General features: G+C 35.2%; 2 protein-coding genes across 2 annotated transcripts; one reads left to right on the plus strand and one right to left on the minus strand.

Annotated features, from left to right (window-relative positions):
• Positions 1-28,771: 28,771 nt before the first annotated feature.
• On the minus strand, positions 28,772-47,878 carry LOC123546541 (bridging integrator 3-like). Its single transcript, XM_045332907.2, has 7 exons — positions 47,747-47,878; positions 41,330-41,422; positions 39,784-39,845; positions 37,683-37,819; positions 37,010-37,050; positions 33,737-33,878; positions 28,772-30,246 (listed from the first exon to the last, which is right to left on the minus strand). Exons 1-7 carry the CDS (start codon positions 47,752-47,754, stop codon positions 29,962-29,964), a joined length of 768 nt encoding a protein of 255 aa, XP_045188842.1. The 5' UTR covers positions 47,755-47,878; the 3' UTR covers positions 28,772-29,961.
• An 11,384-nt stretch (positions 47,879-59,262) lies between these two features.
• On the plus strand, positions 59,263-65,323 carry LOC123538666 (uncharacterized). The gene is made up of 7 exons (XM_053550422.1): positions 59,263-59,344; positions 61,259-62,260; positions 62,543-62,646; positions 62,921-63,038; positions 63,364-63,435; positions 63,593-63,673; positions 64,029-65,323. The coding sequence occupies exons 1-2, from the start codon at positions 59,263-59,265 to the stop codon at positions 62,161-62,163; spliced, it is 987 nt and encodes a 328-aa protein (XP_053406397.1). The 3' UTR covers positions 62,164-62,260; positions 62,543-62,646; positions 62,921-63,038; positions 63,364-63,435; positions 63,593-63,673; positions 64,029-65,323.
• The last annotated feature ends 6,766 nt before the right edge of the window (positions 65,324-72,089 follow it).

A 72,089-nucleotide genomic window follows, 5' to 3' on the forward strand; every position in this document is an offset into this window, starting at 1 on the left:
ATACCGTCTCGCTGAGATATGTCGTGGTGATGGTATTATTTAGACTATTTACGCACTTGAATGCAACTCATTCTAACATAACAAAGTGATTGACAGAAATCAGGTAAACAAAGAAGGAATTAAAAGATAAATTTGAAAAAATATAGCTCAAGTTCACCGGCGTATTTTATTATTGTGACAGAGCTCAACTGATTTACATTTCCCGAATTATTGAAGCTATTATTGTTTTCTCTTTTCCATTTAGTCCTTTCATAACAAAGCTGTCATAAAGGAAATGTCAAGGATATAATGGAGATCCATGAAGCGATATGACTTTTCACGTTTAAAAAATAGTTGATTTATAACGGCAATACACAATAATCTTCCTTTCAGTATCTTTTTTATATCCTATGAATATTGACGAAGTACATTCTGCTGATGTATTCACCATAAAATGTACACCTTTTGAAACGATAGAACTTAGAATAACCAATAACTATCTCGACTATTGACAATTTAATCATTTGCTGCAGTATGTTTATTTTGCAATGTCTTTCTTGAATTCCAATTTCAAACACTCTTGTAGGATTGAAAAGTAGCGAAAATGTACAATTCTTACATTGTCAATGCATTTCTGTCAATTATACAAGCATATTGTAATGCTTTTATGTCTCATTGTTTCCCTAAAGGAAAGTTTGTGTATCACTTTGTATAGAAAACTCAAATACTTTAATTACATTAAAGTGTACGAAAAATTAGGAGTTATCTTTATCCAGGCGATAAGAAATCCAGGGCGCTGTGTGGCGGTTTCTTATCGCCTGGATATAGATAACTCCTACTTTTTCGTACACTTTAATGTAACTTTGTTTTCCGGTATTTTGTAAATAAATACCCTATATTCAATTCATACAGTATTTGAGTTTTCTATACAAAGTGATACACAAACTTTCCTTTAGGGAAACAATGAGACATAAATAAATTTTATATAAACTTATATAAAAGGATTTATGTATTTGTTTACCATTTGTATTTTCTATTAAAGTTCTATGTTTTATGATTCAATTAAGTTTATGACGCATGCAATAGAAGGTAGCACCGTGGATGAGATAATTAGGTAGAGCCAATGAGAATCGAGATCCCTAGTCACGTGATGCGATTAAACCAATCGCCGTCTTGTAAACCATTCTTGTTTTGGATGCGGAAAGGATCAGTTCAATGTATATTTGCTCGTAACAACCTCCACCTTCCCCTACCTCCTTCCATATGTTTTATAAGAGATATGTATTTGGCATACAAATAAATGATGAAAGATAACAACCTGAAAAAAAAGCTAGGACCGCCGTATAATTGAAAGTAACAGCGTGGTCGTGAATTAAATTTGTTTTGAAACCTTGATGTATTTTGCAATTTACGCAGTTGCGCTCTTGAACTCAAAGGAGACACACCTAAGGTAGAAAATCAGTGAAGTTTGTCAGACCCGTAACACTCGTTAATATATTTTGAACAAAATAATTTTGATATATCCTGCATAGGTAATGAATTTCCTTGAACTGATTTTTATATTTGTTACGTTAGGACCAATGAAAATGCTAGAGAATTGTGGGAGATTGTTCGTTCTTGACATATGAGCCGCACCATGAGAAAACCAACATAGTGCATTTGCGAGCAGCATAGATCCAGACCAGACTGCGCAGTCTGGTCAGGATCAATGCTGTACGCTTTCAAAGCCTATTGCAATTATAGAAACTGTTAGCGAACAGCATGGACCCCGGCCAGACTGCGCGAATGCGCAGACTGGTCTGGATGCATGCTTCTCGCAAATGCATTATGTTGGTTTTCTCATGGTGCGGCTCATTAATGGCACCTTGAGATAAAAACGTAGTTAACCTGACCTACAAATAATGATCAATTTATTAGCGAACCATAACATACGATTTATCAAACTGTCATATTTTTTCACCTAGTTTTGATAATGAATCTGGTTGTTGTTTTCGTTCTGTCCAACTTGATGATATATAATCAAAGTAAACTTATTAATATTTTGATTATTGTGATTAAGACAGATCTGTTTCATGCAGAGAAGATGAAGTGGTTTTACTTTATTACTGTTAGTCTATGAACTTTTCATACCTACTTGAATTGTAAATAGGAAGTGATCTATTTTACTAGTTTCAATAAGTGTACACCGACCTTCTCTTTTTTACTTTGTTCGAGCAAACGTTTTCAATTACCTACATTGAGCCATTTTAAAGTGTCTAATTGTTATACCTTTTGCAATGTTTATGAATGTGTGTGCTTCTAACCTTAAAATGGTACTTTTAAATTTTCACAAAAATGTCCGAGTCCTTAGGTAGGTCATGAACGCTTACGCAGTCATAATACATGACCTTAATTGCTCGCATTTGATACCGTAGCTCGGAACTTGTGTTGCCTGTGCGACATTAATCGAAAGTTAGTAAATGTTGCTGTTTGTACACGTGCTGTTACTGTGTAGATTACTGTTAGTAGATGTTGCGTGTTGGTATTTGTGTCGTTATTGTCTAAACCAATAGTTGATTGATGATGCCACTCGGTATTTGCGATGTCATTGTGTAGATCATCAACTGATTGATGATGCCACTCGGTATTTGCGATGTCATTGTGTAGATCATCAACTGATCGATGCTGCCACTCAGTATTTGCGATGTCATTGTGTAGATCATCAACTGATTGATGCTGCCACTCGGTATTTACGATGTCATTGTGTAGATTACTGTCGTCATTGTCTAAACCAACAGTTGATTAATGTTGCCACTCGGTATTTGCGATGTCATTGTGTAGATCATCAACTGATTGATGCTGCCACTCAGTATTTGCGATGTCATAGTGTAGATTACTGTCGTTATTGTTTAAACCAACAGCTGATTGATGTTACCACTCGGTATTTGCGATGTCATTGTGTAGATCATCAACTGACTGATGCTGCCACTCAGTATTTGCGATGTCATTGTGTAGATTATCAACTGATTTATGCTGCCACTCGGTATTTGCGATGTCATTGTGTAGATTACTGTCGTTATTGTCTAAACCAACCGTTGATTGATGTTGCCACTCGGTATTTGCGATGTAATTGTGTAGATCATCAACTGATTGATGTTGCCACTCAGTATTTGCGATGTCCTTGTGTAGATCATCAACTGATTGATGCTGCCACTCGGTATTTGCGATGTCATTGTGTAGATCATCAACTGATTGATGCTGCCACTCAGTATTTGCGATGTCATTGTGTAGATCATCAACTGATTGGTGTTGCCACTCGGTATTTGCGATGTCATTGTGTAGATCATCAACTGATTGGTGTTGCCACTTGGTATTTGCGATGTCATTGTGTAGATTATCAACTGATTGATGATGCCACTCGGTATTTGCGATTTCATTGTGTAGATCATCAACTGATTGATGCCTTTTGCTATGTGTGTTGTTATTGTGTAGGTTAAACGTTAGTCGATGCTGTTACTTGGTGTTTATGTTGTTATTGTGTAGGTCAGCATTTGTTTGATGTTGCCTGTTGGTACATATGTGGCCAATATGTAGATGAACAGTCCGTTGATGTTGCCTGTTGGTATTTGCGATGTCATTGCTTAGATCAACTATCAATTTATGTTGCCTCGTTGCATGTGTTGTCATTGTGTATATCAACCTTAATCCGCAATGGTCGGTGAGTTGCACATTTTGTCTCTATTTGTCGAAACAGATGCGATAAAATACCGTGATTTTTATTTGCATTTCTTACATTTCAAAGGGTTCAATTAACAGAAGATGTGTGTAAACAGAAACAGCCCGAGAGATTTAACATTTACAGTATTTTACGAACTAAGACTTATGTTTGTGATAGTAATACTCATCAGCAAGACAAAATATGTGTATTTTCTAAATGATTAAGGTCATACCAAACTACACGTATGTTTAATGTCCCCATCAGTTTTGAAAACCTATCTACCAGGCAGTAAAAACTAACGAAGTGTTGATAAAACACACACACAAAAAATGTTACTTCCTGGTAGTATTGGCATTCAAAACCAGCTATGAGGTAAATGAAGCCAGTTGTATATGGTTAAATACCCTTGATGAAGCCAAAATATACGGTTAGTATGTTTTTAAGATCATTGGGACGAAATCACAGGGTTTGAGTTCGATCCTCAAGATAGGCGTATGTTTTCATTGGCGAGTTGGTCTTAACCCGTTTCGTCCTCTACCCCTAAAACATGTGGGGAAGTTGACAGTTGTTTGCAGAGAACAGGTAAGTATTGGTATAATATCCTTGAAAACACGTGTTAGGTTAACTTTCCGCCGTTACATAACTGAAATACTGTTGAACTCAAAACATACAAAAAAAAATTCATACTGTCTCTACAATGTTCGAATTCATAATAAAAAAAATAGGTGTCAGATTTATAGTGCGTTCCCTGAATTGTAACTTTTTAAATAGTATTCAAAGCCAAATTCATCACATTTTCAGATTTGAAAGGTAAAAAAGTGTTATATGTGAACATTTTTAAATTAATTTTGTCTTTGTGTCATTAATACAGGTTTCATTATAGAACGGCCCAAACATTGGAAGCATAGAAAGCAATATACCTTCTTTTAGTAGCAACTCTAAAAGTTACGCGCATGTCTTTAAACACACAACACACAAAAAATGATCTACTGTGTAACATATTTTAGACATGAATGAGTCCGGATGAAGATCACAATAACACATTGACATTACAAAAGTCGTAACTCTATATTTTATTGAATAGGAAATATATAAATTCCTTCTATTCTACAACAATTGTTTCTGTGTGGCTAACGCAGCTTTAGCTTTTCTACATATCGCAGTGACTTTTCTTTCTAAATATACAATATAGAAATCATTGATTTACTTTGCCTTTACTTTATATTTTCAGCTCTAATTTTAATTTAATTTAACTTAAACATATTTATTCCCAAGAATACATTACAGATTTGTACAATTGCAAAACAAATTAACATGATATTAAGGAATGGATAAGAATGAAAGTCAATGTCTTATAGAATTCTTCTCCTTAAGCGGACAATACGGTTTGTATGTAAATATAGGAGACTCGGAGTGGGAAGTGGTCTTATACATGTCTCTGTATGTTAAAAATGATAGTAACAATTTTAAAAAAAGGATATAGAGAATATAGATCAGCGTTTAATATTAAAGAGTAAGGTAATTAGAAAGTGGAAGAACAGAGAAAGGGAGAAGGGAATAATGTCTCGAAAGGAAAAATAAGGTACCATGAAAATCTCATACTGTTGGATATGTAATTCTGAACATGCACGAATAATATAGTATTGTCCTGTTCGGAAAGGAATGGGTTTCCAAAAAGCACTGTGTTGAGGTCAATCTCATAATTTTGTAGATCATATAGAAAATCATTGCGGCAGGCAGTGTATAATCTACATTCGAAAAGGAAATGGAAGTTTGATTCAGTTTTTCCAGGCGGGAGAAATATTTTTCATAAACAGGCGTTGGTTGAGAGAACTGCATTTAGTGCGAAATCATGTGTGAAAAAAAAATGGGGTTTTCTGCTACCAACGTAATAATAATTTTCAGCTCTAGTATATGAACGGTACTTTACAAAAGCTACTCATTCAAAAATTGTGCGAAAAGGACTGTCTTTGTTCACATAATTTTATACAGTGAAAACCTTTGTTTAACACATGTACAAAGTTTTCATGTCTGGCGCATCATTGTTAGGAACTTGATAAGCTTTTGACAAAGGACACTTTCACGAAATACAAGATTTTACCAATTTTGTAAAAAAAATCATTTTTACCAATATTTTGGGAGCAATAATATTAAACGGCCTTATTCTTTCATTACTTCTTTCCTTTGATAATTGTTCTGGTAACAGTTGAAAGTATGTCTTTGTGGACATATTTTAGGATATAAATATAAAAAGTCTATGCTTTGTTCGCATTATATTTTCTACTGATTTATGACAGAAATTTTGCTGTTAGTAAAAAGTCAGTTAACTTTGTTATTTATAGGCTTCAAATAGCAATTTTAAATATTTGTTAATATTAATTGATTCTTTGTAAAAATACGAGACCTTCTTTCTTAAATTTAATCAGTTAAGTGCAATAGTGTCAGACCTTGGTCTGCAATCTTTGTAAGTTTTGTATTAAAGTCAATCTGGGCCAACAAAACACAAAAACAAAAACTGACCCACATTTTGTTCCAAACACATGTAATCGCTTATTAATGCCGTTTCTCGACGTTGACAATTTAGACATTAGAAAAAAAGATTATCTTTTAGTATTTAAAAAAATATTTAGCATGATTTTAAGCCTCGGAACCATGTGATCATGTTATTCTGGGAGTTTAACTTTCAGCTGCTATTGTGTAAATTATTTTATCTAGTATATAGTATAATGAATTCAAAAAATACTAAACCCAACTGGTGAATTGATAAAAAGTCTTGAAAATATTGAAAAATTACACCTGAGGGCTGTAATCTTGCGATGGAAGAGATACTGGCCTTGCTTCATCAGTATAGTATGTTTCTAGGACTGACTATTAATATGCCATATATTGAGAAAAACACTTTCTTTAACATAATATTGTTATACTTGATTCCACTTCATTGCGTTACCGGAGCCAACTAATAGTATATCAAATTCAGGTTTAAATTAATGAAAAGACCATATTAAATTAAAGGAAAGTAAATATTTAATCAGTTGTATTAAGAACTCATTATTGTTTTTTGTAACAAGGCGCATATGCGGTCATAAGAATTCATGAAATATTTCAATTTATCTCTGAATGCGACAGTATTAAATCTAAATCTAACACGACTAAATTTCAAAGAAGGCTGAAAATTGTGTATTATTATAAAACAATTCGTTTTTCTGATGTCACATTTATTACGTCATAGCGTCAAATGGCATTGCGGCGCGCTGGAAAAGAAACCAAGAGAAAACGGGCAAATATTTAATGGATGCCGTCAAAAATGTACATAAAATCCTTGATAACGTGTTAGAATCGAAATGATATATCTCAAATAGAGATTTGCTCTTGAATAAAATCATTGTTTGTCGATTAGATGTGTATTATTTTAACACTCGGGCTGCGCCCTCGTGATATAATTCATTCGCATCTAAACTCCAAACAATGATTTTATTCAACGCCAAGTCATTGTTTGGGATATAAATCTATTATTTCTTAAGCCACACATTTCAACGGTGGGAGTGACAACACTAAGTCGTGTCTGAAAGCCGACTTAGGCTATGCTAGCTGGTATTTTTCTATGCGCCGAAAACAGACTGAAACTTAGCCTACCCTTCTTTAACACTTACCATGCTAAATTTCTATAATAAACTTGTCCATTTTTCAATTTGGACAGTACCATTATCTGTTAAAAGGGGTGCTTACTAAAATGATACTGACTGAATGGTATAGGCTGATCTTGGTCTGCACTGGTTGAAAACGCAGGATCACTTGCCACCAGCAGGCTAAGGGTTAAAATAAGTCACATAGAAATAAATTGACCATCTGAGAAATAGAAAAACTAGAGCTGTCTCGGGAGACTGCAGGCTCGACTATTTCACTGCTGGATAGTGAAATAGGGCACATCTTGGGAATTGGAAAAGAGTTTATATCGGCGTCAAATGTATTTAGTAATAACAGAGATAGGGGTAACGTTTATAAAAAACATAAACTAAGTATAAAAGGTTAATAATTCAATGGATTATTTGTGCATGAGTAATACACTATGTGTCGTATTATGTTGCTAATTATGTGGAACAACTATTTTAGTTTGAATGAAATTGATTAAGTAATAATTGAGATAGAGAAAAAGAGCATTAGGCCTATAACTTTAATCTGAAATATAAAGAACAGGGCGGACATAATTCATAAAATATTGGTAAGAGAGTAATGGACCTTGTGTCATATGATGTGGGTAGTGATGTGGAACAACCATTTTAAGTTTGCATAAAATCAATTTATTAACAACAGAGAAATAGTGAAAAAGCATAAAAATTAAACTTAGATTCTAATTACAAAGGGATATAGTTCATGAAATATTTATGCAAGAGTGATGGACCTTGTGCCATATGATGAGGGCGATGATTAGGTTAAACTTTTTTAAGTTTGAATCAAACCCATTATGTAATAACGAAGATGTAGTGAAAGTGCATCAAAATAACGTTACATTTTGAGTAAAAAGGGTGATAAGTTATGAAATATTGGTGCAGGAGTGGTGGCTCTAGGGTCATATGATGCGAGTGATGAAGTGGAACAACTATATTAAACTTTAACCTGAAATTTTAAGTAGAAAGGGAGAATAACTCATGAAATATTAGTGCAAGAGTAATGGCCCTTGTGCCACATGATGTTGGTGATGATGTGCAAAAAAATATTAAGTTTGATTCAAATCCCTTCTGTAATAACAAAAATATAGTGAAAGTGCATAAAAAATATATAAACTTCTAGGAAAAGGTGGGGCATAACTCATAAAAAATATGTAAAGGTAAAAAAGGGGCGGGGGTAATTCATAAAGTACTGGCGCAAGAGTAGTGGCTCTTGTGTCATGTGATCACGTTAAAATCATTTCAAATAACGTAATTTAGGACATAGAGTGGATTCTGTAGATATGACTCTTGGGAAACAGTAGATTGACTTTCCCAGGTACCCGCCATTACGTTCATTGTTTGAAAACAACATCATTTAGTGCATGGAGGTCATTGTGTTTACGACAGACGGTTGTTGTGATTGTTAAACACTTAAAAAACAATGAAATGTTTGACAACACTCCTAACTGATGCAATTCAATTACCCAGACACGTGCACAGTTATATAATGATACATTTACGTAGGTTGACTGACTGAGTCATTACCAGGCTTTGAAAGGAATTTGGATCTCAAATATAACCCAGAGTTAATTATCAATCTAAAGCATATTAAATTCAAGGGGAATAAAACCTACAGCAAATTAAAATTAAATGTAATCATACTTGCTTTCAATTGCAAGACGCATATACCGTTACAAAAGTTAATCAACTTACAGAAATAAATTTGATGCGGTTTCCTCGACTTTGGTTTCATTTATGAAAATTTGCAGTTTAAGTCGCATTTGTCAGAGCTAATGAAGTCTGAAAATGTGCTGTATTTCTAACTGATAAATGCGATCTGGTTATTCATTTCTGTACCCAAGGAGACTTCAAATTTAGACAAACTCAGTAACTTCAACAAACCTAATTCTTACTTAGCCAAACAAAATAAATACCACTAAACCCGCAAGTGTTTTACAATACGGACCCGAAATTTAAAACTTACATGCCGCTCTGATGCTAAGGTACATCATTGCAAAACCGACATAACAAATATTAGGCAGGAATGGTTTTTGTCTATCTGTCAATAACATCTTACATGTTTTCTTACGTTTACCTCATCTGCAGTCGTATGTCATTCAATGCTCTATTTTTATCAGAATCAATTTGTACTTCATAAAGTACCAAGTATAGACCAGATTTTTTCATAAATATGCATAAGATACCGTCTCTTGAGGTAATCGTTGCTATTTAAGCCATTCGTCCCAAGGGTGGGGAGTTATGAATAGAGACTTTGAATTATATATCATCAAGATGGACATACAATATCTCAGATCGCACTCGAGAATTGTTCTATAAGGAGTGAATGTTGAACAGCAATTACAATTATAGACAAGAAGAGTTTTAAAGTTTTTAATATTACTTACGTTATGTAAGACAAGTGAGCTTTAGGGTGTCAGTTTTTACCCGATGGCCATGGTTTGAACAGACTTGATAGAGGTACACCACACAGTGCTACATACCGAAAATATAAACTATGGGCCGTGCAGCTTCAAATAAGATTTCTTAAGTTCCCTAATACAATTCAATCTAGCCATTCGATCCCCAGAGGGGGTGGGGGCAATTATGATCCCAGAGGACTAATTTGAATATAGTTGATTGGGGATCAGTACACAATGGTACATACCAAATATCTAAGCTCTGCACCTTGAGAATTTATAAAGATTTTCTTATGTAAGGAGTGAACTCCGTTGCAGCACCAGCTTTGACCTTAGGGGCCATGATTAAACATGACCCCTAAATGTTTTAGATAATTTAAATTCCAAATAAAACACTCTTGGAAGAGATCCAAAAGATTATGACCAAAACGAAAGTAGGTTATCCCGTGTTTGGAATGGCTTTGTCTTTGTCAGCTGTCTCAGTCAAATTCAAGTTTTTCAAGGGCAAACACTTATCAAATTTATACATTACACTGTGCCGAGCATTTTTTTAAAAGATATTCCTTGTTTTCTATATAGTACAGTGTGTTGTTTCTCAGGTTTAATATACTACGCAATCGTTTATATGTTTATGTATTATGACCAGTGCCATTAACTCCTATAGCTTCATTTATAGGTCTTCAATGGCATTTAGATAATATCTTAAGACATTTTCACTTTCCTATATTGTGATAGATATTTTATTCGGAAAAAAGACGCATTACGTAGAGTTAGATTCTTGCTAGTAATATATGTTTTTATTCTTGTTTTTCATAACTAAGCCTTAGCCTGCTGGCGGCAAGTGAGTCTGCCTTTGCGACCAGTGCAGACCAAGATCATGGTCTGCACTGTTCGCCATTCAGCCAGTATCTTTTTTTTGGTAAGCGCACCTTTTACCTGTTAATTGTACTGTCCAAATTGAAAGATGGACAAGCTCATTATAGAAGTTTAGCAAGGTAAGTGTTAAGAAATTGCCCTTCTAGCAACAGTTACTGCTTCTCGAGAGTCAATTATTCTCCTATCTACTACAGGGAAGCTTCTCTACAGCAGTCACAACTGAGGAGACTCAAATGTGTTTGTTGTGATGAGTTCGTTGCTCTGCAGAGGTTAATTTACCAAGAATTATGTCCAGTTGGAAAAAAGGTCTTTGTCTTTTATTATTCAAGGAGTGTTCACTGAATATTTTCTGACTGAATAGCGAACAGTGCAGACCATGATCAGATTGCACGGATGTGCAGGCTGACCTTGGTCTGCACTGGTCGCAAAAGCAGAATCATTTGCCGTCAGCAGACTAAAGGCTAGGACTACAAAAAGAATACATCAGAAAGCAGACATAGAAATATGCATTTGGCAGTAGTATTTAAACAATACATTTTCAGTCAGTCCGTTCGATAATTATTCTCTCGTGGCACTGAAACGAGACGTTGTCAGAGTAATGTAACACCTCTAAAAGGGTTTAATAGTGTTTCATTGCAGGATATGCTCTATAAAAGCTTTAACACGGACACTCACTGTATATATTCTTATCGTCATATATTTACTTCAAATGTAGAAAATATTCATCAATTGTATTTAGCTTTACTGAATATATAAATCAATTGTGCATGTACAGTTTCGTTCTTATTAACAGTTGTTTGTTAAAAGGACTTACAGGTTAAGGTATACTATGTTCAGTTATACATGTATTCACTCTGTACTATGGTAAACCTAATGCATTGCTGCACTGTTATACACATAAACTGGTTAATTTATATCTGCATAAACTATACGTAATTATTGTTCATATTTTCAAAGATGAAATTTAGATTTTTTTGTACCTTTAACAAAATGTCGTTGTAAATTTAGTCTTTCAAAATCTGACCAAAAATTTCAGTTCCTGATATATAAAAATCAAACAGGTAAAGCCACGTTCCAAAAAAACGCAGCCTCCCAAAAGCGCAACCCACAGCCACTGCGGACGTGCATAAAATCAGCACAAATTGACAAACACACAGTAGGGCACCGCCTTGGAACTGTCAGTAGCAAAACCATCATGCTTGCAAAGAAAACTAGCTTAATTTTGTAGCAGGCTACAGTATAAATGTAAACTATATATAAGGATGAACTGTCATTTCTGTGCGTTTAGACGGGTATAAACCACGATGAGACTTTAATGAACTTATTTAATGAACTTAAGACGTTGTCTAAACAAGTCTAAAATACATGTTCTAGAAAATTTACCTGCACAATCTCTAGATTACAACAACAGCTCAAAGTACACAAAAAAACATAGGAGCCAAAATAAAACTAAACACAGGAAGAAGCAAACAAATAATGAAGCACCGTGGACATTGACTTGGAATGGTCAGTGACAGAAACACCACAATGTAATTTAGTTACATCTGCACAAAAACAAATCTCAGACTCGGTCAAAGTTTCCACAGATATAATTCATTTAATATCTCTCACATATCACTGAATCATATATCATTATTAATATCTTGAATATACATTTGTAAATATCTACAATTTCTATCACACAGGAGTGGTTTCCTAGAGTACAAATAAATTTGAAAGCTAATCACTGTTGATGATACTTGAGTTTAGTGCTCGTCGTATTTATTTTGTTATTACAAATCAATCACTAGAGCTATTTTGACAATGATGTGTGGTTGATATGATATGGATTTCTTCAGAAAAGGCAACGAATGATTTCCTTCATAAACTAGAAAAGCACACTCCTATGTGATGCAATATGACGGTGGTGTTACTCAAATACAACATTACAACTATAAAGACCGAATCCTTTCATCACACAAGTCTGTATTATAAACTTTTATTTGAACACAAATATTACCTGTGTGGTGCTCAGATATTACCACTATATTTAGCTGTTACAAAAGAATTAATTTAATCAAACATAATATTTTACTGTCCTTGGCAATATCACGCGATTCTTATTCCTCGAACGTATTTTGACCAGACAGACTACTAGTACTCATTAGGTACTAACTTCGATAATGTGGCAGTTGACCTAAATCCAATCGACACTGTTTATTTTCCAATACAGGTAAATCCAATGTGCTTACAATAATCTAACGATACTTGAACACCTTATGACCAAGACATACAAAGTTATTGTAATGATAGACTTATCCAAATCAAAGCAAACAATACAATACAGTAGGAGGTTATATCTGTCAGCTATATGTCTGGTGTAATACCAGTTTTCAAAACATGCTTTTTTAGTTATTTCGAGGAGTGTACTATAAAAATGTTTTGTTAAAAGCTAATGTCAAGTACCTGGAATCTATTTAGACAAACGGTAGTCATTTAAATAACTTGGCCTTTTCAGAACATTGACATGTTTGGTTGATTGTTGCAAAGGGAAAATGGACTGGATATAACACGGTACCGAGTGAAATATTGAATCTACATATTGCATAACTAGATTTTGTGTCGTCTTCGGTTATCAAACGGTAAATACCAAACAAAGCTCAGAACTTCAGGTATAAAAATAAATAAAACAATTTCAATATTATACGCTAAGTACTGCAGGCCTGGGCTAAGGTGCAGGTAGATATAGCACTGGGGTACAACGACAATAAACCGAGTTGCATGTTTAACGCTTGATTGAGCGAATCATACAATCGTGATTGATGTACCAGTCTTGCATTGAGTTGTAGGAGACTGGTAGTGATATTCATTCAGTAAAAAACGTTTCCATGGTATACTAGTAGTTGAATAAAAAACCCAGATGAATTGATACCAATTTTGAGCATTTTCGTGTAGAACGGCTACCTACATGAAACTAGCTCTCTTTCGAGATATAATTTATAGTAAAGAGCTATTTATTGCTGAAAAGAGTGATATAAAGGATAGACAAAGTAGGAAAGTTCTGTGTCATTATCTCCTCTATATTGATAGCAACAAAAGATTGGCATCACACACTGGGGACCGATAAAAAAAGGTTTTCTATGTAGTGTGTGGTTGTAATGAATTATGAGTACTTGGAAAATAACACTCCTGTTTTGATGTAATATAACACATATTTGCCCAAATTAATTTGCAATAAATAAGAAATATGACGGTACGTTGGATAATTTAATGATTATTCCGTACTTTGGACGTTTTTCTGTGTTTCGTCATAACCAGAGTACAGATTGTTACAACAGTGATTCGGATTCACTTAATTAAATTAGATCGAATTATGTCAAAGGAAATGAATACAAAACACACATGAAATTCCTATCTTCCTCTTACCATGATTTCATGTAACATCTTGGTGACAACGCAATGAAATTTACCGAAATAGCATTGTAGTACGCTACACATAACTATAACTCTCAACATAGGCTGAGACACGGAAAACGAATGGAGCTATTTTACAAAGGGTATAGTCATAGCCTTATGCATATCAGTCAGACCTTTGAGAAAGTATGAAATTAATACTTTCTTTTGAAAAAAAACTCATTGTTTCTCGTTCAGATGCTATTATTTTATCACTCGGACTGTGCCGTCGTGATATAATTCACCCAATCACAAATCAGTGTTTGTGATTTATTTTTTCTTAAATACATTGTATTGCCTTGTGTTATGCGGGGAAGTATACAAACATATAGTCATACCTACTTAGCTTGCATTTAACTTAATGTGTTTAAGTCTTCAGTCTACACATTCTGTATATGTATTTTAGGAAGTTATTTCCAAAAATATCTCTGATGCCTTTCATTATCTGATTTCAAATAAAACATACTGAAACTTCTTTATATAATAATAATAATTTGTATCAGAAAATCAAAAGGATGGTTCCAGTATCTCTATATGAAATGTGCCAAATATATATTTGCCTTTTCAGAGAATTGGCAATCTCTTCAACCAGAATGTCATTTACCTCGTAATAATCATGATTTCATTTGATTCGATTATAAAATGGCTGCATTGATATTGTAAGAGTTTCCAGGAAAGAAAACCACGTTCAATATCATGAAGCAGTTTTTGTAATAGATATGGCTTCAATTATTGCGTTTTTGTCCTTCATGACGCTGTCTTCCGATATTCATTCAAAACATGAACTATGGTATGAACAATAATTACGATATAAAGCATATGGAATTGGTCAAAATGTCATTTTGAAATTTCATACAGTAAAATGCACAACTCTTTCAAATGATAACAAAAAACATGGGATCACCGATGTTACCTATTTGTGGATCGGATACGGTAATGTAGGGCCTACCTATCTCCGCAGTAAATAATCCGAACGCATGGCTAAATTAATTAATAATAATGCGCATCTCTTGTTGATAGCGAAGCTCCCTGTGAAGTTTGGTTGATTTCCATACAGAGGTTACCGAGAAATAGTCCAGACAAGAATGCCGGTGGTGACTGTTTTGGCGAACATATAAATCCTCCTTTGCCAATATTAGTATCATGAATTCGTACATAAAAACTTCTTTGTATTCTTTTACATGTAATAACTGAACATGTCTTCTTTCTTTACGACTATGAATTATAAAAGTATGCTGTTAAGTCGGCATGCATTGAACAATAGTGCCGAAAAACTGTCATATTCTATCTAAGACTGTCACAGTAATGAATGATGAGATAATGCAGGACTTTGTTAGGGCGATAAAAATGTTTTGTGGCAACCTCCAGAAAGATTCTTTATCTAAATAAACGCATGTTTTCTTGAAATAGGAGAAATCTGTCTATTATAAGAAAAAGCATAATACATAAAAAGTGTCAGTTTTCAGTTCTTTGTAAATTTAAACATCGTCTATGAGCATCATTAGAATATTTTTCTCTGGAAAACAGTAAAACAAATAATAACGTGAATTACAGGAAATGTATATAAAATCTCAATTGACTTTTTTAACTTTGGTAAACATTTACTGCAGCCTGAACGTTAGGCTATAAGATTTTATTGGCGGATTTGAGATGCAATGTGGCGGTCACAAGAAACTAAATGTAAATTTTCTTTTTGGTGAGGGGAAGTGGGTTAATGTGTGTTTGTGGATGGTTGGGACGGAGTAATGCTGCACTCCTCCAACCGTGTCATCACCATCCACTTATATTCCATGTTTGAAGTCAATACATTGAATAGTTTTGAAGTTGTGTTCCGGGCACAAAATACAAAGGACATATTTGACATTTGGTCTCAATTCTGGACCTTTAACTTCGACTTACCAACCAATTTAATGTGCTCTGCATATCCTCCCGCCGCCACCTACCTGTAAGCCAAGTTAAGTCAATACCTTAAATAATTATTAAGTTATGCTCTAGACACAAAATATGAAGGATAGATTTGACCTTGCTGTAGCCTTAACCTTTTGACCTACTGACCTGCTTCATGGGCTCAAATACTAAGGCACAATAATATTAAAGTGTTTTATTGTTTGTTTTTTTTTTGTTTGTTTTTTTTTTTGAGCGGGGAGAGGTTTAATGTGGTGGTTGGGTGCGAGTGGGAAGTTATGGGGTTCAATAATCAATATACATGTGCTACTAACTGTATTACATGGGTATGTGGTAATTGACAGGGAAAGGCTATATATATGATTAGTTGTCATAGTCCATTATTGCATTTTTGTGCCCGCCCCCTCCACATCCTCCTCCAAAAAAAAACCAAAAATGGGGGGTGGGGCTCTTAGGCGTTGCCCTTGTTCGTCCGTCCGAATTTATGTTGTTCAAATCTCAGAAAGTATTTAACCAAGTCACCAAACCTAACACGACTGTCATTCAGTATTATTTAATCACTTTAATCATTCAATCCCCAGAAAACATGAATTTAAGGTATTGGACCCGTAATAGAGTACCTCCTTTTTGAAGAGTCTTCAATTCCTACCATAAACCTACTTTGACTGCAATTTTCAGGGGGTGGGGGCGTAGGTTCAAGCCCCACTGGGGCCAAATTTTCCTTTTTTCTAATAAGTTTTTACTTCTTTCAAGACTTATTATGGATGTATTGTACAAAAGTGGAAAATTTTCATTTTATAAGCGATTTCTTGCTGTTCAAATTGAATTTACCTCTGAAACTGGAGGGGTAGAGTTAGACATCTTTAACAAGAGGGCCATGATGGCCCTATATCGCTCACCTGAGTAGAGTTGCTTGCTTGAACAAATTTCTTAGCTAAAGCTTTAAGATCTAGGCCTTCTGGTTTATTTTTAGGAAATTTATGAAGATTTCCCTATGCACAATCAAGTAACCCTGGGGCTGGGTCAATTTGACCCTGGGGGATCAAGGTTTGAACAAATTTTGTAGAGGTCCACTAGGCAATGCTACATGTCAAATATCTAAGCTCTAGACCTTCTGGTTTATTTTTAGAACATTTTGAAGATTTTTCTATGTACAATCAAGTAACCCCATGGGGCGGAGCCAATTTGATCCCGGGGGTCATGATTTGAACAAATTTTGTAGAAGTCTACTAGGCAATGCTACATGTCAAATATCTAAGATCTAGGCCTTCTGGTTTATTTTTAGAAAATTTTTGAAGATTTTCATATGTAAAATCAAGTGACCCCTAGGGCGGGGGTCAATTTTGACCCCGGGGTCATGATTTGAACAACTTTAGTAGAGGTCCACTAGGCAATGCTACATGTCAAATATCTAAGCTCTAGTGCTTCTGCTTTTTGAGAAGAAGATTTTTTAAGATTTTCCTATATAAAATCAAGTGACCCCAGCGGCGGGGCCAATTTTGACCCCGAGGGTCATGATTTAAACAAATTTTGCAGAGGTCCATTAGGCAATGCTACATGTGAAATATCTAAGCTCTAGCCTTCTGGTTTATTTTTAGAAATTTTTTCAAGATTTTCATATGTAAAATCAAGTGACCCCTGGGGCGGGGTCAATTTTGATCCGGAGGTCATGATTTGAACAATTTTGGTAGAGGTCCACTAGGCAATGCTACATGTCAAATATCTAAGCTCTAGGGCTTCTGCTTTTTGAGAAGAAGATTTTTTTAAATTTTCCTATATAAAATCAAGTGACCCCTGGGGCGGGGTCAATTTTGACCCCGGGGTCATGATTTGAACAAAATTGGTAGAGGTCACCTAGGTAATGCTTCACACCAAATATCTAAGCTCTAGGTCTTCTGGTTTTTGAGAAGAAGATTTTAAAACATTTTCCTTTCGGTTGCCATGGCAACCAGAGTTCTCTATGGAATTCAATTCTTTGAAAAAATTTGAAAGGGGGCCACCCAAGGATCATTCCTGTGAAGTTTGGTGTAATTCTGCCCAGTGGTTTTCAAGAAGAAGATTTTTTTTACAAATTGTTGACGGACGACGGAGGACGCACGACGGAGGACGGACATCAAGCGGTCACAATAGCTCACCTTGTCACTTCGTGACAAATGAGCTATAAATACTGAGTTACATGCGGTAAAAGTTCTCTACTTTGCCTTCGTTCTTTAGATTACATATTGTGGAAGAAATGCAGGTAGGTTTTACTTCCGCCCAAGGTTATTTTTGAATGAAGCGAGCAAAATTCAAAACAGACCCGCAGGATTCGACCGTATTTTTTCAATGTTGGAGTTAGAATTCTGTCTCATTAAATCTGTTTACTTGAGGCACCCTAGAAAAAGTGATATTTACAGTTTTATTTTGTGTTTTATAATTGTTTAACAATAGTTTGATGTTTCTGTTTCTGTTTCAAAATTAATGCTGTAATGAATTCTCTGCAAACGTTTTAGATAGTGGTCATCACACTGAAATTTGTCTCTACTTGAGCTTGAGGAAATACCATAATTATACAAAATTTACAAAAAACGGCATGGTAAAAGTTGTTTAAAATTTGCAACACAGTGCGGAATATGGTCATCTTAAGAATATACCAAGCAAATGTCATTTTTTAAACATTACGGGGTCCAATACCTTACTACTGTTTGCAGATCAAATTGCCCCTTCAACTTTTATCAAATCGATCGAGTTGCACGTTCACGTCACAAAAACTGTGAAGCTGAAGCTATTTTTGGAGTAATCCTGTCAGGTTAATCCCGCCTATTCATTCACCAGTGTGCCCATACCACGTGACTTTGACGTCATTTTATAGCTAAGACGGCAAGCCGAATTCCGTCGATTCAATTCTTCAAAGTAGCGTAAGTTCTTTATTTCTTGATCAAATATGACCAAATAAAACGCAGGCTAAGGAAAAAAGTGAGTACTTCACTCACAAGTAAACGGTTTTATCAACAGATGAACAGTTTTGGCCTGAAAACGGGAAAACTGTTTTGTTTAGAGAAAACAAGAGCCATGTCAGACATGGCTAATCCCCCCACCGGGCATATCATAATTGAAGGATGTGGTCCGCATCAGGGGTTTTAAGATGTGGAAGAAAGAATAAGTCAGTAGTGAGGTGGTTTACTGCTAAATTTTATTAAGTTTCATGAAGAGTATAGCTATAATGTTTTTCTATATGGCTACTGTAAAAAGAAGGAATGGAAAGCTAACAGGGAACAAGAGTGCCAGAATGTCACAATATATGCCCGTCAAAGCAAATTTCTTTACTCTAGCAGCTGTATTTGCAAATGGAATGTTAATTTTGTGGTTGTTTAGTAATCATTGTAAGTCTTTTGTTTTTTAAAGTCCACAAAAAAACTCCTTACTAAGTAGAGATACCTTATATATAATAAAATTAATAAAATACACCTAAAACTGGAGAGTAACATCTATGCTGTACCACAGAAAAGTGGTCTTGTTTTTTCCCTAGGGTCAATTATAACAATGTTACAATATAAGTTATTTATAGTAACAACTAAGGGAAGTTAATCTTTAAAAAAAAAAAAAAAAAAAAAAAAAAAAAAATTGCAAGTCCACACAAAAATCTTTATCAGGAAGAGACTGGTCAAAATACACCTCAAAATTGGATTTAGCATGTTTGTTGTACTACAGAATAGTGGTCTCACTTTTTCCCTACGACTAGTAATGAAAAAGTTACAATAAAAGCTATTTAAAGTAACAACAAAGGGAAGTAATTCTAAAGAAGGGAACTGCGCATGACACTTCGTCTCATGATGGTGTATAATTGTGCCAAGTTACATCAAAATCCCTCCATGCATAAAGAAGAAATGCTTCGGACAAAGTCATTCTTGTATCTGACCTTTGGCCTGTAAGTGTGACCTTGACCTAAGGCCTAGTGACCTGGACCTTGCGCAGGACACTCCGTCTCGTGGTGGTGAACATTTGTGCCAAGTTATATCAAAATCCCTCAATGCATGAAGAAGAAATGCTCCGGACAAGGTTTTTATTCTTGTATCCTTTGACCTCTAAGTGTGACCTTGACCTTAGACCTAGGGACCTGGTTCTTGCGTACGACACTCCGCCTCGTGATGGTAAACATTTGTGCCAAGATATATCAAAATCCCTCCATGCATGAAGAAGATATGCTCCGGACAATTTTGTTTAAGAAAATATGATAAAGGGGAATAACTAAAAAAATAGGCAAAGTAGAGTTATTGTTCTTGCACACTGCACTTCCTCCCAATGTGTTCTATTGATCAGTGTATGAAGTTTGAAGAAAATCCCTCCAGTACTTTTGGGGTTATGCTCCAGACAAAATGTTTTAAGAAAATATGATAAAGGGGAATAACTCAAAAAATAGGCAAGGTAGAGTTATTGTTCTTGCACACTGCACTTCCTCCCAATGTGTTCTATCAGTGTATGAAGTTTGAAGAAAATCCCTCAAGTACTTTTGGAGTTATGCTCCAGACAAAATTTTTTAAGAAAATAAGATAAAGGGGAATAACTCAAAAAATAGGCAAGGTAGAGTTATTGTTCTTGCACACTGCACTTCCTCCTAATGTGTTCTATCAGTGTATGAAGTTTGAAGAAAATCCCTCAAGTACTTTTGGAGTTATGCTCCGGACAAAGATCGTTGCGGACGCACGGACGGACGGAGAGCATTTCTAATATCCCCTTCACCTTTGGTGGGGGGATAAATGAGCATGGTAAGACGGCAAGCAAGAGCCCTTTTTGACAGAAAAACGGATGATTGTTCACATCAGAGGTGTCGCACGTATTACCGATTCACAGAAATTTAATGCCGACTCTGTGGGAGGCCTTAATTGACAAAAATGTAGCAGAATTATTTAAAAACTTTTAAAAATCCAAAATATGCTAAGACGGCAAGTCCGCTAAGACGACAAGTCATTTTTATTAGATATACCTGGTTGCACCAACTTACGTAATTCAACATTTCCATGGTTACAGGCCGTCCATCCTTCTATCAATCCGTCCGTCAGTAACATTTTTACTATGTTTCATCAATGCTTGTGAAATGAAATAGAGAAAAGTGGAAACTTTACAGATCGCCCAACATGACAAAAACGAAAATGTTGCAGGCTCGGTTTGATTGAGCCTGTTCATGGACGGTAGTGGAAATGCATGCTACCGTCCACGCCCTCTAGCCCCGGGTTGTTCAGAACTCAACATTTACACATGCTAAAAGTACAATAAGCAAATTAGAGACATCCACAGATGTATTCAAACGGCGGTGAACATGGAACCTTTAATGAACACTTACATAAAAGTTCAGTGACATTCATTGATCATCTTTCATCTTCTCCTTGAATCACTAGTGCTGGGCAAAAGAGATATGAACGGTTTATCCTCACTGTTTTCTCATTAAGGCAAAACAATTATTTTAACTTTGGACCATACACCGTTTTTGGTGGAATAACACACTATCATTGAAGCTACCATATGCATCACCGAATGAATACATCATCGGATGTTGCTAAATTGATTTTTAGGTTGAAACCACGAAGTGGTTGAGACCTATAATTACCGTATTCCAGAGCTTGCAAAAATATCTGACTAACCATTTTCACTGAGACAGATTAATCCGCTGTAAGGTTTTTGCCCGTGTTTTTTTTCGGGCTAATCGACAGATATTCTTATTGATGTTTTCTGAACATTGTTCTACAGTCGGTTGATATTTTCATACATATGTTAATACAATAAGGTTAAAGGATGCGTCATTTCGTATTAAAATTATGTTTTTAAGTCTGTTGATCCATCGAGCATGACTAAGTTGAAAAGCGAAGGTGTATTCCTTTAAAACTATTCAGAAAAACCGCAGATGTGACCGAAGCACATGAAAATATGCCGTGAAAAAATAGTTCAAAACGTATAAGAAAGATTTCTCTAGTTTAGCCTTAATACATAATGCACTCGTCAGTAATAAAACAGCATATGATCTGAATCAATTTTTCTAGTTGTATAGGATATAGATCTGCATGCGATTCTTTCTACCTGTCCTGATTCGAATGACAAGGGAGATCACTGTGTAGGAGTAAGCTAAATGATAAACTGCTTTATTTCATTTAAAAATAAATTTTCTTTCTGAATTACTTCCCTTTATTCTTATTTAATCCTTATTTTTGTACAGCTTTTATAACGACCGATTCATATTATTTATTCTTTAACATTTTACTTTATCGTTTTAATATCTCTGTAAGGCTAATGCAAAATTGAGTCAAAATATTTGTTTAGGATTTCCTTTTTATAAATAATTATATCTGTAGTATAATAATTGCTACCGTGCTCAACTGTAACATGGAAAGCTACATGATACAGGTTAAAGCTCTGCTCCGCGGCTACTCAAATTCTGTTGTGTGTATGCAACCCATGATTACAGTAGGTAACAGTTAACGGCCACGTGCCAACCTTTAGCACGCAAAACCACAGATATTTCATATAGATTTTCATATACAACAGACTCTATTTTGACAGACGTCACTGTTCATAGTCAGGATTTTCATGCTTTTTCAGTGACAATTCAAGGTTAAAAGGTAGGACGGGAGCAGGGCTTTAAGGAAAATGGTCGTGCTGCAAGTACTCGTTTGGTTAACTTACCTATTTGTCTCGATATTTAATATAATAACCTGTGATATTAATACTTACAAGATAAATAATTGACATTCCTTGCAAATCCTGAATACATTTAGATGTTAGGGGTACTTTATTATGACTTTTAACATCATTACATCAGTTCCGGATTATTATAATTGTTATTGAAATGAAAAATTTACATGAAAGTTGTCATTTTGATAAACGTTAATAAAACAGAGTAAAAGAGTTTTTAAAATAGATTATGAAGCAAAATAGAATCAAAACAGTACATAACGAGAATTTATAGTCGGCTAAAAATCTCATCAGAGCTAATGTTACTTGTAATTTGACTTTCCGACTCAATTAATAAATCTTATCTTAGTATATCAGATGTTGGTGTTTGCCTGATGTGAAGTTTCTAAGTATGTGTGCCCGATAAATGAAACTGTTTGATTTCTTTTAAGCAAAATTGAATCAAAGCATATCAACGGGGCATTTGCACCTTCTTCCGATGATTTTCATGTGTATGGTTCTTTTTCTTGTCTCAAAACTGCACGGAAGTCGAAACAGCAGGATCTTGGGGTAGATGCAGGTCTAGTTTCCAGTTTGGCGGACCCCACTGACTTCTACTGTTGTTGTAGCAGGGTCGGTCGTTTGTACAAACATTTTTACGATTACTTAAGTCGTGACATCAGTACATTTTATTTCTAGGCTCGGCTAAACAAGAAGTTGATTTTGCAGAAATGTGTAGATTTATACAACCCTTTCTCCAAGAATTGTGAAAGTTGGTATATTTGTGGGTGGTTTCAATACTCCCGCTTTCATAGCCTTGGGTATTGTTTAATCACCCCTTGGATATGGTGCCTGCTTTTTAATTTTGTCTTTTGACTGTTCCTGTGATACGCAGGCTCCATAACCTCAGATCCCCTTCCCAAATTCCAGTTTGTTAAATAGTTCTGTCCATAATGTTTTCTCGTTTGGGGCAAACCCTTTATTTTATCTGGGGACGAAACGCCGCTCTTCATGGAATTACACGCCTCAACACGTGTATCATTGAAGGTTCCATGTTCATCATCGGTTGAATAAATCTGCGGATGTCTCTAAATTGCTTTTTGTACTTTTAGCATGTGTAAATGCTGAGTTCTGCTCAACCCGGGGCTAGAGGGCGTGGACGGTAGCATGCATTTCCACTACCATCCATGAACAGGCTCAATCAAACCGAGCCTGCAACATTTTCGTTTATGTTGTGTTGAGCGACCTGTGGAGTTTCCACTATTTCTATTTTAATATGTGATATCGTGTTAATTGTTCTTTGGGGGGTGGGGGTGGGGTGGGGGCGGGGGAATAAGATTTTTCTATTCTACTCAATACTTTGAACACAGCTTCATAGAAATACTTTTTAAAGCATGTCTTCTAGCTTATAGACTGAGTTAAGAATAAGATTCTTATTTATCAAAACATTATTCTATGTATCTGAAAATGGTGTTTTTGATTTGTGGAAGTCGACAAAATGGCTCTTCTTAATAAGTAGCCTTATTTTTAATACATAACGATTTGTCAAGAAAACATTCACTCAAACATTATATGAACAACAGACTTGTGAACATATAAAGTAGTATTGATTAGGTCAAAATGTGTATTATTTGTTGTTGCCTGCTGCCAACTGTATATTTGTTCTTTAGTTTTCGAAACGCTATAACATACTTTAATCCAAAGAAGGACACACAGAGGTACATCCAAGATGGTATACATGTGTAGCTTTTGAATTATTAACCTTTCTAGAACAGTTCTCACTTATATGCCAATCCTGCTAGAACAAATCATAATTCTCGTTTAATTTATCTATTAAGTCTCACAATTTAGCAACTGTACCAAAAAAAAAAAAGCATATCACGTAGTTTAAAACATCATGTGACCACTTATATAACGGTTCTTTGATGTTTTCCTATAGTTTTGACAAGAAGTAGAATGATCTACTATTGGTAAACATCCAATGGCCGCTTGTAGAGAAGTGCGACTCCATAGACGATATTACTATAAAAAAATGACTTGCCGTCTTAGCGGACTTGCCGTCTTAGCATATTTTGGATTTTTAAAAAGTTTTTAAATAATTCTGCTATATTTTTGTCAATTAAGGCCTCCCACAGAGCCGGCATTAAATTCCTGTGAATCGGTAATACGTGCGACACCTCTGATGTGTACAATCATCCGTTTTTCTGTTAAAAAGGGCCATTGCTTGCCGTCTTACCACGCTCGTTTTCTCTAAACAAAACAGTTTTCCCGTTTTCAGGCCAAAACTGTTCATCTGTTGATAAAACCGTTTACTTGTGAGTAAAGTACTCACTTTTTTCCTTAGCCTGCGCTTTATTTGGTCATATTTGATCAAGAAATAAAGAACTTACGCTACTTTGAAGAATTGAATCGACGGAATTCGGCTTGCCGTCTTAGCTATAAAATGACGTCAAAGTCACGTGGTATGGGCACACTGTTCACCTTGTCGTGAAAGTTTTTCTCTTCTTTAATGATCTTGACGTCACACAAAGCGCGCGCTCTGACTCTATCTTTGAAGTATTGCCGTACTTGCATACATTGTAAATTGCAATGAGGTGATAATGGATATATTTTAAAAGTAGAATATAGAATATTTTAATTACGTTCAAGTGAAAACAGCGTTTTTTGTTTGTTATAACAATTATTATTGACGAAATTTCTAACTACGCAAGGTATACAAGGTTTTACAGAAAGGTATCATTGAACCTTCAAGCTACGTAACACTTGTAAATCCAATTGTCATATCCGTAAGAACTGATTTATTTGATATTCGAACTTTTGCAGAGTCTTCCGTAGCTTAACTATCGCAAATCTAACTCCATTATAGATCCAGTTGTTTTTTATTTTATCTTTTAAGTGGGTTTACATACATGTGAAATTATCTACTATTTATTTGTAGTCGTTTAAACACTATTTCAGTTATTCACATACCCTTGTCTGCGTTCATGGAAAGAACCATTTGAGCCGCGCCATGAGAAAACCAACATAGTGGGTTTGCGACCGGCATGGATCCAGACCAGCCTGCGCATCCGCGCAGTCTGGTCAGGATCCATGCTGTTCGCTTTTAAAGCCTACTGGAATTGGAGAAACCGATAGCGAACAGCATGGATCCTGACCAGACTGCGCAGATGCGCAGGCTGGTCTGGATCCATGCTGGTCGCACACCCACTATGTTGGTTTTCTCATGGCACGGCTCATTTATACTATAATAGACTCACGTAAGTCAAAATAATTCGACGTTTAGTTTGTTGAGCCACCTGTGAAGTTTCCACTTTTCTCTATTTTAATATATTTGTGACGGTCACTCTAAAACGACCAAAATAACTTAATAATATAATAACAGCACACCATCATGTAAAGTTCTTGCCCTTTATGTGTAACCGTTCGTTAATCGTGTCAAGGGAAATTTTGATAACTTTTACATAAATTAATCACTTTTGATTAGTCTAAGTAATGAGACCTCGGGTAGACCGATTATATATTTTTGTATTTTGAAATTTTGCGTTGTCTACCTAAAGGGGATATCGGCCAGTCGAAAAATACTAGTATAACGATATTCAACTCTTGATTACAACTATTTGGACTACCTCCTTTTGATTCATGCAAGTTTTATTTGAATTTATCTGTTTCCTAGGATCGTGCCAAATTAGTTAGACTAAGACTCACATATTCCGTAAGAAATTGCCGACTTTTTTCAACTAAAGAGGCATGGTCGGTTCCGGGAATCAAACTCATGCCCTTCAATCAATGATGAGCGAATCCAACAACTCGAGTCAGTCACGTTTTATAATTGTTGTGAAAACTAAACACGAGATATACTACATTATTTAAAAGAAAGTCTGCAGCAAAAGGTACTGAAATTTAGGCTGAAAATGACCTGTAGTGTAGATCTAGTGTCTTTTTTTTTTTTACATTCACGCTACCTAAATGTAAAGTGTGCATTGTGGCAAGATTCATTGAAATTTTAAATGAAGATTAGATCTAGTACATCTGTTACATTCCGGTTAAACACCCGTTCGAGCAGTATTTAAATCACCATTTCTCGGTCATACAGCCAATGTAAACAAGTTCATTCAGAATTTTTTACTCGTATTGGAAAGGCGGGGTTACCTGTATAGACTGGATCCAAAAATAGCTTCAGCATTGATGCTTTTGTGACGTAATGGTACAAGTCTATCGATTTAGGAAAAGGCAAAAGGGCAATTTGATCTGCAAACAGTAGTAATAATAGCTTCCATTACGGTACACAAATTGTGATTGTCTTTCACCGGCTCCAGATTGGATTGTAAATACTTCTGTCATTTGCAATATATTTAATAGCAAGAAAAAAATGAGCAAATTCAGCTGCTTCAGACATCCCAACTTTTTCTGAATGCCAAGTGGGAGTTTTTGCTTTTCAAAGTGGGAGATTGAGGTGTTCAAGTGGGAGATTTTATACCGCGGTAATTATGTTCATGATAACGAAGCTTTTAACAAATCTAATGATAATATAAACTTATTTGTCCTTATAAAATCACTAGTCTTAAAAAAATTCACTTGTCTGTATCTTATTATTCATGCATTTTTAATATTTTGGAACAATAATACATGAAGCCTTCTGTGCAAAAGTAAATAGTTATGGCACTTTAAGCACTATGTCTAAATTCAAAACACCACTGAGAATTAAACCTGCACTTTTATTTCTTTTGTTGGAAAGAAGACTCCCCAGGTGAATTTTACATGACAAACAGTACAGCTGTTAGAACTGTAAAAACAAAATGTGTATAGCTAAAAGAATAAAAGTTCAAGCAATAGAAAATTTACTGTTTGATTCTCATCCCTGTCAACCAGTATTTAAAACCCCTGGCTCAAATACTTTTATTGATCAAAATTCTGTTATCCAAAATTGAATGTCCGGGTATTGTTACACTTTCGTAGATTTGCCTTAATCTCCAGTTAAAAGGATGTGTTTGACAAATTGTTACGATGCAAAGACAGTTTAACAGCATTTGATAGTAAGTGATATTAAAATTTACTATGACATTTCCTCTTATCAAAATAATTTAAGAGAAATGTTTTTTAAAACCTAGCAGGTTGACTCGGCGACCATCTACTTTCGGTTTCAAAAAGTTACAGAAAAAGGTAAAGCCAGTATAATTTCTAATCTAAATTTGATTGAATTTAATTAGATATCTAATGTCTGGATTTTAATTTCAATTGTGACACATTAATCAACACCTGGCTTTGTTAAATCGTGTAATAAACAATAATCAGCACGGGTAGAATAAGGTGCGAAAATATCTGAAAGCTGTTGTTTACAGACTCGTCAGTAGTGATACAGTATCAGATAGGCGCAAAGAAGTGGATTATTTCATAATTTTTGTGTGTTTTTTGTTGTTTATGTTGTTTTTTTTTAATCGGGAGATTGAGACTTCTGATCGGGGTGATCGGGTTTTACAACCAGAATCGGGAGGAACCCGATCGGATCGGGAGAGTTGGGATGTCTGCTGCTTGTATTGGTAGAAAAATTATGGTCTCCACTCTGCAAATACCATCTACAGTAATTTGATTATAGGACCTCTAGACATTCCTATAACGGTCAAGACCTTTGAGTGTGAAATTCTAACTGAAAAATCAGTTCTAGTGATAATCTAAGTATAGCAATGGACATTTTAATGGCATTTGATATTTTCAAGTGTTTGATTCCATCTTCAATTCCAGGTTCACTGTTACTTTATCATTGCTGTTTTAAAATCGACACTGGACAAATATTTGGCAGATGCGGTGTGCATGGCAGCAGCTGGTGTTGAGACAACCATAACCGCAGTCAATTTTTTTCTGCCACATTTGCCTTTTGTCAGTTTTTCTACCTCACTGCCATCGTTTTAAATTTCCCAATAACAATTTTAAAGAGTACGTTTATCAAAAACAATGCATCTGAATGGGTTATTTCATTTATAATTTAATTTTTAATTGGAGAAGTCCCTTTACTACTCCTGTTAGTGCAAAGTGCTGAAATGAATGCATTTTGCTGTACAAATTACACTAAAAACCACTCAAGAATGTCCCCACCATTATCTATGTCTAATTTAGCCTCTCGTTGTGGCCCTTGGTGTGTGGGGACTACAGGGGGTTTGGGTATAAAGAACAATTCTGAGTTACCACTTTACATATATATTTACAAATATTACAAACATATACATTTCTTAATACACATTAAATTATTAGCATGGTAAATTAAGAATCAATATTCTTCCAACAGTTTGCTTCAATTTAAACCTTATATACATAAAAATACAATATCACATAGTAAAATATCACAGTTAAATCAAAACTAAGCAAACACATGAATATAAAGTAGTCTTTACTCTATCCATGGCAAGAATTTTAACATTCCTGTGAATGATTTTTATCTTATGTTTTTAAATTGCTAAATATTTTCTCTGATATAAAATAACTGATATTTAAAGTTTATAAGGCTAATTTTTCAACATCTAAATATGTATACAATATAAGATAACTGATACTATTTAGAATTAGTAAAACCCAGTAAAAACTCTGAAACAGTGTCTTTAATACAAAAAATGGGAATTCATACCTATCAACACATTTATACCTTAAACGGAGAAGTCTTCTGTCTATTAAATGACTGACAGATCACCAACATTTTTCAACTCCATTTTATTGTTGTTGTTGTTTTGTGTTTAACGTCGTTTTTCAACAGTATTTCAGTCATGTAACGGCGGGCAGTTAACCTAACCAGTGTTCCTGGATTCTGTACCAGTACAAACCTGTTCTCCGCAAGTAACTGCCAACTTCCCCACATGAATCAGAGGTGGAGGACTAATGATTTCAGACACAATGCAGTTTATCAAATAGTCACGGAGAACATACGCCCAGCCCGAGGATCGAACTCACGACCCCGCGATCCGTAAACCGACGCTCTACCTACTGAGCTAAGCGGGCAGGTCCAACTCCATTTTAGCCCAACAGAAGTAACTAGGTAAAAATTTTCTTTATGGGTTTCATTTTTGTAACAATTGGATTTGTTTTTTTCTGAACAACTCCTCACATTCAATACTGGTGGATCTCACAAGAAGAAACAACCAGCCATTTAACCCTTACCCCGCTAAATTTCTATAATCAACTTGTCTATCTTTCAATTTAAACAATACCATTAACTGTAGAAAGGGTTGCTTACCAAAAAGATACTGGCTGAATAGCGAACAGTGCAGACCATGATCAGACTGCACGGCTATGCAGGCTGACCATGATCTACACTGGTCGCAAACAGTATAGTAAGGGTTAAACCTAATCATCCACTGTTATTGATAATCATATCATTTACCTAATCATCCACTGTTATTGATAATGCTTTCATATCATTTAACGTTTGATTAATCCTCTCTTTCCGTTCATTTTCAGTTAATTTTGAATCATGAAAAAGTTCTGATGAAACTTCAGCATATGTTTTGAAAGCCTCGGTACTGTGATTTAGTTGTGAACGTATAAGTGCATCAAATGAGGGCTTGAAGTATTCAATCCTGCCATCAATAAGGCGTGGAAGTTCTTGTCTCAGTGCCACATTCTGTTGTTCAAATTCCTCTCTGGCTGCGTCAAGAGCTTTCTTGTTCTATGTAACAGAAAGATATTTACTTAATATGTATTACATAACAAAACAAAACTACAATAAGCAATAAATCAGAATAGAATCTGTGTTTAAACTAATCATATTTATTCACTGGGACTCTCCTTCTGAATTTATTTCTGAAATCAACAGTGTCTCAGCCAAAATTAAATTACAGTCAAAAGAAAAACATTGCAATAATATTCCGCAGTATTCCTCTTTATGACCAATTATCACTGCAACAGTATTTTACTGTGATTATGACCAAACATTTTCCTACTGCTGTTAATATTGTCATAGAATTCGTTTCCATTTACTTTTCTATACAAAGAAAATCTAATATAGGAAATGGTGTCTAATTTGTTCCGGAAACAATGCTTTGATTCCATAAAAGAAGAAGTCTTAAATGTTGAGATTTTGTATATGAAAAGAACAAAAAACAAGAGTTGTCAGAGGACAGCAATGCTTGACTATTCAACAGCCTTGTAAAATAAATGAATATAGAGATCGAAAAAAGGGGCACAATTTCATAATTCTGAGTTATGGAACCTGTGCACTGTATGTCAGATAATCACAATGAACAAGTGTTTGAAGTTTCAATCCATTCCCATAAGTGGGTATTGAGAAACCAGCTTACATACAAAAAACTTAACCAAAAGTTCTTCAGCCAAAAAGGAGCATACTTTTGTAAAAATACTAAACAGAGTTATGGAACCTGTGCACTGTATGTCAAATCATCACAGTGAACAAGTGTGTGAGGATCCTTTCCCATTAGTAGGTACTGAGATACCAGCTTACATACAACAAGAGCTGTCCTTAAGACAGCGTGCTCCTCTATTCAGTGATTTGACAGTAAAATGAATTTATGTCTAAATTATAAATAAGAGATCTCTACATTAAAAGGAAGGTACACCATATATTAAAAGACCCCCTACTCAGAGGGTAAGTATGGAAAGGGTACTCACATTCTTTATTTTGATGAAATTAAGTTATATCAGAAAAACAGTCCAAAAAGTACCAAAGATATGTCTATAAAGGAAGCTTTCGAAAAACTTTAACTCGAAAATAATTACAAGTGTAACAACTTGGGGACCTTGACCTTGGGTATAATGGGCCCAGCCCCTATACATACTTTGTTTGTATGCTGAACAATGTTAAAGTGACGTTACAGTAAGATGAACAGTGCGATTTTAACATGCCTGCACAATAAAAATCAGCAGTGCAAAACATTAATAAAACATCGTTTTCTTTCTTTTACATTAATCTGACATACATGTCTTAATTTTACCGTACATGGAATAATTCCTATCTTCCACCTAAATATTGCAAAGCCATTCATTCAAGTACAAAAGCATACTAGTGACTTTAAATAATCATTTTTTGTAATACCGTAGTCGGCCGATTATAGTCGCACTGTGTATAGGACGCAGTGAAAAAAAATCAGCAAATTCTGGAAAAATGCTTATACCCACTTATCACTTATCCAAATTTATGTTTGTCAGAAATTCGCTATAGTTTCTATGAACTCGCCGGTTTTTGCTAAATCATTGTCAATGTTTTTGCATGTTGTGCAAGTATTTAAATTGAAAAGTATAAACTCTGTGTAAGCACTGAACTGCCGCATCCTCTGATCACTCCAAGAATATTGACGCCAGCGAAAACGAAAGTACACTTTGGCACGTGGCGGTAAAATGACGTAATTTTAAGACTGGTTTGCAGATTGTTTTGAACATTATGGATCAGTGACTATGATCATGTTATTGGATCAGTCTAAAATCTCGCATACACATATTTACAATTGCCTCCGGGTATGATTAAACAGTTAATTGTTTGCAGATTGTGACAGTAGGTGTAAGATAAGTAATGCCTCGGGCGTGAATTTCTGGATGAACAAGAGTTACTATCAAAATTATGTCTGAAGACTAGATAATCGATTTCCGGGCTACCTGATATGGAGTTTCAAGTATTTTAATGCAAAATGTGTGAAAACACGCCGGGAAAGTTATAAACAGGTTTTGTTAAAAATTTAATGATCAGTTACAGAAATGCGTTGTAAAATATGTTTCAATGAAAAACAGCATTTATTTATCTTAAGATTTTACGTGAGCTCTAAATTTTACATTTTATGCTGAAGTAATTTAAGACGCCGGGTCCCCGAGTCATTGGTATTTACTCCCCTTGAATTCTCTTCAATATAAAGGTACGCGGTGTAAACAAATATTGATTTTCTTAATTTTTGAGCTGGGGGAAATGTTTGCTCTTTTTCTATCCCCATATATAGGACGCATTACTTTCCTTCGAGACCAGAATCTCGGAAAAAAAATGTGTGTCTTATATTCGTAGGATGATGGTAAACTATAAACTAAGGGAGGTAATTACATCTGGTGTAATAATAACCCAGCTATTCTTCCAAGCATAAAAGTTTGAGATGTGGTAACTGGTAACGTTTTCAATGTTTAAAATCATTTAGAACAATGATCAAAATGAATTGCCAGTTCAAACATCTATGCTTACCAGGTGCAGTATAAAGTTTTCTGAAAATTTTATTCCCTAAGATCTTAAAAGCTTTGTTTATCTTTTATTATATTCAGAAATAAAAAAACCTAACCAATTTTGGAAAGCTCTAAACAGGTAAAACAAAAGCTATCATTAAACTTATGTACACTCACCTTATATACCCAAGAAATACTGTAACATTAGCTCATAGAGCATAGGAGAATAAGGTTTAATAACTAGATGTGTAGATGCTTAGCATTCCTATGGAGTCACCACTCTTGATCAAATATTTCTTGAGATAATTGCCTCGTAAACTTTTAAGCCTTTAATGCCTCTTTGTTACTAAATCAAGGGCCATAACCCTGGTCTTGCTGGGTGAAATTCAAGACCCTGCACAACTTCACATGCTAAATAACAATCTTATAATGTTTCAGCTACAGCACAGTCCGTTTAAAGACCTACGTATTCCTAGTTTATAAAATTTTGAAGACCTTATAATATTGCTACAGACCAATTTTGATGAAGATCCATAAAGGAGTTCATGAGAATTGTTTTTCTGTTTTCAGCTCCAGTGTCCCCTTAAATATATTATGACTATTTGAACAAATCTAAGAGGACCTTCACAGGATGCTTGTCAGACCAAGTTTGGTATAATTCTGAGCAGTACTTTCAGAGATGTTTGTGTAAATTGTGGATGATGGATGAAAGACTATAATGATGGATGCCAGACCATCTACCTACACTAAGAGCTCTCCAAAAGCCTTTGGTTTAAGTGAGCTTAACACTGTGTTTAACTTTTCGCTTTTTCAATGAGTTTGAACCTATTTTAGGGTGTCAATTCTTCTATGTGATGAAATCATCTAACTTACTTGTGGAAGTTAGGTCTATCTAGGTGCCCAGAGGGACACCTAGGATAGTCTTCATTCATTAAACTGATACCTTTGTAAAACCAAACTGTGTCCATATGAGGTTAAAAAAAAATATCCATAAAAATACATACTGTATCTAATTTAACTATATTTTGTCCAGTCCTATCTCTGTCCTGGTATTTGTTGAATTTAGCTTGAGTTCTTGTGTAGTCCTGTAAGCTTTGTTCTCTCTTCTTTATTGCACTTTGAACACTTGGAAATACACCGCTGAATCTGGAAAACCAATGTATGTACCTAAGTCTTGGAACATAATGATGAATCTACAAAACTAGCCCATGGTTAGTTCTGGAACATAATGCTTAATTTTCAAAACTAGGATATACTTCACCTTTAAAGACTTTTTTATATACACTATAATAACTATGATCTGTGATAAATCGAATCTTTCTATAAAATATGTAACTATAAAATAAAACTACAAAATCGTTTGGAATGAAAGAAATAATCTTTCAACATGAAACATAATCTCCTTAACTTTCTTAAGTAATACATGAAAAAACACAAACAATGATGTGTAAACACTTAAACACCTACAATATAGTATAAATCTGAAATATTCAGACTATCAAGGTCTGTTCAACAGATATAACCCAATTCATATAACATCCTTTTAATGATAAATAGGTTAAAAAGTGTTTCACATATACAAACAGTGACACAAACAAGCACAGTCACTCATTCTCTATCAGTGCTGATACAGAATGATGTGACCAGAGAAAGCACTCTTTCATGGAAGGAATTATATAAAATGATTTCACTTTTTGACCAATCTCAGTTAAAAACTAGAGATGCTTTTGAGAAAAGCGCATGTCTCCCACAACTGCCTAATCTGAATAGTAGTATATGAGTCAACCATGCACCAAGAACTCAACTGTCTAATCATCTGACATGATTAAATCTTGGGGACATAAAAAACAAGAGGACCATGATGGTCCTGAATCGCTCACCTCTTCCCACATGACCCAGTTTTGAGTATGACGTCGTTTTTTCTATTATTTGACATAGTGACCTAGTTTTTGAGCTCATGTGACCCAGTTTTGAACTTGATCTAGATATTATCAAGATAAAAATTCTGACCAATTTTCATGAAGATCCATTGAAAAATATGGTCTCTAGAGAGGTCACAAGGTTTTTCTATTATTTGACCTATTGACCTTGTTTTCGAAGGTACGTGACCCTGTTTTGAACTTTACCTAGATATCATCAAGGTGAACATTCTCACTAATTTTCATGAAGATCTCATGACAAATATGGCCTCTAGAGAGGTCACAAGGTTTTTCTATTTTTATACCTACTGGCCTAGTTTTTGACCGCATGTGACCCAGTTTCGAAACTGACCTAGGTATCATCAAGGTGAACATTCAGATCAATTTTCATGAAGATCCATTGAAAAATATGGCCTCTAGAGAGGTCAAAAGATTTTAATAATTTTAGACCTACTGACCTAGTTTTTGACTGCAGTTGACCCAGTTTCAAACTTGACCTAGATATCATCAAGATGAACATTCAGACCAACTTTCATACAGATCCCATGAAAAGTATGGCCTCTAGAGAGGTCACAAGGTTTTTTTATTATTTGACCTACTGACCTATTTTTTAGGGCACGTGACCCAGTTTCAAACTTGACCTAGATATCATCAAGGTGAACATTCTGACCAATTTTTATGGAGATCCATTCCCAAGTATGGCCTCTAGACAGGTCACAAGGTTTTTCTAATTTTAGACCTACTGACCTAGTTTTTGACCGCACGTGACCCTGTTTCGACCTTGACCTAGATATCATCAAGATGAACATTCAGACCAATTTTCATACAGATCCCATGAAAAATATGGCCTTTAGAGAGGTCACAAGGTTTTTCCATTATTTGACCTACTGACCTAGTTTTTGACGGCACGTGACCCACTTTTGAACTTGACCTAGATATCATCAAGACGAACATTCAGACCAACTTTCATACAGATCCCATGAAAAATATGGCCTCTAGAGAGGTCACAAGGTTTTTCTATTATTTGACCTACTGACCTAGTTTTTGAAGGCACGTGACCCACTTTCGAACTTGACCTAGATATCATCAAGGTGAACATTCTGACCAATTTTCATGAAGATCTCATGAAATATATGGCCTCTAGAGAGGTCACAAGGTTTTTCTATTTTTAGCCCTACTGACCTAGTTTTTGACCGCACGTGACCCAGTTTCGAACTTGACCTAGATATCATCAAGATGAACATTCAGACCAACTTTCATACAGATCCCATGAAAAATATGGCCTTTAGAGAGGTCACAAGGTTTTTCTATTATTTGACCTACTGACCTAGTTTTGACGGCACGTGACCCAGTTTCGAACTTGACCTAGATATCATCAAGGTGAACATTCAGATCAATTTTCATGAAGATCTTGTGAAATATATGGCCTCTAGAGAGGTCACAAGGTTTTTTATTTTTAGACTACTGACCTAGTTTTTGAAGGCACGTGACCCAGTTTCGAACTTGTCCTAGATATCATCAAGGTGAACATTCTGACCAATTTTCATGAAGATCTTGTGAAATATATGGCCTCTAGAGAGGTCACAAGGTTTTTCTATTTTTAGACCTACTGACTAGTTTTTGACGGCACGTGACCCAGTTTCGAACTTGACCTAGATATCATCAAGGTGAACATTCTGACCAATTTTCATGAAGATCTTGTGAAATATATGGCCTCTAGAGAGGTCACAAGGTTTTTCTATTTTTAGACCTACTGACCTAGTTTTTGACGGCACGTGACCCAGTTTCGAACTTGACCTAGATATCATCAAGATGAACATTCTGACCAACTTTCATAAAGATCCCCTGAAAAATGTGACCTCTAGAGTGGTCACAAGCAAAAGTTTACGGACTGACGCACGCACGCACGGACGGACGACGGACGACGGACGCTGCGCGATCACAAAAGCTCACCTTGTCACTTTGTGACAGGTGAGCTAAAAACCATATACTAATGGCCCTTTAATTACTGAAAATCGCTCAGGTCTGTGGGACATGAGTCCTTTATGTCCCACAGACCTGAGCGATTTTCAGTAATTAAAGGGCCATTATTCCGAAGTGCCTGGGCTGATTTGGCTAGTTATCGAACTTGGCTGAGGACTTATTGGCAAACACATTGTGTTCAACTTTGGTGAAGATTGGATGAGAAATGTTTGACATGGAGTGTGGACACAAACACACACACAGCCAGACAGACAGACAGGATTAAATCAATATGTCTCTCACGACAGTGGTGTGGGAGATATAATTCACAAGTAACTATGGAAATTTCTGTAATGCTGACAATATTTTCTTAGGTGACTTGTTACCCCAACTTACTTTTTCATTGGTTCCACCATTGTTTTCTGGATATTATTATTCTGAAATTAAAAAGATTAACAATAAGCTATACAAACACCATGTTTATTTCTGAATGATTAAGTTCACCTACATTATATAATTTAATATAACAAGGCACCTTTTAAGAATGCTTTATGTTTACATCAAATACATATAGTTGTTACTGAGATAAAGCTTAATAGCTCCTGCAAAACTTAGTCCAACTTTATTAAGTTATTAAAAAGGGTCATAATTTACATTAATTTCAATCAAAAGTTACCAATCTTCATAATTTCAGTAGGTCTGATGACTGGAAAGCATTGTGTGAAGTTTCGATCTAACATATACAGTTGTTTCTGAGATAAAACTTAATAGCTACATATAACTTATATTATATTCAACCAAGAATTATATAACTTGATTATTTTAGTAGGTTTGGTGACTGGGAAGCTAGTGTGAAGTTTCAATCCTATAAATGCAATCGTTCCTGAGATATGACCTTGCACATGAGATTTTAATCAAGGTAGAAACCCTTGACCTAGTAAGTAGAACAGCTTTCACTATTCTTCAGACAGTCAAGCTAAAATCTATTCAATTTACTGTATCACAGATATGACAGTCAATAAATTTTACAAATGCTGACATAAAATGATGAAAGACTTTCTGTAAGTACCAGTTCCTGTCTGTATCTGCTTAACTCTTCAAGAGCTTTTTCCCATGCTTCAATGTTCTTCTGAAATTGTTCATCTGTCTGACAGATCCCACTTGCCAACAGATCCTGTATTATTTTGTTCTCAGCTTTACCTAATCCTAAATGAATTCAGAAATTTTGAGTTAAACAAACACTGATTACATTAAGGAAGTCTTAAGTCAGGGCACTTGTTTAGCTGTTTTGGGCCAAATATTGGTACAAAACCTCTCCTTAGTTTGTATGTTTCCCCCTTTTTAACAAAATTCTGCTAGAAACAAACAAGAGTGTCCATAACTATGCAACAGACTTTTCAACAATTTCCAAGTCAAACAGTGGCTTTAACTTTCATCAGTCAGACTTATAAAAGGCTATTACAACATTACAAATAAAAACACCAAATTTTCTAAGCCAAAAAAAGAATAACTAGAGCTATCACCCGCATGCACTGACACAGTACATTGCAATTTGACGCACACAAGATTGCATAATTATGTGGACTGTATGTATACAGACTATATGTATACAGTATAGTAACAAAAAACAAAGTCCCATAATTATGCAGAATATTTATCTAAAAGAATGTAACATGCACCATGCACAACTAGGGTTGATATTGATCACTTGTGTGAAGTTTCATTAAATTGTGTGCAAGGGTTTGGTAGATTAGGCACACACAAGATTGCATATGCAGACTGTATGTACATAGTATGTTTACAAGAAACAAAGTCCCATAACTCTGCAATTTTTGTCACTGAAAGAACCTAACATGCCCCATGCACAACTACTGTTGTTACTGATCACTTGTGTAAAGTTTCATTAAACTGTGTCAAGGGGATGAGGAGAGATGGTGCGCACAAGATTGTGTCTATGTATATAGTATAGTACCAAAAAAAACAAAGTCCCATAACTCTGCAAATTTTTTTTCTGAAAGAACCTAACATGCCCCATGCAGAACTACTGTTGTTACTGATCACTTTTGTGAAGTTTCATTAAATTGTGTCAAGGGGATGAGGAGAGATGGTGCGCACAAGATTGTGTCTATGTATATAGTATAGTAACAAAAAAACAAAGTCCCATAACTCTGCAATTTTTTTTTCTAAAAGAATCTAACATGACCCATGCACAACTACTGTTGGTACTGATCACTTGTGTGAAGTTTCATTAAATTCTGTCAAGGGGATAAGGAGAGATGGTGCGCACAAGATTGCATCTACGGACAGACAGACAGACAGACAACCTGAAACCAGTATACCCCCCCTTACAACTTTGTTGTCGGGGGGTACAATAATTTGAACTGATCTCATCCAAGAGTTCTCTAACTTGGTTATGTAAGTACAATTGATGTGTTCTGTAATGAAGACAAGTGTGAAGTTCCAATCTAGTACATGTAACTGTTTCTGAGAAACAGCTTGACAGTGACTAAAATGTGTGCAAAACTTTGAAGAAATATCACTATTCATTGCAAAAGCTGGAGTGGACTCACACACATAGCAGGAACTGAATGGAAAACTGCTAAACTAACTGCACCAAACAATTATGCCACTGAAAGAATGTTCATTTCACAATGGAGCATCTGTACCCACTGACACTACCCACACTATGTAAGATGACACAGCAGCAGGTGTCATTTATATGAAATATTAGATGTAACCAAACAATTACATGGACTTCACTGAAAGAATGTTCATTTCACAATGAAGCACGTGTAACCACTCTCACAACCCACACTATGTAAAATGACACAGTAGCAGGTGCCATTTCTATGAAGTATATTATATCTATATTAATAGTTAAAATCATATGCAAAACCATTCTATTAAAGAATTATAGAAGACAGAAACAGCTACTTATAAAAGAGGAACAATGTTTACCATATGGCAGCAAACTAACTGCATGAATTTCATAATTCATGTAGGTTCAAACTGACATTTTGCTGAACTTAAATCACAAACAAGAACAAATCACAGAAAGTTGTAAGCACTGAGGTGGACACATCACCCAGCCAACCAGATATACACCCTAACCATAAATACTGCTATACTAATTACTGAATTCAATATGAAAGCCCATATTGAGCAATTACCATTATTTGCTTCCACATATCTTCTTCCATCTTTGTAAAGCTTTCTCGATGCTTCATCTAATCTGAAAACAGCGATAACAAACATTTACTCTACCAGTGATATTTTATATTCTTTGTGAATTAACAGAGAGTTTGTTAAGAAGCAGTGAAAAAGTATCTTATAATTAGATTTAGGGTGAATGCCTTTCTTAACAATTATTTTTTCTCTGTAATGTAAATTTAAAAGCATGAAAAATTGCCTCAGTGTATTTAATGTTACCATTATTACAGTAAGGTGAAATAAGAGCAATATAATTATCCTTTCTCAGGTTATTCGAGACTATAAAACTGCTTTTTCAGGAAATTATCATTAAAGAATTTCGCATTGAATCTTAAAATTACTGAGTGTTGTGTCAAGTTACAATCTAATTGCTAGAACAGGAGCTTTCACTGAAAAATATTCCATAATGTTAGCCATTCATTTCTAGAAATAGTTATGACATAAGAATTTGAGACTTCAACATGTTCAAGGTTATAACATGGATGATTTTCTGTATGATTTTGTTGTATAATATGGAAGTGTTTTTCTGCCTTATCTACAAGTAACACACAAAGTTCTAACCTACAAGAATATGCAAAAGATCACCAATTACTTCAGATATTCTGTCTTCTGACACTATCATTCCCCCATGAATCAAACCCGACATATTTTGATTCATACTCATGTGTCCACTCAACTGAGTTAACCAGTATATTATACAATGCGTGGATCATGCTACAGATATCATTCAGAAAGCTCACCAGAACGTGTGGATCATTCTACAGATATCATTCAGAAAGCTGACCAGCTGGTACAATGTGTAGATCATGCTACAGATATCATTCAGAAAGCTGACCAGCTGGTACAATGTGTAGATCATGCTACAGATACCATTCAGAAAGCTGACCAGCTGGTACAAGTTGTGGATCATGCTACAGATATCATTCACAAAGCTGACTAGCTGGTACAAGGTGTGGATCATGCTACAGATATCATTCATGAAGCTGACCAGCTGGAACAATGTGTAGATCATGCTACAGATAATATCATTCAGAAAGTTGACCAGCTGGTACAATGTGTAGATCATGCTACAGATATCATTCAGAAAGTTGACCAGCTGCTACAATGTGTGGATCATGCTACAGATATCATTCACAAAGCTGACCAGCTGGTACAAGGTGTGGATCATGCTACAGATATCGCCCAGAAAGCTAACCAGCTGGTACAATGTGTAGATCATGCTACAGATATCATTCACAAAGCTGACCAGCTTGTATATGTATGGATCATGCTACAGATATCATTCAGACAGCTGACATGCTGGTACAATGTGTGGATCATGCTACAGATATCATTCAGAAGCTGACCAGCTGGTACAATGTGTGGATCATGCTACAGATACCATTCAGAAAGCTGACCAGCAAGTACAATGTGTTGATCATGCTACAGAATTTGTTCAGAAAGCTAACCAGCTGGTAAAATGTGTAGATTATGCTAAGGATATTGTTCAGAAATCTTAGAACATACTCGTCTAGCTTTTTAACTTCTCTTTCAAGTTCCCGCTCAGCCTGACGTGACACCACACTTTTCTTTGCACCTCCATGACGGCTGAAGGGGTTCCTGAAAAATAACAAATGTAGTCTACAATCAATTGCTAGTAGCATCTTGGAATTGTAAGATTGTATAAACAGCTATAACTGAATTGATGGAAACTGTAGGAGCTGAATACTCAAGGCACAGATGTAGTTGTAATATGACCAAGCCCAAAAAAGGGACATAATTCAAAAGATAACAAGCAAATTCAGTGAATTCATATCCCCCTCCAAACAGGTTGTTTTGTAAATGAATGGACTATATTTTGAAAGATATAACAATTAAAGGGCAGTAACTAAGTAGTTACTAAAGAGATCATTCCGAAAGTTGCATGTGATCTAAATTTTTATAAAGTTACAAGAATTTCCATCAATGGGTTATTCTGTTTTGTGGGAATTTCTGAATTTTAAAACAATTAAAGGGTAATAATTTTGAACTGAAGAGGTCCTGATGAAAATTTTCCCTCTAGTGATCTATATTTGTGTATAATTTCATGAGATTCCATCACTGGATTTATCTGTTATAAGAAGTCATGAATTGTTAAACAATTAAAGGGCAATAACTCTGAAGTTACTAAAGTGAGCCAAACGAAATTTGCATATGCACCTCTGCCCTATAGTGATCTATATTTGTGTAAAGTCTCTCCATCAATAGGTTACAGTAAGAAACACAAATCCATATTCTTTTGCCAAATCAAAAAGAAAAACTCTGTTTTTACTGGGCCAAAGGGGATAATACTATGTGTGAGCAAAGGTCATGAGCTAAAAAATAAGAATGTGAGGCTTGGTAATGCTAGCTAAAACACTTTTTGAACCATAAGCATTTTTAATTTCGGATGAACAGATGGATGCAAGCTCACACAGATGGACAGACAATGCCAAATCTATATCCTTCCTCCTTAGGTGGGGGATAATAATCTGAAATGGAAGTCCTGACAATCTGCGCATATCAACCTCATGTTAATGATGTATACAAAGTTTCATTTCAGGGGTGTAAATTTTTTTTTCACACCACTCGCCCTGCAGGACTAGTAGCCAGTAGTATCTACTCGCCCTTAGTAAACAGTCACTCGCCCTAATAATATTATTAACACTTACTGTCATTTTTATGAAAGGAGTATTATGTACAATTATGTACAACAGTATTATTTCCCAAAAAATATTTATTTTGAAAAGTGTCCCAAAAATTTGGACACAATAATCATCATCCATCCACCCGTGTTGAAAGCGAGAAAAAAAAACTTTAACGATTATCGGTAATTATTCAGTTGATAAACTAAGTAATTGACCTTGTTTTCTTCATCAATTTACACCCCCTCAAAGAGTTAAAAGAAGTGTGTCGGTATCTTAACATCTGAAGTGGAGATCAAAGCGGTATTTTTGCCCGAGATTGTCATGGCATTACGTCATGTTTTTGCGCCATGTGACACATCACTGTCTGATCGTACCACCTTGCTGAGAAGTAGAAATCAATAAAAAAGTTTCTTCTCTAATTTGTTATTAAAAGCGAATGTCCTATATATCGTATAAAAGATAAATGTCTCAAACGATAATAGTAGATATCCTACCTCTGTGACCTATTTGCCAATTAAGGAATTTTAACATTATTGTTTGACAAGAATAACTTTTAAATTGTCGTGTCAAAAATACATGTACAAAGATTCATTTAAAACTTATTAAAAACCGCAACGACATCATATTGCTTTATTTTAAAACCGCATTTCTATTTACGTTTACAAGGTCACGTAACCTATTCTGCCGCACTGATAGAAATCTGTTTGCCAGAAATTGTTTTATTCCATGTATTGTAATTGCTGCCACTTTTTCATTATTTAAGACTTTTTTGATTGTTTTTTTGTACTTTCTGGTCAAAAGTCTGAATTTTATGCCCAGAGTATTTATCATTTATTTACTTTTAGAAAGAAATACCGTATTTTCCCGAATAAACGCCCCCGGGGGCGTTACATTTTCCAAAGAGTTCATTTGAGTAAAAATAAAAATGAATTTTACAAAACTAAAACATCGTTCAAACCAACTGTTAAGTGTTTCTGTGTTGTTTATTCCCCAAAACGTACTTATTTGGATCAATTTAAATGCAGTGTGTCTTAAAATTATGCATTTAAATACGGTACCTCATGTATTCTGTGACACGCTCGCGACACTACACATTACGTCATCTACCCAAACGCTAGTGTACTCGATAATATTTTCCTTAGTACATGCGGGATGCAATACACATGTCAGTGGTTTGACCTGCTTATGTGTCGGCTTTTAAATTAAAAGTTATTAAAACTGCGAAGAAAGGTTAAGACTTTGCACAATTTTTGTTTAAAGTCGTCAAGAAGCTTGTGCGTGGGTGGTGCAAAAACAAATCAAAATGGATTTACCGTTAATTTTCTATTTGATGATTGGATACGTACCGTATTAGTATAAACATTTGGATTTACGGTACATGGACTGTTAAAAGTTGTTTAATTCTTAATACTTGGATACTTACTGTAAATTACTTATTATGTGGACTATAACAAGAGCACGCCTTGCGGGTGGACGCTCATCTGATTTTTTTTGTATATAAAATATTGTCCTACCCATGATTTTCTAAGTCTAAAAAGGGCCATCATTCTTGCAAAAGCAGGATAGAGTTATGTTTCTTGATGTACAGTGTCCTCTTATGATTGTGAAAAACTGTTGCAAGTTTTAAAGCAATAGCTTTGATGTTTATGAGAAAATTGCCTTAACATAATACCAACCAAGAAAAGATTTCTAAGTCCAAAGGGGCAATAATTATTGCAAAAAGCAGGATGGAGTTATGTTGCTTGCTGTACAGGGTCAGCTTATGATGGTGAACAAGTGTTGCAAGTTTCAAAGCAATAGCTTTGATAGTTTAAGAGAAAAGTTGACTAAACATAAAACTACAAGAAATCTGATATTTTCTAAGTCCAAAAGGGGCCATAAATCTTGCAAAAGCAAGATGGAGTATTTTTCTTGCTGTACATGGGTCAGCTTATGAATGGTGGACAAGTGTGCAAGTTTTAAAGCAATAGCTTTGATAGTTTAGGTAAAGCTGACCTAAAATATAAACTTAACAAGAAAACTGATTTCTAAGTCCAAAAGGGGCATAATTCTTGCAAAAAGCAAGAGGAGTTATGTTTCTTTCTGTACAGGTCTGCTATATGATGGTGACAAGTATTCCAAGTTTCAAAGCAATAGCTTGATAGTTTAGGAGAAAAGTTGACCTAAACATAAAACTTAACCAAGAAATCTGATATTTCTAAGTACAAAAGGCCATAATCTTGCAAAAAGTAGATGGAGTTATGTTTCTGCTATACAGGGTCAGCTTATGATGGTGAACAAGTCTTCCAAGTTTCAAAGCAATAGCTTTGATAGTTTAGGAGAAAAGCTGACCTAAACTAAAACTTAACCAGGCAACGCGACGCAGACGCGACGCCGACGCGACAACCGCTCAAGTGATGACAATAACTCATCATTTTTTTTCAAAAAATCAGATGAGCTAAAAATGAGGTAGGTGATTTTTTTTCGTTCTTGTTGACTTTTTTTCCCTCCCAAACGGGTGGGGGGCGTTAATTAGAGGGGGGCCTTAATTCGGGAAAATACGGTAAGTAATTACGATCGCGATAATATGAAAATTCGACCCTTTTTATAGAATTTTGCCAACATTTCTATCGATATCTTACTAAAATCATTATAGAATTTAAATTGTATTATTTCTCAAGCGGTGTTGAAAAATTGAAGCGAAAATGTTAAAAAATGAATGCACTAGGCGTGTTTTTTGTGTACGTGTCGATAAACAAAAGTAACGGTGATGTAAATTAGATACATGTATTACGACATGTCGCATGTGCTGGTGGAATGGAAAATTACCAGCATGACGTTTTGATACCTTTACGATTTGCGGGTAAATTCTAGATAATCCAGGTAGCAACTAAACCATCTCAAAGTTTGTTGACATTTTTGGAGATGTAATTTCTGAATTTTGGTAAAGTTAGGACGTAAAAACCACTCGCACGATCGGTTGAGTATACAGCGAGGTCCACTCGTCCTATTCAGACTTTAACTTGGCAATGTGAATGGGCGAGTGGAATTTTACACCCCTGCATTTAAATAGGATAGAAACTATAAAGGAGGAGTTTAGTAAACAAAGGTACTAATGGGTAAGTCTAGAAAAGAGGCATAACCATAAAACAATTAATATTCAGAACTGAAAGTCCCAAAAATATGTGCATGTCCACTCCATGCTGATGATGTACACCAAGTTTCATTTGAACTGGATAAAAACAGTAGGATGAGTTGTTTTATTTGTTTTGTTGGATTTAACTTTGCAATGACACAATTATAGGTCATATGGCGACTTTCCAGATTTGATGGTGGAGGAAGACCCCAGGTGCCCTTCCATGCAGTATTTCACCACGAGCAGGCACCTCAGTAGAACTACTGGCCTTCCGTAAGCCAGCTAGATGGTTTCCTCACATGATGAATACAACGCCCAGAGTTCAGAAGCTTGAACCCACATTGGTGAGGAAGGATGAGGTGAGTACACAAGAAAGTGTAACTGACAGACAAAATGGCAGACAGTTCAAACATTATATGTCTCTGCAGTATTTTTGAAACTGCATACAATGGTGACCGATCTGTTAAAGTGGGTATATCGTACCCGTATGATGCAAATACAAGTCATTTTAACAGTAATTTATCCATTTACAATGAGAAAATTAAGGGCCGGTAGGCAAATACGTGTTCTTTACTTTAGTGAATTTTTCCTGAATGTTAGAAAAAAATACAAACGATATGAAAAACTCAATACATCCCCATCAAAGTGCGTTCATTGTAGATCATCCTCGGCAGATTCCCAATAACAAAGCTTTAAAAATGAAAAAACTGCGAAGGAAAACATTACCTTGGTGAAAACCACCTCAAAAAGCGCCCTGCTCGCACGTAATTATGCCACCTGTCAACGCTTACATTGAGACTCGGTGTTACCTAATATATGTATTGAAAGCGCCAGTCAAAAAACAAGAGCACCGCCTTGCGGGTGCTGACGCTCATCTGATTTTTTTTGTATAATAGAAATATTGTCTTACCCATGATTTTCTAAGTCTAAAAAGGGCCATCATTCTTGCAAAAAGCAGGATAGAGTTATGTTTCTTGATGTATAGTGTCAGCTTATGATGATGAAACACTGTTGCAAGTTTTAAAGCAATAGCTTTGATAGTTTATGAGAAAAGTTGACTTAAACATAATACTCAACCAAGAAAATGATTTTCTAAGTCCAAAAGGGGCAATAATTATTGCAAAAAGCAGGATGGAGTTATGTTGCTTGCTGTACAGGGTCAGCTTATGATGGTGAAAAACTGTTGCAAGTTTTAAAGCAATAGCTTTGATAGTTTAGGAGAAAAGCTGACCTAAACATAAAACTTAACCAAGAAAACTGATTTTCTAAGTCCAAAAGGGGCAATAATTCTTGCAAAATGCAGGCTGGAGTTATGTTTCTGGATGTACAGGGTCTGCTTATGATGGTGAACAAGTATTCCAAGTTTCAAAGCAATAGCTTTGATAATTTAGGAGAAAAGTTGACTTAAACATAAAACTTAACCAAGAAATATGATATTTTCTAAGTCCAAAAGGGCCATAAATCTTGCAAAAAGCAGGATGGAGTTATGTTTCTTGCTGTACAGGGTCAGCTTATGATGGTGAAAAACTGTTGCAAGTTTTAAAGCAATAGCTTTGATAGTTTAGGAGAAAAGCTGACCTAAACATAAAACTTAACCAAGAAAACTGATTTTCTAAGTCCAAAAGGGGCAATTATTCTTGCAAAAAGCAGGATGGAGTTATGTTTCTTGATGTACAGGGTCTGCTTATGATGGTGAACAAGCATTCCAAGATCCAAAGCAATAGCTTTGATAGTTTAGGAGAAAAGTTGACCTAAACATAAAACTTAACCAAGAAATCTGATATTTTCTAAGTCCAAAAGGGGCCATAAATCTTGCAAAAAGCAGGATGGAGTTATGTTTCTTGCAATACAGGCTCAGCTTATGATGGTGAACAAGTATTCCAAGTTTCAAAGCAATAGCTTTGATAGTTTAGGAGAAAAGTTGACCTAAACATAAAACTTAACCAGGCAACGCGACGCCGACAAACTGCCTCAAGTGATGACAATAACTCATCATTTTTTTCAAAAAATCGATGAGCAAAAAAGCTGTATGGAACACTCAAAAATTTTGTAGACGAAATTTATACTTATCCGAAAATGTCTCAATAACATTTGAAAGTTTCTGCATTATACACCAATCTAAATACTTATTTGAAAAATTTATGTTAAAGATTGATCTCTTACCAGCTCATTTTGATTCCCAATACTTTGTTATTTACAAATAAATTGCAGAAAACGCATTTTATTTGAGGGGAGAAAAAACTTCCTCTTGGGTTTGTTTGATTAAATAACGAAAACCCCTGGGGAACATGTTCTCATTTTTAGACCAATACTTAAATTCAATAACAATCGTATAACTGATCATGTTTGATGTCTCTGGTTCAAGTAATATATTTTCACTTTTTGAGATATGTGGGACGTAAACCTTTCAGCCCTTTATGTGTATTTTTGACTGTCAATGGCCCTGTCAAGGGCCATAACTGTGGTCTTACTCAGAGAAATTTCAACCAAAGGTGTTTAAGGACTCTAAGTCAAGTACTTTTAGGGGCATGCACAACACTTATTTGGATGGACTAATAGATGAACAGACAGCAGGACAGATATGGGTAAATGTAAGTGCCTGCCGAAAACATCTACATGATTATGTATAAAGTTTCATGAAAATGTTTAGTTCTTTCTAAGGTACTCTGCAACTTCTTTGTCAATTATCCAAGTTAGAAAGCTCCAGGATTAATTCAAAATGAAAAGAATATATTTTTACACTGCATGCAAGGTGCAGCTCAGAAATCACTAAGATGTAAGCTTCACAAATGAACATTGCGAATAGTTTGGCAAATTTTCATTGTTCAGAATACCGGTAATCTGAACTATTCTATGCTATTAAGATAAAAGTTACTCGGAAATCAAGTTCTTGCTTCCAAAAAAAAAAAAAATGTACAAATCCTTCCTGCATGAAGTGTACTTCAGACTTTTACCTAAAAAAATTCAAAGTATAAACACCAAAAGAAAATGAACAAGTCCCTCACGCGTATATGAAGTTTACTTCAGACTTTAACTTATAAAAAAAAAACTAAGTATAAATGCCAAAAGAAATTGTACAAGTCTTTCCTGCGTATATGAAGTGTACTGCACAAATTTCGAAGTATCTGCGGTTTACATGCAGTGTACTATTTTCTTGTACAAGTCCCTCCTGCGTACATGCAGTGTACTCCTTAAATTTTCAGAGTCTGTGCCGCGTACTTGAAGTGTACTAGTGACCTCCAGCGTACATGCTGTGTACTCGTCGAAATAGTACGCGGCATGTACGCAGCATGCGGTGTATGTAAAAAGTACTCCTCTGGCGTACTACTGTGTTCGCGGCATATACACAGCAAATACGCAGCATGTACGCCACAGAGGCTTGCTTCTGTAAGGGTGGTGTAATTCTGCCTTGTGGTTTTCAAGAAGATTTTTTTACAAATTGTTGAAGGACGCACGACGCACAACGGACGGACGGACGACAGACATTGAGTGGTCACAAAAGCTCACCATGAGCCTTTTGGCTCAGGTGAGCTAAAAACAAGACCTATCACTAACGGTGATGAATACTCCCAGACAGCCGCTTATTTTCAGAGGAACAAGGATATTGAAAATAATGATACATTGTATTTGTATATTGTACAGGGAGAAAATACATAAAGATGCACAAAAAATGTTGTGCAAAACTGTACAAGATTTCCAAATTTCATTGCTGTACTTTAAAAAGAAGACAGTAAGCCAGTAGGTCAAAATCAAGGTCACTGAAAGTCAGTTCAACGTCGCACCGACACAATTATATGTCATATGGCGACGGTGGAGGAAGACCCCAGGTGCCCCTCCGTGCATTATTTCATCACACGCGGGCACCTGGGTAGAACCACCAACCTTCCGTAAGCCAGCTGGATGGCTTCATCACATGAAGTGAGGCTCAAACCCACATTGATGAGGGGCAAGTCATTTGAAGTCAGCGACCTTAACCACTTGGCCACCGAGACCCCCGTCATGGTCAAGGGACCTTGTAATCACTAAGGGTCATCAACTAGTTATACTTGACAGCATATGAAATATGTTAGAAAATTATTGAAGTTTTTGCAGTGTAACTCTATTCATATTTGCAACAAATAAAGGGCCATAAGTTTGTGAAAAATCATCCAAATGAAATGTGCTTCGCACATGCCTAACTACACTTGGTACTGATAATAATAATGTTTGATAAAAGTCTGGCAAACAAAGATTGAGAAATAGCGCGGACAAATTTTTCCATAAACATATGAAGAAAGAATTAATAAAGGGCCATAACTATATGAAAAATCGTTCAAATGGAACGTGCTTTACATAAGCACAACTTGACTTGGTACCAATGATAATAACAAGGTTTGATAAAATAAAATAAAAGTCTGGCATATAAGGACTGTGACTTAATAGCATGGACAAATTATTTCCATATACATTGTATATAATTATGTGTATAAAGAAAAAAATTAATAAAGGGCCATAACTAAGTAAACAAGAGGGCCAAGATGACCCTTCTTCACTCACCTGAGTAACACACCATAACAGTGTGAACATGTTTGAACTAGTGACCCCGTTTCAAACTAGTCTGAGTTGGGCCTATAGTCCAGTGGTAACATACTTGACTGTCAATCCAGAGGTCCAGGGTTCGAATCCAGGTCCAGGCACTAGAAATTTCTGAAATGCTCTCGAGTTTCTCCCATCTAACTAAGAGGCCTGTACTGGTTCTTCCCAGAAAAGACGGCTTCCCGTGTATCGATGCTCAGTATACACCAGGCACGTTAAAGAACCAGACTGTCAATTTGCAAAGAGCTAGGCTAATTTAGCCTGTATCTAAAAAGTATTTCTCTTTTTCTGTTCTGGGGACTTTACCTCACTCTGTCCCTCTGGTCAGATCGCTCTGTGTCTGTACTAGTAGAGGATGAATTTTCGCGCCCTGTGTGGCTGCGTTTGCTATAGGTAAAGCACCTTTGAACGTGTTTATCATGACATGAGGGTCATGATGACCCTGAATCGCTCACCTGAGTAATATGAGCCACATGTTTAAAATGGCAAACTGATGCTAAAATATTAGAAAGTAGATCAATAGGTCACATTCATGGTCACTGAAAGTCAGTTTTAAGATCGGTTTGCAAAACTGTACATGTCATCCAAATTTCAAGACTGTATTTTAAAAAATAAGAAAGTAGGTCAAGGTCAAGGTCACAGCCAAGTGACCCCTAATTGCTTGGGGAAATCAGGTAACTCTAGGAAATATGATCTGATAATTTATTAAGTATTTATTCCTATAAAACTCATATAACAAGTGACCCCCAGGGCGGGGCCTCCTTTCACCCCAGGAGCATAATTTGAAAAATCTTGTTAGAGATCCACTAGCAGCTAGGTAATGCTACATACCAAATATCAAAGGCCTAGGCCTTGAACTTTCAGACAAGAATATTTTTAAAGTTTTTTCCTGTAAAAGTCTATGTAAAACTTGGGACCCCCGGGGCAGGGCCTCTTTTCACCCCAGGGACATAATTTGAACAATTTGGGTAGAGGACCACTAGGCAAAGCAACATACCAAATATCAAAAGCCTAGGTTTTGTGGTTTCAAACAAGAAGATTTTAAAGTTTTTTTCCTATATAGGTAAATTTGTGACCTCTGGGGCAGGACCTCTTTTCATCCCAGGGGCATAATTTGAACAATCTTCATAGAGGACCATTCGATGATGCCACATGCTAAGCATTGGGGCTCTATGCCTTGCAGTTTTGGACAAGAATATTTCTAAAGTTTTTTTCCTATATAAGTATATGTAAAACTTTTGACCCCCGGGGCAAGGCCTCTTTTCACCCCAGGGGCACAATTTGAACAATCTTCATAGAGGACCATTAGATGATGTCACATGCCAATATCAAGGCTCTATGCCTTGCGGTTTTGGATAAGAAGATTTTTAAAGTTTTTCCTTTCAGTTGCCATGGCAACCAGAGTTCTGCATGGAATTTGAATCTTTGAACAATTTTGAAAAGGGCCACCCAAGGATCATTCCTGTGAAGTTTGGTGTAATTCTGCCCAGTGGTTTTCAAGAAGATTTTTTTAGAAAATGTTGACGGACGGACAACGGACGATGCATGACTGACGATGGACGACAGACATTGAGCGGTCATAAAAGCTTATCATGACCCTTTGGCTCAGGTGAGTTAAAAAGGGCGCTATATAAATCTGGTATAATAATAATAATTTTCAAGGTAATAAACCAAGTTTCATGAAGATTGGAGTAAGAATGCGGCATCTAGAAACAAGATTTTTCTTCGAATTGGCCTTAAGTGACCTAGTTTTTGCCCCAACCTGCCCAAATTTTTAACCTGTCTGAGATTTCATGGAGACAAATACCAAATTTCATAAAGACTGGACCAAAAATGTGGCCTCTTGAGTGTAAACAAGCATTTTCTTTGATATGACCTAGTGAACTAGTTTTTGACCACACATAACCCAGATTAGAACTTGTCCAAGATTTCATGGAGACAAACATTTTGACAAAGTTTCGTTAAGTTTGAATAAAAAATGTGGCCCCTGGAGTGTAAACAAGGCAAAATACAGCAATTTTTGTAAAATCAAGGGCGCTTAACTATGGTCCTTCTACTCCGATTTCGCTAAAAATTGAACTCATCTGATATATGTTAAAGTCATAAATATTCTGTGTAAAACCGATTAGGATTGGTGAAAAAATGAAGTTGCTAGAGTGTAAACAAAGTGAAATATAACCATTTTTCTAATTCAAGAGCCGGTTCAATCAAGCCCATAATCAAACTCATCCGAGGTCTTGTGGCCACATGCATTGTGACGAAGTTTGATTAAGACTGCTTTTGATTTATGGATGCTAGAGTGTAAACAAACTAAATGTTCGTGGTCAGGTGAGCTAAAAATCATCCAAATGGAACCCGCTTTGCACATGCACAACAGACAAAGTTTGATTAAGACTGCTTTTGATTTATGGATGCTAGAGTGTAAACAAACTAAATGTTCATGGTCAGGTGAGCTAAAAATCATCCAAATGGAACCCACTTTGCACATGCACAATAGTACTAGGCTTGGTACTGATAATAATTACAAGGTTTGATGGAAATCTGGCTAATAATTGCTGAGAAATAGCGCGGATAAATTCCGTCGACAGATGGACGGACCAACCAACAGATGAACCAACTGACGTACGGAGCCGAATCCAGTATAGCCCCCAGATACAATTAAGAATGTAACTGACAATTTGCTTAACAAGATGGTGGTTAAAATTGGCTATTCTCATGTGTTACAACGCAATGCTTAGCATCAAAACCAGCCTGGTTCAAGAACCTGGAGTATGATGGGTTCCATTTATTAAATACCATTTAGTCATCTTTTTGATACACCAGAGATGTTTTCAAAAAAACTCAGTAACAAGAGGGCCAAGATGGCCCTAGGTCGCTTGCCCTGAGTAACACACCACAATAGCGTAAACATGTTTGGCCTAGTGACCCAGTTTTTGGCACCAAATGGCTTAGTTTCAAACTCATGTGTTTTCAAGGAGATAAACATTCTGATAAAGTTTCATAAAGACTGGAGCAATAATGTGGCCTCTAGAATGTTAACAAAATTTTTCTTCACTTTTGCCTAGTGACCTAGTTTTTGACCCAACCTGACCCAATTCTTAACCCTTCCGAGATTTCATGGAGACAAATACTGAGACTGACCAATTTTCATTGGACCAAAAATGTGGCCTCTTGAGTGTAAACAAGCTTTTCCTTTGATTTGACTGTATGACCTAGTTTTTGACCTCCACATGACCCAGATTCAAACTTGAGCTATTGGTCATCAAGACAGATATTCTGACCAACTCCCATGAGTTTCCTTTAGAGTTTTAACAAGATTTTCCTTTGATCTGGCCTACTGACCTAGATTTTGATCCCACATGACCCAGTTTCAAACTTGACCTAGAAATCATCAAGACAAACACTCTGACCAAGTTCCAAAAAGATTGGGTCACAACTGTGGCCTCTGGAGTGTTGATAAGGCAAATGTTGACGGATGACACACACCGCATATTGCAAGACACCGGAAAATGACCAGTCACAATAGCTAAACAAGAGGGCCATGATGGCCCTATATCGCTCACCTGTTATCATTGCACTTGAGGACAAGAAGATCCTCAGAAAAAATATCTAAGTCTAAAGGACAGTAACAACAAAGGGAAGAAATTTAACCAAAAAGAAAAAAAAATTCTTACAAGGTACAGATATGTCAAAATATACCTAAAAATTGGAGGTACCATCCATGTTGTACCACAGAAAAGTGGTCTCGGTTTTTCACTACAGCCAATAATAAAAAAGTTACTAAATATAAGCTATTTATAGTAACGTAAAAGGAAAGTAATAAAAAAGAAATTATTGTAAGTGAACAAAAGAAGGATCTGCCAAATAAATCTGTTGACAAATGAAATTTCAGATCAGTATCTTCATTAGTTACGAAGGTATACCCATTTTAATTTGAAATAAAGGGAGGTAATTTGACATAAAATCAGTCCATAGTTATCTACCCTGATTGGTTCAGTCCAACTAATGACAATAATGAAATTTCAAATAAGTCCTTTAAGTACTTACTGATATAAATCCATTTTGATTACAATCAGGGGAGGTAATCAGATATAAAATAACTCTGTACCTACACTTGGATCTCATTTCTCATGGAATCCAAGAATTATTGTTGTTGAAGTTATTTTGGAAGTTTGTATCAAATAAAACCATAAATGAAGTCTCTATATGGCTGCAAAAGCCAAAATAGCCAATTTTGGACCTTTAAGGGGCCATAACTCTGGAACCCATGAAGAAATCTGGCCAGTTCAAGAAAGGAACAAAGATCTTGTGGTGATACAAGTTGTGTGCAAGTTTGGTTAAAATCGAGTCATAAATGAAGCTGCTATTGTGCAGACAATGTCAAAATAGCTAATTTTGGCCCTTTCAGGGGCCATAACTCTGGAACCCATTAAGGGATCTGGCTGGTTCAACTAAGGAATCAAGATCTTATGGTGACACAAGTTTTGTGCAAGTTTGATTAAATTCAAATCATAAATGAAGCTGGTATTGTGCAGACAAGGTCAAAATAGCTAATTCTGGCCCTTTCAGGGGCCATAACACCGGAACCCATAATGGAATCTGGCCAGTTCAAAAAAGGAATCAAGATCTTATTGTGATACAAGTTGTGTGCAAGTTTGGTTAAAATCAAATCATAAATGAAGCTGCTATTGTGCAGACAAGGTCAAAATAGCTAATTCTGGCCCTTTCAGGGGCCATAACTCTGGAACCCATAATGGAATCTGGCCAGTTCAAGAAAGGAACCAAGATCTTATGGTGATACAAGTTGTGTACCAGTTTGGTAAAAATCAAATCATAAATAAAGCTGCTATTGTGCAGACAAAGTCAAAATAGCTAATTTTGGCCCTTTCAGGGGCCATAACTCTGGAACCTATAATGGGATCTGGCAAGTTCAAGAAAGGAACCAAGATCTTATGGTGATACAAGTTGTGTGCAAGTTTGGTTAAAATAAAATCATAAATGAAAACACTATCGTGCAGACAAGAAATTGTTGACGGACACACACACGCACTGACAACGGACGACGGACGAACACAAAAGCTCACCTTGTCACTATGTGACAGGTGAGCTAAAAAGTCATCCGACAGGAAGACAATATGTGCATCTCCTCTTGGGAGTGAAGCTAATTCTAGCAAGTGGTTGCTACAGTTGTACACAGTCCACTTGACAAGAAATAGTGCTAATTGGTATACTGATGTTGAATAATCAAAGGGTAATACTGCAGTGAAAAATCATCCGACTGGAACTCACCATGATAATATGTGCATCTCCTCTTAAAAATGAAGCTTCCTATAATTTTAGTTTCAATGAATTCTAGCCAGTGGATGCTGAGGAATACTCTAGTAAAGAATGGTACTACAGTATAATAACTCAGTGAAAAATCATCAGACATAGGACAGAAGCTTCCTATGAAGTTTTGCTAAATTTCAGCCTGTGGGTGCTGATGAATATTCCAAGAAGAATTGGGGCACATCGTAGAGACGAACACACAAACACAGATGGACAAAGTGGCAACTAAATGCTTTCCCTTCATGGAGCATAAAAGAAAATTAAAATCAAACAAAGTGTTAACTAAAATACTATACTAAATGATCTGCAGCTAAACCATGGCATAAAAAGATCATCAAAAACATCTTTTAGGTTTTATTCTTTATTGTACATTAAATAAATATTTTAGTAACTTAGACAGCTAAAGTACAATTTCATCCAATTATTTAATAATAAGAAACTTGTTTATCACAGATAATTTATACAATTAAGTCCTTCTATATCAAATGATATTTATATGGTTGAGCAGTTGCTAATTGTAAATATACCCAAAGATACTAAGAAGCTAAAACATAATACTGGCAGTCCTGTATTTTAACAAGAGCGCCATGAAGGTCCTGTATCGCTCACCTGACCTACTGACCTAAAGATCATCAAGATTAACATTCTGACCAAGTTTCATTAAGATATGGTCATAAATGTGGACTCTAAAGTGTTAACTAACTTTTCCTCTGATTTGACCCGGTGACCTAGTTTTTGACTCCACATGACCCAGATTCAAATTTGACCTAAAGACCATCAAGATTAACATTCTGACTAAGATTCATGAAGATACAGTCATAAATGTGGCCTCTAGAGTGTTAACAAGCTTTTCCTTTGAATTGACCTGGTGACCTAGTTTTTGGCCCAACATGACCCAGATTCAAAGCTGACCTAAAGATCATCAAGATTAATATTCTGACCAAGTTTCATAAAGATATAGTCATAAATGTGGCCTCTAGAGTGTTAACAAGCTTTTCCTTTGATTTGACCTAGTGACCTAGTTTTTTACCCAACCTGAATCAGATCTAAAAGTGACCTATAGATCATCGAGATTAACATTCTGACCAAGTTTCATTAAGATATGGTCATAAATGTGGCCTCTACAGTGTTAACTAGCTTTTTCCTGATTTGATCTGGTGACCTAGTTTTTGATCCTACATGACCCAGATTCAAACTGGATATTGAGATCATCAAGATTAACATTCTGACCAGATTTCATGAAGATATAGTCATAAATGTGGCCTCTATAGTGTTAACAAGTTTTTCCTTTGATCTAACCTGGTGACCTAGTTTTTAACCCCAGATGACCCAATATCAAACTCATCCAAGAGTTTACTGAGGGTAACATTCTGACCAAGTTTCATTAAGATTGGGCCAAAATTGTGACCTCTAGAGTGTTAACAAGCTTTTCCTTTGATTTGACCTGGTGACCTAGTTTTTAACCCAGGATGACCCAGTATCAAACTTGTCCAAGATTTTACTGAGTGTAACATTCTGACCAAGTTTCATTAAGATTGGGCCAAAATTGTGACCTCTAGAGTGTTAACAAGCTTTTCCTTTGATTTGACCTGGTGACCCAGTATTTGAACCCAGATGACCCAATATCAAACTCGTCCAAGATTTTATTGAGGGTAACATTCTGACCAAGTTTCATTAAGATTGGGCCAAAATTGTGACCTCTAGAGTGTTAACAAGCTTTTCCTTTGATTTGACCTGGTGACCTAGTTTTTGACCCCAGATGACCCAAAATCGAACTTATCCAAGATTTTATTGAGAGTAACATTCTGACCAAGTTTCTTTAGATTGGGCCAAAAGTGTGACCTCTAGAGTGTTAACAGCCAAATTGTTGATGACAACGGACGGACGACGGACACAGGGCGATGACAAAAGCTCACCTTTGAGCACTTCCTGCTCAGGTGAGCTAAAAATTCAACTGTCACATGCATCAGATCACCTTCATTCAGATCATATTACAAGAAAAATAGTTATAACAAACATTACTAACAATGTATTTTTGCAGTTTTAAAATTCATAACCTATTTAAGAAATAATAAATCTGTTCCTATATTTTATCAGTTAATAAAATATGGGCAGGAGTTTGGATGCGTAATAATTAAATCACGAGTGCGTAGCACGAGTGATTTAATTATTCGCATCCAAACGACTGCCCATGTTTTATTAATTGATAAAATTATTGGAACATATTTATTATTTCGATTCTAACAAAGCAAATAATTCGCATTTTACAGTACTACATTTTCAGCGTAATACGTCATTCGGGTCATATGCTGTTACAATTTACCCCCTATGGTTAGAAAGTGTTGCATAGCCAATGGAACGTATTGATATTTGTTTCTTTTTTATTAGAATTTTGAGAAGTATTTGTAAGTTAGTAATCTAACAGCTCGCAAACTAATTATGAACAGAATCATTAAAATAGGCGAGTTGACCCTGTGTTACGAGTGGCGAGCTTAACTTTTATAATGACGTCACATCATTATGACGTCATACTTTATGTCATACATTTATGACGTCACCGCTGAATCATAATTAAGCTAATTGAATTCGCTCGCAGAGATCAGAACTTGTTTACGGACCTACACATAAGTCAGTATGACTTTTTATTATATTTATGTTTTTGAAATGCTGTTTTCAACCGTTTGGCCCTGAAATAATTCGTATGTAATGGAACTGAAGTAGAATCTCTTATGTTACAATCAGAAGGGGGCGGGGGTGAAATGTAACAGCCAACCATATTTTATCGTAGATTCATGTATAGGCGATTTCGCTATATGTTTATATAGCAATTGCTGCGGATCATGTTAGAATACCATATATAAATAGCATGAAATTCAATTTGAGTAATATCGTAGCAAGTTTAACAGTTAAAAGTGGTAATATCTTCATCAGGACTACATTCAAAATGATACATGTTTTCATTCTTACCAAAGTTTTATAAATGGGGCATATTCTGTCTTCAGTTGGGAGATTTTCAAACATTTAGTCACATTGTATCTAAATAACCTAGCAGAAGTGTTAGCTATAATAAAATAAGCTGCAAAACATTGTCAGTTCAAGGTGATATTGTCAGTTCCATGTTTACAGAATGTACCTACTCTGCATTACAACATCCTTTTGAGTAACATAAAAGACGTTAAGTTAGTGCAAATATCTGTCATTATAAGGTATCTAGTAGAAAATATAAATCTTACAAACATAAAAAGAAAGAAGAATTTAAAGAAATTTCTCATCTAGAAAATGAGCATGAATTCTAGAACATGGAAAATTTACTGAAATACTCTGGAATTTGATATGACTGATATAAACATTTGCTAACAGAGGTAACTTTAACCTACTGTGCAAAAACTGCAGACACTACCAAATGAAGGAAGGAAGGAAGGAGGCAGTCCTTTAGATGTGTTCCCCTTATAGCCAGTGTACTCTTTATCAATCTGTCAATTACCTCTGCCTTCATTGTTAAACTTCTCTGATAGCAAGATGCATGAATCAGTTTAGATATTGTTTTGGTATTATAGTATACCGGTAGTCTGGTTAATAAATATACAATTTTTCTTTGATAAAAGTATTATATTGGCCACGAGGATAATAAAAACAAAAAACACACATATACTGATACTTTGGAAATATTAGTGATGATGTAATTGTGTATGCAAAAACAGAAGAACATTACAAAAGCAGTGTTGCAAAGATTACAGCAAATGACATTACACTCAATAAAAAGAATTGCGAATTTAATGAGAAGGCTAGAATTCTTTGGTTACGTGTTTGGTGAATTTGGTATGTCAGCAGACCCTAGAAAAGTAGAGACAATCAAAAGTACACCAGCACCCAAAAAATGGGTCAGAAGTCAGAAGTTGCCACGACTAATTTAATATGTGTCATGTTTCATACCAAATTACTCCACTTTAGCCAAACTTTGAAGGCTGACAAAGAAAAATGCACAATGGACATGGAACAATGAGCATGAGACTGTATTTCTAAAACTGAAATATGTGTTATAGCAGTGATACAACAATGACATACTTTAATCCTCCCCGTACGAAAATTCAAGGCTGAAATAGGACTGAAGTGGGGCTGAGATGGGACAGAAAGATCAATTTCAGGGTGGACATGGGACTGATTCGAAAATTCCGCCCCAAACTATCAACTTTTGAAACATTATTCAAGGCTGAGAAAAATAATTCTGGGCGGAATTTTTTTTAGTTTTCAGGTCGGAATTTTCAACGAGGCTGAATTTCATACTCTGTAGATTTTCTGGGGAGGAAAGTGTAAAAGAGTTGTTTCAGGCTGAAAATGACAGTAAATTCTAGCTGAGGCTGAATTTCATACTTTGTTATTTTTTAGATATTTACATTGCGTATTATTATTATAAACATAACTAATTTGTATTACAGTTCAAATTCAATATTATTCATAATTCTTAATCTCCATCTTCAAAATATTTCAGCACTGAAAACATTGAGTTTTTAAACCGTTATACATACATGTGATAAGTTCAGAATCCCAAAACTGGAGGTTTGCCATTTTTCAGCTGGAGTTGGGGTCTCAAAACTGGAGGTTTTTCATCGACATAAATATTATATACAGTACAACCTCTCCAGAACACTAAGACTCTTAAGCAAAACCCGGGGCTCTCAATAACAGCATCATAAAAGTTTCTGTAAGCTGAATATATACTATCAAATTCACCTCTCCAGAACAATGACCTCTATATAACAGTCAATATTTATATTTCCCAAAGGTGTTACCTAACAAAGGTTGATCTGTATATTAAATGGGGCTAAATGCAATTTAATATAATATTTGTGTTCAAAAACACATTAAATCCGTGATGATTTATTTATTTAGAAAACATACTTTCTAAAGAACTAGCAAAATAAAATCATAAAAGTTGTAGCATTCATTGGTGGTGTAAAAGTAATTATATGTCACAATTTTGTGAATTGTTCATTGTAACTATTTAACTTACAATTGTTAGCAAAGAGCTATAAAAATACAAGTAATAAAAATAATATTTATTTCCTCCAAAAATGAAGAGTCACACTTGTTACAATCTACCATTTTAGTACATCTACTAAGTTTACAAATGTGATGCATTAGGTGAAATAAGGTGTTTGCTGGGTGTAAAATAATGAATTTCTCTAAATTTTTCATTTTCATATATCATTGACATTTTTCTGTAAAATAAAATGTAAAGTTTGACTCATTCAAATTAGTTGTTTCATTCTAAACATGTGAGCACATTTATTATTCCCTGTATCATCACGTACATAATGATGTTACATTTGAAATCTTTTGTGAAAATGACGAGCTGTAACATTTAACCCATTAAAATTTGAATTTGACTTAATATAATGTTCTATAGATGTCAGACAGTGCATTGTCATTATATCATTATAAATCTTGCTTTCCATTCAAATTCAACATGTTACTTCACTGCTAATACATACACATGTAAAAAAAATGCCTTATATCATGTATAATGGCCTCAATCCGTTGTAAGTTAATAATGTAACTTCACTTACTTACAAACTAGTCTGATTCCAATCTGTAAATATTAAGTGTTAACAATCATTTCAGGGACTGTACAAATTTGTTTTAAATAATAAAAGCTATGTGACACCAATCTATGTACCAGTATTTTAAATTACTGTAAGTATTTTGTTTTACCATTGAATCTTTTACTTTTGATGAAAACCAACATTTCTTTTAAATTATCATTTGTTTTAGATGATGAAGATAAGCTTACAGAATGGGGAACAAAAGCATATAAACAAATTCTGAAACCAAAGCCAGTAAGTAAAGATTCAAGTGAATCAGACATTATCTGCAAGCTGATCAATTTCTCTGGTGCACCCGTAAAACTGCCACCAAAAAGATCAAAGAAACAAACAGAAAAGGCTCTCCTTAGCAAAGAACAAGAGGATGAGTTGGAGCAGCCAAAAGCAAAGAAATCTAAAACCAACTTCCATGTACAACGTAAGCTTTTAACTGAGTTACAGAGTCAGTTTAAAAGAGATGATCAACCCAGTAACGAAAAGACTAGAGGGCATACACAAGGGACAACAGCTGTCGGGCAAACACCAGATACCAGGAAGGCTGGCGGGCCAAAACAACAAGAGACAGGAATAGCTGCCGGGCAAATACCAGATAACAAAAAGGATAGCGGGCCGAAACAACAAAGGAATGGAATAGCTGCTGGACAAACACTAGATACCAAAAAGGATGACGGGTCGGAACAACAAGAGACTGGAATAGCTGCCGGGAAAACACCAGATAACAAAAAGGATGGTGGGCCGAAACAACAAAGGAATGGAATAGCTGCCGGACAAACACTAGATACCAAAAAGGATGACGGGTCGGAACAACAAGAGGCTGGAATAGCTGCCGGGCAAACACCAGATACCAAAAAGGATGGCAACCCGGAACAACAAAGGAATGGAATAGCTGCTGGACAAACATCAGATACCAAAAAGGATGGCGGGCTGAAACAACAAGAGACTGGAATAGCTGCCGGACAAACACCAGATACCAAAAAGGATGGCGGGCTGTCACAACAAGAGACTGGAATAGCTGCAACAGATGTCCACTATGGACATTCCTTTTGGCATACTGGAGTTGACCAAAGTGATTGATCACAAAACACATTTGGCACACCACTGACAGAGACATGGGCCCTATGCTCCAACTCAAAGGACCAGACAGGAAATGCTAGGAGGAATGAGCTCCCAGGTTTGTACAAAGCACTAAATACTTTATAAATAATTAAGTAGACTAGGAACATTCCCAATATGAATTTTTAGGTGAACATCTGTGTGTGTTATATATATTTTTAAGTAATACTATATACTTTATATTTGTCCAAGAAGCTGCATAATATTTTCGCAGACAACCATAACAACAACAGATCCTGACATTATGGATATATGTTTGTATTCTTACCAAGCTGTCAGTTCCTATTTGACTTTTAAATGTCTTGTATTAATTAAGTTGTACATGTATAAAATGTTGCAGTCCCACCTCAGGAGGTGATACAGTTCTTTCGGGCAATGAGACGGCCACACGTGAAGGCATACATGGACTCTTTGCAGTACTATGATAATGTGGATAACCCTGACGTAAGTGTAAGAAAAAAACAATATTTCGGTTACTCGGACCATAAGCTTTAAATATTAACTTTTTAACTAAAAGTTACAAGCAACTGCTGACTCTGAACTCTATCAATCTGCTGGTAGTAACTAAAATGTTTACTTGAATAAGTAGGTAATTTTGTCCGCTTCATTATTAAATGTTCATTTAAAGATAATGTTACCTGAAATTAATGCTAACACTAGTCACCATATAATTTTGAATATTGACTGCTATTAATATGACATTGCTACTCTTGTGCAGCAATTCAGAATGTCTGGTTTTGGATTTATGGCTGAGCCACTGGCAAGACCAACCTTCCATACATTACAGTCTGGCGTCTCAAGGTGGAGTTAATCCAGGAGGATCTTTTAGTGGAATGGTAAATATCCAGTGAAATTGTAACTGTTAATCCACTTACAAAAAATGTCTCTTGTCAAATTTCAATAATATATTTAATTTGTTATCAGAAATCTGAAATTTTGCAATCCAGGACTGTTATTACATAAGCTATTATGACTATCACATAACTGACAGTTTTCTTACCATAAATAGCTTTTTTGAGAGTCACTATGATTATCATTTATCTTTTACATTGAAGTGGTTACATTTTTAAAAATATGTTCAGTAAAAAAATCAGGACAGTATTAAAATTTCTGACAATAATTATTACATCAGTATGTTGCATATAAAACTTAACATTTCAGCACACAGACATGTCTCTTCCTACTATGGAAAGCTTAGAAAACAGTGTAACACCAAGAAGATCACCAAGAAAGGTGGGTATTGATTCTGATCCTGACATTTAGGCTTGGATTAATATTTCTAAATTTTTCATCAGTGTAGATTTTATGTCAACATTAAAAAGAAATAAACATAACTAATGGAAGTCACATTTATCGGTAATTGTAATTTTTACAAACATTTTAATTTCAGCACTTCAACACACCTCAGTGATAATAAACGCCCCATCCACCAAAACCAGCCAACATGCAGTCTGATTCTAATCCAGACAAGGTTAGTTTTAACAAATTCAATACACATTTGACTGGCTTTTAACACATTTTATATGAAGATTTTTAGATATAGGTTTGAACTACAAAATGTTGTAATATTGCATCTGAAATTCTGTAAATCCATTATCATATAACTTATTAGCAACATATGATTACATGTATCACATAATTGCCAGTTTCCTTATTTTCTAGCAGTAGTCAGCTTTTTGATGGTCTTTTTTTTTTCATAATGATTATTATTTATCAACTTCACAATTGTGAATGAAGTGGTTACATTGCAAGTTAAAAATGACAGTATTGAAATTTATAACAATTAAATCAATCAGTATTTTTATGTATAAAACTTAACATTTCAGCTCACATACACACCTGTTTCGACTACTGATAGCCTAGGAAACAGTGTAACACCAAGAAGATCACCAAGAAAGGTTGGTACTGATGCTGATCCTGAAAATTTGTTTGTTTTGGGTTTAATGCCATTTTTTAACAGTATTTCAGTTGTGCAATGGCAGGCAATTAACCTTAACCTCTGGTGTTCCTGGACTCTGTACCAGTACAAACCTGTTCTCCACAAGTAAACTGCCAACTTCCCCACATGAATAAGAGGTGGAGGACTAATAATTTCATGCACAATGTCATTTATAAAATAGTAACAGAGAACATATGCCCTGCCTGAGGATAGAACTCACGACCCAGCGATCCATAGACCGACGTTCTACCTACTGAGTTAAATGGAAAGCCTGATCCTGAAAATGTTTGGATCATAATCAATCATTTGTTAGTAACTCTAAATTTTTCATCAGTGTCGTGTGCAAACTTAGAGCAGCATTTATCCAAATAACTGATAAGTGTGAACGCTTCACATGAATTTACCCAATTTCTTTACATAATCCAGACCTCTGGCAGACCAGTTACTAGTTTTCATGCGAATCAGATTTCTTGGACATTAAAAAGAAATTAGTATAACTAAGTCACATTCATTCATAATTGTCATTTTTACAAACATTTTAATTTCAGCACTTCAACACACCTCAGGGATCAGAAGACCATGTTACGCCCCGTCCGCAAAAACCAGCAAACATGCAGTCTGATTCTAATCCAGACAAGGTAAGTCTTAACAAATAATATACATTGGTTGTTCTGGCAATTGTCAATAGCTGTTTTTACAAAACAGGCTTCCGTATGGCAAAATGATTATGTGATATTTAAATAAATCAATTTAAAAAAACACTACTATTATGTCTACAGCTAGTCATCTAAAGTACTATATTGCTTATGATTACTAATTTATTCATTGAAATGTGAATGTTAGAAAGCTTGAACTGATATATCATATGTAGATCATGCTTTTATCGATATATATATATATATTTACACCAATGTTTGTACTTGGATAAGGCTCCTGCCTGAAAAAGACTTAGTTTGGGTGACCCGGCAGCAACTACGGAAGGCAACAACAGCAGCTGCCAAGAAGAAAGATAACGCAGGTTACGTATTAAGGAGGTAGGTTACCTTGTTACAAGGGTAAATTCAAATTTGTTGAACCGCAGCATCTTCTTGTATTTTGTGTAATATGATGTTTTAACTGCTACAATCTCAATTTCGTTTGTCTCTGTCCCTTCGAGTTCAATTTTTATCCAGGTTTGAAGAACATGACCCTCCAAAGGTATTTCATATTGAAAGAAGAAGGAAAATACAGATATTTAACACTTTTCATTGTATTTTAGTTCCATTGATATCCGTAGAAGTCTGCATAATTGATAATTTTACTAGTATGCACGTTAGCTTTCTAATATAAGCTTAAAATGTATATGTCGCGGGGCTCGTGTTTCCATGGTAACTTATTTTCTCTCAGTTTGAAACAACTATGTATAAAAATATGTGTTTTCGACGGCTTCAGTGCCATTCTGTTAATGACCAACATGAAATAATTGGGTAATATTATCAGCAAAATACCAAGCACTTTACATGGTACCCTATTTTTCTTAAATTTTAAAGTAACCATGGCAACAGAGATGTTTAAAATAGGTTATATCTTGCTTTTTGTTGTAATTTCTTCAAAAACATATTGAATAAGATTATCTTTCTAGTTGACGTAGCTTTAAAACATATTATTTCTAACGTAAATTATATTTTCGTGTTATTTGCATTTATTCAAACAAATTTCACAGCTTAGAATACGTACAGCAGTACCCCTCGTCTGCTATTTTCATGGAAAAATCGTTCAGCGTGCTGCTATTATTCTCATGGATATTGTTGAAATGAAAATAAAAAGCCGAAGCTGTGTTTCTTAAATAGACCAGTGTCAACGCTTTTGAATTTTACATTTAGATACATAGGTCACGGGCTTCGTTTCCATGGTAACATCGATTCAATTCAAGAAACCACAATTTTCTACAGAAATCTGAACAATTTTAGATCTTAATTTTAGTATTTAAGTAACAAATTATCAACGGAACCTGCAGAATAGGTATTACAAAACAAACTGCTAGACTTTTTATTTAAAAATGGCCGTAACAAGTAACCTTTCACCCAACTATATTCCAAATAACACCGGTTGCCATCATCCATTTTCTTACATTCCGTATAACATTTCAATATAACTACATAAAAGAAGCAAAATATTGATTATTATTTAGAGCAAAAGACTCATAAAAGTATTTCAGCAAATAATGGTTAATTAAAAATAGTTAAAATAAAGAAAATGTACAGAATCACGTACTTTCGAGATAAAAGCTATTAATTTTGCGCGGTAACTGACACGTAACGTCACGACGTCAATGACGTCATTTTAAGGCAATATTGTTTTGAAGCGTTTCTGCGGCAATTTATTCATTATTTCTGCATTATTAAACCATAAAGCATCAGATCGAAGACAGGTTCATGATTTGTTTTCAGAAGAATGAATATACAAACACATTTAGTTTGTCGTAAACGTCGTCGTAAACTGTCACGTTAGCTTCCGGTTGGACATGCGCACATACAAATATGAAGGTATCCTACCTCCTTAATGTACAATCTGCTGACATGTGCCGTTACTATTGAAGAGATGGCAGAATCCCCAGGAACAGGTACAATTATTAGTTGTTAAGCTAAGCAGCATTTAACAATTTCACAGTATCTTAATTACTGTCTTGAATAATACGCAATAACACACTTTTATTATCTATCTAAGCTCACCTGCTTAGCCCAGTAGGTAGAGCGTTTAATGGTCTACAGATCACTGGGTCATGAGTTTGATCCTCAGGCTGGGCTTATGTTCTCCGTGACTATTTGATAAAGGACATTGTGTCTGAAATAATTAGTCCTCCACCTCTGACTCATGTGGGGAAGTTGGCAGTTTACTTGCGGAGAACAGGTTTGTACTGGTACAGAATCCAGGAACACTGGTTAGGTTAACTGCCTGCTGTAACAGGACTGAAATACTGTTGAAAAACGGCCTTAAACCAAGTATCTATCTAAGACTTAACATACATGTATGTCGTATGCCAGAAAATAACACATGCAGCTTAAGTCTTATCTGTTTGTAATAACAAACTAAATAAAGATTCTTGTATTTTATAAAACAGGTATTGGGCGAGCTGCACCAGGATTTGAAAACCGGTCAGTTCTGGATGTCAATAAGATTACTGATTTAAAAGGTAAGTGAAACGCCTGGATAATTTTTAATTCTGTAAACCTGGTAACTGTATGTTAATTATAATGGCTATTCAGTGCTGTATCTAATTTAAACAATGGATGAGATTTGAATTTTGATGACTGATTAACATCTGATTTAACCCTACCATGCTTAATTTAGGGACATTAGTGTAGACACAGCCAATCAAATAGAATAACTGGTCCCATATGATAAAAAAAGCTTGAAATAAAGTTATCAATTTATTATGATTATCATTGCAATTACATTTCAATATGCTTTCAGAGTTTGTAAACAGGTGGACCAAAAAAAATATCCAACGGCTCTTCCATGACAAGGATTTGAATAGTGCAGTTACAGAATGCTGCTCATACTGCAGGGTCCAGTTGAAGCGGGCAAATCGTTGACTTTATATCATATCAAACCTTAGTTGATGCCACAAAATTTCAGTGACTTTTTGAATGATTTAAAGATGTTAGAGAACAAATATTTGTTACTAAGGAGTGTTATTCCAGTTTATGTACAGGTCTATAAGAAAAAGAAGCTTTCATGTAGTTAGTTTATATTCTGCCTCCAGCACAGTATTACATTAAATCAATCTAGTTTAGAGAATAAATATGAATTGCAGTACATTATCTTCCTATCATAACTAGTGTTCAATCTTATTATTAATTCTGTTACATATGTTGTTTAATTTTAGCTTCCAAGATAATGTATTGTCTTCGTAAAATGAATCTTATAAACTCAAAAAATCTTTCGTTATGTTACATGTTCTATTTCATATTACTAGTTTATTTTATAAAATACTTGAGACTTTTATATTCAGTATCAGTCTTGTATTTAAAGTTTACTTATACTTAACTGTTAATTAAATCATATGAATTTTCATTTTGTTTTGTCATTTTATTTTTGTACATGAATGTATTTATTTATAAAGAAGTGTATTTGAAATAAGACATGATAATTATTACTCTTTTTTGATATAATGAAATTATTGTTTGAACTCTTTGATAACAAACATCAGTGAGGCTATGCATGGGTTCAAGTCCGTCCCTGAATGATAACATGACAATTGTAAACCTATGCAAATGACCGTTTCATTTTCCTGGTAATTAGGTAAATTTTGTATTAGCAATTAAGCTGAAAATTAACTTTTCAAGTTCCTACCTATGCTATTTACTTAGACTTGCCATATTATTTCATCATCTATTCTTTAGGTCGTTTGGGGACTGCAGTATGTGACCAAACAGCTTTGATATTTGTTTTAGCTAACTTTGATATAAAGTGTCAGAGGTTAGCTTATTTGTGATCACCCTTTGTCTGTCACTCAGTGCCTGACACAATATGGGACTAAAATTGTCAAGGGTACCCCACATAGTTTGGGACTGAATATTGACAATTTGGTTATATTTCAGCCCATAAATGCCTGTGCTCATTTACATATTTTGCCCCAAATTCAGCCCCATTTCTGTCCCATTTCAGCCCTGTTTCAGTCCTCTTTCTGTGCCATTTCATCCCCAGTTAAATTTCAGCCCTGAAAAAAATTCCTCCCACAACAATTCAGCCCCAATTCCGCCCCATCAATATTCAGCCTCATTTACATATTGCGTCCCAAATTCAGTCCCATTTCAGTCCAAATTTAGTCCCATTTCTGTCTCAAAATTCAAGGCTGAAAATCATTTTTTCTGGGCTGAAAAAAACTAAAGATTCAGTCCTTATTCAGGGCTGAGCATTTCGTACAGGTCAAAAAGAAACTGAAATCATAGTAGATGCATGTCCAGTAGGAACAACCGCGGTCATGTTACAAAGAGGTAAATTTGTGTGTTATGCTAGTAAATCACTGAAAGCAGTATTCACAAACAGAAAAAGAAAATTAAGCAATAGTATGGGCAATAGAACATTGGTACATATACTTGTTTGGACACTTATTTAAGCTGATAAGTGATTCACAGCAGCTTATCGGAAAAATGAGTTATTTTACTTGCTTAAAAAATGGAATTACTAGCAAAGTTGGTCCTCCCGAGGTGGACAGACATTACCTGAATTAAGTCTACAAAAACATACTTTAGAGTTCATCGTTTGAATAAACTAATACTCTAAGAAATGATTCAGTTATGTCTGCACTGCACACAAACACACGCATTAACAGTTTAAGGCCTTGACTTTCCAAGAGAAACATTCTCTGGGCGACAGAATGTGAGTCAGACTAACGTTTCTTTGAATCAAGTATTCACAGAACTGATTCAAACTTTTAAAATTCTCATCATTTTCATGTTTTAAAACAATAATTTCATTGAAACTAACCCGTATGAAATTCAGGGCAGAATTCCGGTCCAAACTATCAACTTTTGAAATATTATTCAGGGCTGAAAAATATCATTCTGGGTGGAATTTTTCTAATTTGCTTGGGAGGAAAGTGTATAACTTAAAGAATTGTTTCGGACTGAAAATGTAAATTTAGCTGAGGCTGAATTTCATACTTAATCATTTTTTGGATATTTACAATAAACATAACTAATTTGTGTCACAGTCCAAATTCAATATTATTCATAATTCTTAATCTGCGTCTTTAAAACATTTCTACACAGACAAAGTTGTGTTTTAAAACTGTAATATATATCTCAGCACTGAGAAAAGTGGAGTGCGCTGTCCACGGACAGGTCTTGTTTGATAGGTTAGTGGATTTGTTTCGTTATTTTTGTTGATTTGACATACATTTTAATAAAACAAAAAAAAATTTATGTGTACAATCATGTGTGTTACCTATCATAAGCGGAGAATGTTTTCCAGATTTCTGACATTGTTTTACAAGCTTAGTTTATGATGATCAATTTTTGAAGAAATTCTACATCAGTAAAGTCAACTTTAGCTTCAATCATATTACATAATAATAAAGCTCATTTTAAAATTTTTAAATTTTATAATACACAGATTTATTTTTTATATATTATACACAGGTCAGATGAAATAGTAAACCAGAGTACTGTAAGTTTTGAGACAGTTTCAAATGGCTACTCAAGTAGAATACATTTTGCAGGCTCTACTTACTTTAGCTATTGACAGTTAATGTGCGTTATCAATGGGATAAATTTACTGGTCCAGCGGTTAATGCAGACAAGTCATTGAAGGATTGCTAGATGCGTGGCTTTGAAGCCCGTCAGAATAAAGCCGTTGTTTAATCCTTGAGCAAGAAACTTTACATTCATTGCTAAGTACTTCAGGGTTGGTTCAAGGAACGGATTCAAGTGTTTCTATAAGCTCTAGATCTTCTGACACATTATCAAACTATAGTAAACCTGTGTATTACCGAACTAATTAAAATAATTTTATCTAATTTTCACTGGAAATTTCATTAAGCATTTCTATTTGTGTCATTAGTATTAAGGACACACACTAAAATTGACACCATATTATTGAACTACAAAACCATATTTTGTGTCAATAAAACTTTTAAAGAAAGATCAGTATTATATCGAAGACAACTAAGTCATTCTTGATATAAACTGACACTAACCTATATACCAGTATTTTAAACTAATTACTTTGTTTTAACTAATTGGCATTTGACCAATCTTTTACTTTTGGTGGAGATCAACATTTTACTTTATTTGTATTAGATGATGAAGATAAGCTAACGGAATGGAAAACAAAAGCTTATAAACCCATTCTGAAACCTCAACCAGTAAGTAAAAATTCAACTGAATCAGATATTATCTACAAGCTCATCAATTTCTTTGATGCACCTATAAAACTACCATCAAAAACAACAAAGAAACAAACAGAGGATGAGTTGAATCAGCCACAAGCAAAAAAAAACCTTTGATGACCAACATTCATGTACAACGTAAAAAAAACTTTTGAAGCCCAATATTCATGTACAACGTAAACTTTTGACTGAGCTTGGACAGAGTCAGTTTAAAAGACATAAACAACCCAATAATGTAAAGGCTGGCAGGCAGACACATTAAAAGACTGTAAAAGCCTACACATTTGGCACACTGCTGACACAGACATGGTCCCTATGCTCTGGATCAAACTACCAGACAGGCAAAGCTAGGAAGACTGAGCTCCCAGCTCTGTACAAAACACAAAATACTTCATATAAACAAGGAACATTCCCAATATGAATTTTTAGGTGAAATCTTGTGTGCATGTGCATATTTTATATTGTCCTGGCAATTGCTAATTTCACAGACTGAGCCATCATACAACAACGAATCCTGACATTATGGATCTATGTATACAGTTTCTTACCAAGCTGTCAGTTTCTTTTTGACTTTTTAACTGTCTTGAAATTATTAAGTTGAACATTTACAAAATATTACACCCCTAAGTGTGACCTTGACCCTGAAGTGAGCCATCCAGGACATGTACTATGCACGTCATGTCGTTGTGATGAACACTTGTGCCAAGTTCCTTTAAAATCCTTCAAGCAGTTCAAGAGTTACAGAGCAGACAGGAAACAAAGTTATATGACGTTTGACCCCTAAGTGTGACCTTGACCTTGAAGTGAACCATCCAGAACATGCGCTATGCACGTCATGTGGATGTGGTGAACATTTGTGTCAAGTTTCTTCAAAATCCTTCAAGGGGTTCAAGAGTTACAGAGCGGAAAAGAAATTGCTAACATACAGTGTCAGAGGGATGGAGGGACTAGAAGACAAGGCAGAACCTACAGCCACACATATCAATTGAGCCCTTAGAAACTGTGATAGAAATCCCAAGCAGCTGCAAGAAATGTTGTTAGCACTACAGAAATGCCCTTGGATATCCATATGTA

This window comes from Mercenaria mercenaria, chromosome 9 (genome assembly GCF_021730395.1).
Source record: "Mercenaria mercenaria strain notata chromosome 9, MADL_Memer_1, whole genome shotgun sequence".
Lineage (NCBI taxonomy): Eukaryota > Metazoa > Mollusca > Bivalvia > Venerida > Veneridae > Mercenaria > Mercenaria mercenaria.

Bases quoted from the DNA above. Each gene is read 5' to 3' on its own strand.
- LOC123538666 (XM_053550422.1), top strand. From the start codon at position 59,263: ATGAGAAGGCTAGAATTCTTTGGTTACGTGTTTGGTGAATTTGGTATG. The intron at 59,345-61,258 runs GTACACCAGCAC...CATTTGTTTTAG, and splicing joins AAAAGTAGAGACAATCAAAA to ATGATGAAGATAAGCTTACA.
- LOC123546541 (XM_045332907.2), bottom strand. The intron at 37,820-39,783 runs GTAATTGCTCAA...GAATTCATTTAG, and splicing joins ATATGTGGAAGCAAATAATG to GATTAGGTAAAGCTGAGAAC. The intron at 30,247-33,736 runs GTATGTATTTTT...TCTGTTACATAG, and splicing joins ATATAGTTAAATTAGATACA to AACAAGAAAGCTCTTGACGC.